General features: G+C 41.2%; 7 protein-coding genes across 10 annotated transcripts in view; 2 read left to right on the top strand and 5 right to left on the bottom strand.

Moving 5' to 3' along the window:
• Window positions 1-15,660, top strand: part of ep300a (EP300 lysine acetyltransferase a) — a 24,807-nt gene extending 9,147 nt beyond the window's left edge. The window contains exons 9-28 of the mRNA XM_020587873.1: window positions 1-65; window positions 228-365; window positions 800-1,291; window positions 1,583-1,979; window positions 2,156-2,274; window positions 2,482-2,545; window positions 2,962-3,137; window positions 4,679-4,767; window positions 5,861-5,941; window positions 6,617-6,673; window positions 6,794-6,871; window positions 6,981-7,048; window positions 7,719-7,869; window positions 8,203-8,349; window positions 8,506-8,619; window positions 8,798-8,963; window positions 9,110-9,277; window positions 9,420-9,581; window positions 10,004-10,285; window positions 10,447-15,660. The exon at window positions 1-65 is cut by the window's left edge and continues 21 nt beyond it. Coding sequence (XP_020443529.1) covers window positions 1-65; window positions 228-365; window positions 800-1,291; window positions 1,583-1,979; window positions 2,156-2,274; window positions 2,482-2,545; window positions 2,962-3,137; window positions 4,679-4,767; window positions 5,861-5,941; window positions 6,617-6,673; window positions 6,794-6,871; window positions 6,981-7,048; window positions 7,719-7,869; window positions 8,203-8,349; window positions 8,506-8,619; window positions 8,798-8,963; window positions 9,110-9,277; window positions 9,420-9,581; window positions 10,004-10,285; window positions 10,447-13,545 — 6,113 coding nt within the window. The 3' untranslated portion in view covers window positions 13,546-15,660. The remainder of the gene's footprint in view (window positions 66-227; window positions 366-799; window positions 1,292-1,582; window positions 1,980-2,155; window positions 2,275-2,481; window positions 2,546-2,961; window positions 3,138-4,678; window positions 4,768-5,860; window positions 5,942-6,616; window positions 6,674-6,793; window positions 6,872-6,980; window positions 7,049-7,718; window positions 7,870-8,202; window positions 8,350-8,505; window positions 8,620-8,797; window positions 8,964-9,109; window positions 9,278-9,419; window positions 9,582-10,003; window positions 10,286-10,446) is intronic.
• Window positions 15,661-17,581: 1,921 nt separating this feature from the next.
• On the bottom strand, window positions 17,582-26,261 carry cbx7b (chromobox homolog 7b). Its single transcript, XM_020587886.1, has 6 exons — window positions 25,786-26,261; window positions 23,177-23,220; window positions 22,672-22,737; window positions 22,231-22,297; window positions 21,791-22,145; window positions 17,582-21,347 (listed from the first exon to the last, which is right to left on the bottom strand). The coding sequence occupies exons 1-6, from the start codon at window positions 25,852-25,854 to the stop codon at window positions 21,145-21,147; spliced, it is 804 nt and encodes a 267-aa protein (XP_020443542.1). The 5' UTR covers window positions 25,855-26,261; the 3' UTR covers window positions 17,582-21,144.
• Window positions 26,262-27,609: 1,348 nt separating this feature from the next.
• Window positions 27,610-37,027, bottom strand: josd1 (Josephin domain containing 1). Of its 3 annotated transcripts, none has more exons than XM_020587883.1 (6): window positions 36,937-37,027; window positions 35,905-36,111; window positions 35,192-35,787; window positions 34,977-35,105; window positions 33,528-33,722; window positions 27,610-30,204 (listed from the first exon to the last, which is right to left on the bottom strand). In XM_020587883.1, exons 3-6 carry the CDS (start codon window positions 35,548-35,550, stop codon window positions 30,105-30,107), a joined length of 783 nt encoding a protein of 260 aa, XP_020443539.1. In that variant the 5' UTR covers window positions 35,551-35,787; window positions 35,905-36,111; window positions 36,937-37,027; the 3' UTR covers window positions 27,610-30,104. The 3 variants fall into 3 exon arrangements, with proteins under 3 accessions (XP_020443539.1, XP_020443538.1, XP_020443537.1); XM_020587882.1 differs by lacking the exon at window positions 36,937-37,027 and adding an exon at window positions 36,618-36,781 and having other exon boundaries at window positions 35,905-36,168; XM_020587881.1 differs by lacking the exon at window positions 36,937-37,027 and adding an exon at window positions 36,618-36,781.
• Window positions 37,028-37,747: 720 nt separating this feature from the next.
• On the bottom strand, window positions 37,748-42,537 carry LOC109952686 (GTPase IMAP family member 1-like). Its single transcript, XM_020587879.1, has 7 exons — window positions 41,892-42,537; window positions 41,144-41,221; window positions 39,604-39,654; window positions 39,425-39,475; window positions 39,263-39,313; window positions 38,944-38,994; window positions 37,748-38,820 (listed from the first exon to the last, which is right to left on the bottom strand). The coding sequence occupies exons 1-7, from the start codon at window positions 41,935-41,937 to the stop codon at window positions 38,093-38,095; spliced, it is 1,056 nt and encodes a 351-aa protein (XP_020443535.1). The 5' UTR covers window positions 41,938-42,537; the 3' UTR covers window positions 37,748-38,092.
• Window positions 42,538-42,614: 77 nt separating this feature from the next.
• On the bottom strand, window positions 42,615-48,268 carry xrcc6 (X-ray repair complementing defective repair in Chinese hamster cells 6). Of its 2 annotated transcripts, none has more exons than XM_020587878.1 (13): window positions 48,172-48,268; window positions 47,256-47,336; window positions 46,903-47,015; window positions 46,437-46,578; window positions 45,741-45,992; window positions 45,383-45,569; window positions 45,042-45,228; window positions 44,592-44,760; window positions 44,208-44,369; window positions 43,823-43,952; window positions 43,522-43,622; window positions 43,292-43,408; window positions 42,615-43,070 (listed from the first exon to the last, which is right to left on the bottom strand). In XM_020587878.1, the coding sequence occupies exons 1-13, from the start codon at window positions 48,251-48,253 to the stop codon at window positions 42,871-42,873; spliced, it is 1,923 nt and encodes a 640-aa protein (XP_020443534.1). In that variant the 5' UTR covers window positions 48,254-48,268; the 3' UTR covers window positions 42,615-42,870. The 2 variants fall into 2 exon arrangements, with proteins under 2 accessions (XP_020443534.1, XP_020443533.1); XM_020587877.1 differs by having other exon boundaries at window positions 47,256-47,365; window positions 48,172-48,260.
• Window positions 48,269-48,360: 92 nt separating this feature from the next.
• Window positions 48,361-54,005, top strand: desi1b (desumoylating isopeptidase 1b). The gene is made up of 6 exons (XM_020587887.1): window positions 48,361-48,750; window positions 48,955-48,976; window positions 49,099-49,168; window positions 49,316-49,425; window positions 49,902-50,024; window positions 51,832-54,005. Exons 1-6 carry the CDS (start codon window positions 48,663-48,665, stop codon window positions 51,911-51,913), a joined length of 495 nt encoding a protein of 164 aa, XP_020443543.1. The 5' UTR covers window positions 48,361-48,662; the 3' UTR covers window positions 51,914-54,005.
• Window positions 54,006-60,020: 6,015 nt separating this feature from the next.
• Window positions 60,021-69,167, bottom strand: part of shisa8b (shisa family member 8b) — a 21,271-nt gene continuing 12,124 nt past the window's right edge. The window contains exons 4-5 of the mRNA XM_020587885.1: window positions 63,356-63,469; window positions 60,021-60,858 (exon numbers count right to left, since the gene is read on the bottom strand). Coding sequence (XP_020443541.1) covers window positions 60,356-60,858; window positions 63,356-63,469 — 617 coding nt within the window. The 3' untranslated portion in view covers window positions 60,021-60,355. The remainder of the gene's footprint in view (window positions 60,859-63,355; window positions 63,470-69,167) is intronic.

Here is a 69,167-nt window from a genome sequence, read left to right as displayed (position 1 = left end):
TGGGGATGCAGGCTATGGGCCAGAGGTCCATGCCCCCTCTCTCTATGGGAGCATCTGGCAACCAGGTCAGTACTGAACACACCATCCTTCACATAGTTTTTTGTTAACATATTCATTAAAAAATGGAGTTAATTTAATTGTTCTGTGTCTGTCAGTCCCCAGAGTGTACTATGAAAGTTGTGCAAGTGTTTTTAAGAACCCTGCCCATACCCTTTTATACCTTTTAGATGGGAATGGCTGGACCCAGGATGGGGCAGCCCAATGTAAACCAGCTGCAGAACCAGTATTTGTCCCAGGGACAGTTCCCTGGTTCAGGACCGGGTGTTGGAACAGCTCAGCCTGGAGCACAGGCAGGCATGGCACAGGTATTGCAGCCTTTAGTTGTTTTGGGGTTTTTTTTCCTGTTGGTTAGAGGTGTCTTAATAGTAGATGTATAACAAATTGCTCTTTAGTCTCTACTAATGGCAGAAGTTTTGAAACAGATTTTTGTCTTAAGCATTCTGTATCGGATGTGATTTTAGTGACAGAGCTAAACAGAATGGAGGTGTAGTCTAAAATGTCAGTGGTTGACCAATCAGGGACACGGTACAGCACACTTTTTGGCTCTTAAATTAAATATAGAACTTAAGAGTTTGTAAAAATGTTTATTTTCTGTAGTCAAACATGCCTATAATTGGCATTGTTGTTATAAAAGTGGAACTAGAGAATAATTTCATGTCATAAATGCTTAATGTTCTTGAATTCTTATGGCTTTTTTAATGTTGCCCTTCTCCTTACCCTCATCGTCTTCTATTCTCAGACACAGATGGGCACTCCTCCCCCCTTTTCAGTTGCTAGTCCTCTAGCACAGCCAGGTTCAACTGGTGGTCCCGGTGGCATCTCCACAGTCGGGCCAATGGCCCCCCAGAGTGTGGTCGGTGGGGTTCCGAACTCAGCTGTTGGAGCTCCATCTTCCTCCATAACGCCATCTAACATGAACCAGCAACCTCACTCCATCCCCCATTTGGGAGCCATGCGCGGCAGCTCACCCTCCCCAGCTCGCAGCCGATCCCCTACCCCTCACCAAACACCCCCTAGACTAACTGGGTCCCAGACCCCACAGCCACACACCCCTAATGCACCACAGCTGGCTATACCTCCAGCCCCCCAGCAGAACCAGCTTGGCCAGGGTCCAGGCTCCAACAAGCCTCTCCAGCAGCAGCATGTAGGTCCAGCGGGTTCGACCACTCCGTCTCACCCAGGACTGGCCTCCAGCTCCACACCGCATGGTGCTCAGCTGCCACACACTCCGGTCAGTGTGATTTGGTCTCATAAATATGAACTTTATAAGCATTTTACCTTATTCCATAGCAGTTACTCACCTCCTTCAGGATTCTTGTTAACTCACGCCTTTTTATATATTACTTGTTCTTTAACATTACACCAGACATTTTTACCATTACCTAAAATGCTCATCCTGGGTTTGTCCCATACTTTACCACTGAGTTACTCAGGCCCTTCATCTCTCTAGTGAATAGTGTCATTTAATTGTTTGCTCACTTTTATGCATCAGTATGTTTATTTGCTGTTTTTATCTCTCTAGTTGTCCCAAAAGGGTTCATTCCCACCAGACAGTCAGGCCCTGACTCCACCCTCCGTCAACAGCCTGGACACTTCTTCTCAGGGGCCACAGTTGGACACCTCAACTGCCAACCTCGACCCCAAAATGGAGGTCAAGCAACAGGACGAGGAGGAGGAGGAGAGCGATACTGGTAGCTGCTCCAAAGGAGGGAAGCTCAGCAACCTCAGAATGGAGGAGAAACCTGTGAAAAAGGAGGAGTGTTCTGGAGAAGGTGGTAAGGGTATTCCCATGGATATGTCAACAGTGCCGACAATGGACGTGAAGATGGAGGACAGGAAGCCGGAGGTGAAGAAGGAGGTCAAAGAGGAAGAGGAGATGTTAGGGGCAGCTGTTCCACAGGTCTCAGTGAAAAAGAAGAGTAAGGAGGACTTAAGTTTTTGTTAGAAATTGTAGGTAGCTGTGTATTGTTGTTGATCCAGATTGGGCGGATTTTCATATTTTACCATGGGTCACTGAAGCAGTGTAAAACTGATTTAAAATGAACAGTTTTATGATAACTCTTTAATGCCAGTTTACTCTCTGATCTCTTCCCAGTCTTCAAGCCAGAAGAGCTCCGTCAGGCCCTGATGCCAACTCTTGAATCTCTATACAGACAAGACCCAGAGTCGCTGCCTTTCAGAATGCCTGTCGACCCACAACTGCTGTGCATACCTGTATGTATCCCTACTCAGACTGATGTCTGTTTGTTTTTCTGCCATATATAAACTGCACTCTCCTTGTCAGTGTTTGGCATTCTATGCATTCTTCTTGACAGTTTGAGATGAAATCCACTGTCTTCAGTGTTGTTGCAGCTTATCTTGCTTTAATTCTGTACAAAATTAACTGCTCGGCTTTGACATATGCACACTGTGTTCTTGCAGGACTATTTTGACATTGTGAAGAACCCCATGGATTTATCAACTATCAAGCGAAAGCTAGACACAGGTTAGTCCTTAATGCTAAATATAGTCCTTCCTGGAAAACGCAGTCGACGTCAGTAAGCTTTCATTAATTTACAAGATTAATCTCAGTGTAGATAGATTTGTTGATATTATGAGTGAATCTGTGCACAAGTAAGGACTAAAAGAAAGAATTTTTTATTTGACAGGTTTTGTTGCAGGTTCCCTCTCTGTCCCCCTTGTTTCCTGTCCATCTCTCTGCGACCCACTTAACGAATAAGGCAAAAGTGCCAGAAAATAAATACATAAATATGACAAGATGTTCAGATTTAAAACATTCTTTTGCTTTTTACATGGTTGGTTTTTCATGCCCATTTATAGGAGATGCTCCAGTGACCCAACAATCTTTAGGTTGGAAAGTCTGATTACTTCATCGTCCCATTCATTGTGTTTTTATTTTAGGCCAGTACCAGGATCCTTGGCAGTATGTGGATGACATTTGGTTGATGTTCAACAACGCCTGGTTGTACAACCGCAAAACATCCCGAGTCTACAAGTACTGCTCCAAACTTGCCGAGGTTTTCGAGCAGGAGATTGACCCTGTAATGCAGAGCCTTGGCTATTGCTGTGGGAGGAAGGTGAGACAAAGTGCTGCATAAATTGGCCAAATGGGTGAAGATGTATGTTGGTGAGGGACAGTTTTCGGATATAAATATCAAAGAGAAAGTGTTGAAGTTAAGATGCTAAGATAGGTAATGTGGGATGGAGCTGAAGGATAATGTTATCTCTGTATTTGTCATAGGTTGGCTTCCCTTTACATTACACTGGCCACTCTATTCACTACTCTATTCACTACAATACATCTTTAAATAAAATGTTTCCTGGTTAAAAATATTTGAACTTATGAAACCAGGAGAATTGTTTCTCCTGGCACTGCTAGGTCTGTCTCAGGTCAACAGAGCCTCCAGTGAAATATAGTGTGATAGGACCTGAAGGCAGGAAAAGCCGATGGCTGCTGATAAACAAAGAAGTCAGAAAGCACAAGGACAATAATACAGTGGAACCTCGGTTTTCGTGATTAATCCGTCAGACGAAAAACTGAATGTATGAAAACTGAAGCAATATTTCCCATAAGAAATAATGTAAATCCAATTAATCCGTTCCAGACACCCAAAAATATTAACAAAAAATACATTTTATAGAGAATAACTGTATTTTTACATACAAAAAACAATGAGAAATAAATATAAATGACTAATGAAATGGATAAATGAACATTTAACATCACTTTTACGTTTTATTGAAGACTCTTGTTGACATATGGAAAACGAGCGAAGAGGGGAGAGGGAGGAGGAGAAGTTATTGTTTGGAAGGGGAATCCCCCTCCATAAGGACTTCATGTATCAAGGCCCTATCTGGGGTTACTTCCCTTCACTCATTTCTTCCGGGAAATGAGTGGCCGAGTCACGTGGGCAGGCGGACAAGTTTGGTACGGACTAATGACGCTGAACCGACCAATCAGCTGTACGAAAACCGAGCGGATGTACGAAAACTGGCACAAAATTTTGACAAAAAAAGTCGTCGAAAACCGAATCATATGAAAAGTAGGGCATACGAAAACCGAGGTTCCTGTGTGTGTGTGTGTGTGTGTGTGTGTGTGTGTATACACATGTTTAAAATACATCAATGCTGAAAATGTGCCTGGATATGGTTGTTTATGAAGGTTTTGACTGTGTTTCATGTATAAAAATTAACCTCCCTTTTTCACATCTGAAAATGGAAGCAGTGCAGTGAGTTCATAGCTAAACTTGGTCCTGGGCATACCACCGCCATATCACATTTCAGTTCTCATTAGACTATGCTATTTTTGGTTTTGTAGACAAATAACAAAGCAGATTGGCTCTTACTATGAGAGGCTGGCTGAAGCGTTCTAACAATGAGACACTGCAAAATAGTGCTGTACTTCAGCTGCGGTAACGTTTTACAAAAGTAAGCCAAACTGAAATTGTCTCTCAGTTCAGCTTCATTGGGCAAGTTTTGCAGCTGCAATATGGATGTAGGTTCATGTCACACAGTAGGACTTGTGGTGTTTACACTTGATTAGCAGAGCTGAGTGTGTCTAAAGGTACTTTTGTTGAAGCTGCTGAGATTAATATGTTAATTTGTTTCTGTCTATTAGCTGGAGTTCTCTCCTCAGACTCTGTGCTGCTATGGAAAGCAGCTGTGCACTATTCCCCGAGATGCTACTTACTTCAGCTACCAGAACAGGTATGAAGGGAGGGAAACACCCATGTCGTAAAGAGTGTAGGGATGACTAGATGGATGGAAGAGGTAAAAAAGAAAAGGTTTCTAGAAGAGATTAATTGGCAAAGATATAAACAGTTTGCCCATAAAAAGTATATGTTGAACTGGAATGTAGTGTGTAACAGAAAGTGAGGTAAAAGTGGTTTTATCACAATGTTCATCTGGTTTTGTTTCCGTAAACGATTCCCATCACTTCATGTTGCCTGTTTTTATACCTTCATGTGGTTCCTAATGCACTGGCATTTTAACAGTTGGACCTCACTTCACATTCTTTGTTGTTTTTTGTTTCAGACACAGCTTAACATAAAATTATGTTAAAGTCTGCACAGGCTAAATAAAGACACTGTCTTGTTTTTCTGGTGCTGTTTGAGCCGCCATTACCGTACAGTAAAGCAGCAACAACAATGCTCAAATTTTCAGCATGTTGACCTGTGTCTTTTAGACACTTGGACTGTTTTTGTTTGTTTGTTTTTTTTTCCCCAAATTTACTCTGTCTGTTCTCTCTGTACACACCAATAACTGCAATGTGAAAGGGCCGACTTTAAAATGAATTGCTTGAATGAGCAGTTGTCTGTGCTTATTTGTTCAGTGTTTGTAATGTGTCCTTTGCTACAACTTCCTGCTTCAGGTCCCTTCTCCTGTTTAGCTCCCATTGATTCTGCTCCTGCTCTGTTAGCTGTGATGGTGGTGATTGTTGTCCAAATTGCTAATCTGTGCTTTGCCTTGACTCTCTGCTGTGTGTTGTCTTGGATGTTTGTCTCATCCTGTTCCTGGTTTGTACGACTTGTCTGTTCTCCCTTCCATTGGCTGTGTTTTCCACATTGGCTTGCTTTTGCCTTGACCAACCATGCACCCACACCCTCCCCATTACTTCACCCTCACCCCTCAAAATCATGACTGGCTGTTGCGATGACGACATCCTGCTGTCCTGCGCTGCTCCTTGCTGCCTTGCCCATGTCCTGTCCCATTTGGTGACTGCCCTCCCATGCGCTGTCTGTGATTGACTGTGCTGTGGGGAACGGCGTAGTTCACCAAAATTTGGACTTCTTGCTGACAGGTACCACTTCTGCGAGAAGTGTTTCAACGAGATCCAGGGCGAGACGGTTTCTCTAGGTGACGACCCCACCCAGCCACAGACGTGAGTATCACTCCATTAAACAACAAAGCTTGTGCATCAGCCTGATGTTTTTGAAACATTACATTTTCTTTTTGTTACTTACCAAGCTCCACTGCTCCAGCCAAGGTGATATTGGTTGCATATTAGTAAGGTTTTTCTAGGTTTTCTTTTTTTTTTTTTTTTTTTTTTTTACATATTGCTCAAAATCTTTCAATATATATAAATTGCTGCACTATCCCTTTATTAAATGAATTTGATGCTCAGTGTGTTCCCATAAAGAGTTTCTTAGAATTTCATGAGCATGTGACCATTATATGTTTTATTTAATATCAGGCAAACTGATAACTCACGTTTCTGTACAAATATAAAAAGTACTGTTTAGAAACTAATTCACAGTGCTGAAATGTTTTGGAATGTAGCTGAAAATTAGTACTGTATCTACATATAAGTACAATTTCTGGATTTAGAACAACCATGCCCTGATCTTTTGTTGTATAGTGGTATTGCCTAATTAACAGTGGCATTACTGTAGCAGTTAGTGTGTTTACATTCAGTCAGAATTTTGGATCCTGGAAGAGTACAGAGAATTGCACAGGACCTTTGAGCTGATCAGATGTGAAACTTTGACATGCAGCATTTGGACAATTGCCTCTTCCAAGTTCTTTCACTGACATACTCCGTCTTAATTCATTTCAGATCCATTAGCAAGGATCAGTTTGAGAAGAAGAAGAATGACACACTGGACCCTGAACTGTAAGTTGATGTCTTGCCCAGTGTCATATGTTAGCAGTGGGAAAGAAGTATTAAACTAAATGTCTTTAAAGGATTTAAATATGTAATTTGTATTTTAATGTCTGGCCCTCTTTTTTCCAGGCTTGTTGAGTGTATGGACTGTGGGCGCAGGATGCACCAGATTTGTGTCTTGCACAACGAAACAATCTGGCCATTGGGGTGAGCAGCTTTTTCCATTTCCAGTCAGTTTCAAGGATCATGTGTCCCAGTGTCGCTTACTAAATCCCTTGTCTCATCCTTTTATTTTTTCCTATTTGCTGAACTTTAGTTTTGTTTGTGATGGCTGCCTGAAGAAGGCAAATAAAACGAGGAAGGAGAACAAGCATTCTGCCAAAAGTAAGTTGCAATACTTCTATCTCAGTTATCCCAAAGTACCTGTTTCACACAGGAAAGTGGTTTACTGAATGTGTATTCAACCCTCAACTGACCATTAACAGAAAGCTACTGTTGCACCTTAATCCAGGGGGTTTCACGCAGTGGTCCATGAAGACATGGCAGGTGGTCCCTGATCATATATTCAGTAATGTAGTTTCACTGTAGGCATCACGTTTTTTTTTTAAAGACATTTCCAAATATTTATTATTGTTTGTGAATGATCAGATTATACAAAAAAGATAAAATTTTGACAAACCAAGGTCATTTTCAGGCTTAAAATAGTGTCAATCTGGTCTAGCCACCCCACAACAGTGGTCCTCAAGTCACTTCTTAGTCATAATGGTGGTCCCTGGGTCACAATTGGTTGAAACCACCTTGCCTTAATCACATACTGTCGCTATTTACTAATTCAGTACTTTAGTATGAAACTATAGCCCCTTATGCATCCCTGCTTAACCAAAGAAATCATGCCAAATAACACCAGCTTGGTCACTTTCTGTTTTTTAGGGCTTTGCATTGCATTGGGGGTCAGGTTTTGGATGGCTTTAAGTCACATTTCTGCCTACTGTTTTTACAGTTGTTGTTATACTATCTAAACTTTGGCATGTTTGCATGGCTCTCTCCCACACAGGGTTGCCCCAGACAAAGTTGGGCTGTTACCTAGAGACAAGGGTGAATGACTACCTGAAGCGTCAGGGCAACCCAGAGTCTGGAGAGGTCTTCATTCGTGTCGTCCATGTCTCTGACAAAGTGGTGGAGGTTAAACCAGGCATGAAGTCCAGGTATAAGAAGCGGATCAGGATTCTTGAAGTTGAATGTAAAGCCATTTTGAGTATCAAATTGGTAAAGAGATTTGAAATGGTACCCACCAACAAGTACAACATTCAAAGTGATAAATTGGGAAACATGGGCACTCAATTTTTATTTATTTTGTTAATTTAGTATCAGACAAAGAGTGGGTGTAGTCTGACAGCTGTATCCACATCACTAAAGATAGTTTCTGTGATTTGTTTCCTTAAGCTGGCAAGCTTGATGGATGGCTAATAATTATCAGTGCTTGATTTCAGTTTTTTTTTTATTTTACAGTCAGTTTCCACTCATGTTTTTGTCTCCAGATTTGTTGACAGTGGAGAGATGTCGGAGTCTTTCCCATACAGGACAAAAGCCCTTTTTGCGTTTGAGGACATTGATGGAGCTGATGTCTGCTTCTTTGGTATGCACGTTCAAGAGTATGGATCTGACTGTCCTCAACCCAACCAGAGGTAAGAACATCATATGAGAAACATGAATTTACCAAGTTTTTTTTTTTTTTTTTTTTTTTTTAACCTCTTCAGAAGTGGAATGATTTTTAAAAGATGCATTTTAATTTCCATTTCAGCAGGTGTGCTATATTAATCATTCCTCTTTCTCCCACTCAGACGAGTCTACATCTCCTACCTGGACAGTGTGCACTTCTTCCGGCCTCGCAGTCTAAGAACAACAGTTTACCATGAAATCCTCATCGGGTACTTGGAATATGTGAAGAAGTTGGGGTGTGTAGTACTGCTGTTCAAAGAAAACATTAATTTTCTTCTTAAGTACCATTCAGGTGCTCACAAATACACATTCTGACTGCAGTGCGGTTTTTTTGGGGGGGGGTTATTTGGTCCTGTCACAAATCCAACTGTTGCTGGTCCTTAAATGCATCATTGTCTCACATGTCTTCCTCAGTTACACCACTGGCCACATCTGGGCCTGCCCGCCTAGTGAAGGGGACGACTACATCTTCCACTGTCACCCAGCAGATCAGAGGATTCCAAAACCCAAACGCCTTCAGGAGTGGTACAAGAAGATGTTAGACAAGGCTGTGGCAGAGCGGATAGTGCATGACTATAAGGTACAGGGGCAGCATTCAGCTTCACTTGTATGTTGGAGGGAGAATGTTTTCTCCCTAATTTGGGGGGAATTTTGAACATTTTCTTGAACCTTTACAGTGTAGACTCTATAATAAATCCTAATTTTATTTTCAAATTATCCCTAAAGGACATCTTCAAGCAGGCCACAGAGGATCGTTTGACCAGTGCCAAAGAGTTGCCTTACTTTGAGGGCGACTTCTGGCCCAATGTGCTGGAGGAGAGCATCAAAGAGCTGGAGCAGGAGGAGGAGGAGAGGAAAAGAGAGGAGAACAGCACTTCCAATGAGAGTATTGATGTAAGAATGCTGTGATTTTTATGATTGCGGTCCTAAAGAGTCGTATGTTGTGTGTGTGTGTGTGTGTGTGTGTGTGTGTGTGTGAGATTTACAGCTAGATGACAAGCTGATTGACTGATTGTCACCTTCCTTTGTTGTGCAGGACACAAAAGGGGACAGTAAAAATGCAAAGAAGAAGAACAACAAGAAGACGAGTAAGAACAAGAGCAGCCTGAGCCGAGCCAACAAGAAGAAGCCAGGGATGCCCAACGTCTCCAATGACCTTTCACAGAAACTCTATGCCACCATGGAAAAACATAAAGAGGTATGTGGAAATTGTTGTATACCTGTATCTTGTCACTCTCCAGCAGCTTACTGAAAGACAGACTGGGTTAAAAAAAACAAAACAAAAACCTGATAAAAGTTATGTAATATTTAATGTAACAGATGATGTATCTTCATAACCGTTTGCATAAACACAGAATGTGCCACATTTCCATCACTGATATGAGAGCAACTGGTAGTTTTACCTGTGAAGACGTCTCACTCTCTGAAGTTGGAACTACAGAGAAACACTCAGTTCACTCTGATATTTCAGTGGTGTTGCAGAGTGATGCCTCTTTACCTCATAAACGATCTTCATCTAACAGCAGGCAGTATGCCGTTTGCTTGTCCACTGGCTGCACCAGTGCTGAGTTGAATTAATTTTAAAGACCCTCATCTCATACCCCGTCTTTCTCCTGTCAGGTATTCTTTGTGATCCGGCTGATTGCAGGCCCCATGGCAAATGCCCTGCCCCCTATTATAGATCCAGATCCCCTTATGGCCTGTGACCTCATGGATGGCCGTGATGCTTTCTTGACATTGGCCCGAGACAAACACCTGGAGTTCAGCTCGCTAAGGAGGTCTAAGTGGAGCTCCATGTGTATGTTGGTGGAACTGCATAACCAAAGCCAGGACCGCTTCGTATACACTTGTAATGAGTGCAAGCACCACGTGGAGACTCGTTTCCATTGTACTGTCTGTGAGGTGAGTTGGAAGGAGGGTTGTTGTAGTCTGTCTGATTTGATTGGTAACTAATAATGACCAAAACATACTGTACCTAGGTTATAGGTTTTATTATTTTACTGTCAAACCTGCTACATATTATTTCTAAATATTTGAATTCTCATTCATGTGTTCCCTCGTAGGATTATGACCTCTGCATCACATGTTACAACACTAAGGGCCACGAGCACAAGATGGAGAAGTTAGGCCTTGGTTTGGATGATGAAAGCAGTAGTCAGGCTGCTGCCACCACTCAGAACCCTGGAGACTCTCGTCGCCTCAGCATCCAGCGCTGCATCCAGTCCCTCGTCCACGCCTGCCAGTGTCGAAATGCAAACTGCTCTCTGCCATCCTGCCAGAAGATGAAACGTGTTGTTCAGCACACAAAAGGCTGCAAGAGAAAAACCAATGGTGGCTGCCCCATCTGCAAGCAGCTTATTGCATTGTGTTGCTACCATGCTAAGCACTGTCAGGAGAACAAGTGCCCAGTCCCATTCTGTCTAAACATCAAGCACAAGCTCCGTCAGCAGCAACTGCAGCACAGGCTCCAGCAAGCCCAGATGCTGAGGAGGAGGATGGCCAGCATGCAGAGAGTGGGCCAGCCAACTCCTGGAGGAGCCCCTGGGGGCAACGGCCTGCCTTCTCCAGGAGCCAGCAATGGAGCAGCTGGTCCTGGTACCCCTACATCTGTGGGCACGCAGCCTCCAACCCCACAAACACCCACCCAGGGTAATTTGCCTGCACTTCCTCAGCAGCAGGGAGCTGTTATGGGGGGAATGGGAACTCCAGGCCAGCAACAGCAGGTGCAGCAGCAAGGTGGTACCATGCCTCCTCAACACCATATCCATCAGTTTCAGCCAGTGGGGGGAGTAAGTGGAGGGGCTATGATGAACTCTCCTCAGCAGCCGATGGTGCCTCAGCTTCAACAGCAGCCTCCTAGTGTCCAGCAACTCCAGCAGCAGCAACCTGGTAGTTTGCCCCCTTACAACCCCAGACCACCGGGAGCCTCTCCCCTCCATCAGTCCTTGGGGAAACCTGGCCTGGGTCCAGCCACCCCACCTCAGCAGCAACAACCACCCAACCAGGGCCAGGGGTCAATTCCTGTACAAGGTCAGCAACAAGGGCCCCCTCTGGCTGCTGTAGAGACTGCCCTAAAAATCCAGCGCCTAGCAGAGACCCAGAGACAAATGGCCCAAGCCCAAGCCCAGATCCGTGGCTTAGGACAGGGGGGCTTGATACCCCAACATCCTCACCAGCAGAACAACCAGGGCCAGATGGGCTTGCCCCACATTGGGGCCCAAGGCATGCCCCCCCAGGCTCAAGGAGTTGTTGGCAGGACTATGTTAGATCCACAACAACAGGGAATGCTAGCAGGGATGCAGCAAGGCGGCCTTCAGACACAGTTGCCCCATCAAGTTCAGCAGCAGCTCCAGCAAGTCCAGCAGGCAGGGGGTGGACAACTGCCACCAACAAACCAGCAATGGGGTGCTGGGGGACCAGCCATGAACCCCCAGCAAAGGCCAGGCATGATGGGTCACATGGCTCCACAGCAGCAGCCAACAGTTGCTCAGCAACAGCAGCAGCCGATGAATCCGCAACAACCACCACCAGGAAACCGTGGGCTGATGCAGGTAATGGGCGGAGCAGGAGGGGCAGCAGGGGCACCTGCTTCATTAGCAGCTGCAGCTGGAGCAGGAAACCTGCCCCAGGCGGCACTGCAAGACCTCCTGCGAACACTGCGTTCCCCAAGCTCACCCATTCAACAGCAGCAAGTCCTCAACATTCTTCGTTCCAACCCAACCCTTATGGCTGCTTTTATTAGACAAAGAGCAGCCAGGTATCAAGGCGGGCAGGGTGGTGCTGGAGGAGCAGTAGGGCCTCCACAAGGGGGCCCTGGAGGTATAAGGTTCCAAGGGGGTGTTGGAGGGCTGCCTGGTGTAGGAGGGCAAGGGGATGGACAGCAGCAGATTAATATGAACCAAGCTGGACAGCCAGGGATGAACATGGTTCAGGGTGGAGTAGGGGGAGGGAATATGCCTACCATGGCTCAGCTTCAGCAGTTGCAACAGCAGCGCCCAATGCTACCTGGGAATCTTCAGCAACAGCAATTGGCTGCATTACAACAGCAACAGCAGCAGGGAGCAATGCAGGCAGGGCAGCAAGGCAACATGACTCCACAGTTCAGAGAGATGATGAGAAGACACCTGCAACAGCACATGGGAAACCACGGGCAGTTCCAGCAGCCACAAGGACTCCAGCAGCAAGGCCAGCAAGCCTTTATGCAGCCTGGTCAGGGACAGCCAGGAATACCCCCCTCTTCACAACCCCAGCCTGGAGGAGAAAGTGTAGGGGGTCCACAGCAGCAAGGAGGACCACAGGGTGGGCCAGGACAACTAGGCCAGCAGCAGGGCTACTCAAACTCCATGTCACAAGTAGCTGCAGCGCTCCAGCAAAGGCTCCAGCATCCGATGCAGATGCAGCAACAACAGCAGCAGCAAAATTCAATGGGTGGGCTTCAAGGACAAGATGGAGGGCCTGGTGGAGTTGGAGGACCAGGAGGACCTCCACTTCTGCCTGGCCAAGGTGGACCAGGGCAGGGACAACAACAACAAGGTGGAGTTGGCGGAGGGAGTGGTGGCCCCACAATGCCGCAGGTGTCTCAAGGCATGCTTCACCAGAACATCCACCAGAGGCTCTTGCAGCAGCAGCAGCAGCAGCACCTTGGTGGGGGCTCTCCAGCCCACCACAGCAGTCCCATGAGTCCCCAACAACAGATGGCTCATTCCCCTCACCACCTCCAAGGACAGGGAGGACTTGGTCCAGCAGGATCACTCAGCAGTCAGGTCAGGTCACCACAGCCCTCGCCAAGACCACAGTCGCAGCCACCACACTCCAGCCCTTCCCCGCGCATGCAGCCCTCTCAGCCCCAGCCATCACCTCATCGCATTTCTCCGCAGACCCAGACTGGCTCACCCCACCCGGGACACTTAAGCCAACATCACCCCAGCATGGCACCAGCCCAGCCTCCACAACCTCAGCAGCAGCCAGGTAGTTCTGTAGATCCTGGTCAGTCCTGCCTCTCGGACCAGAATTCAATCATATCCCAGTTGAGTGGGATGGCAGGGATGCACAGTGGACAGGGGGGGCAGTCGGACATGTTGGGTGGGAATAGTAACAACAGCAGCAACAACAACCAGGAGCTTGGAACGAACATGAATCACAACACTTTAGACCTTATGTAGCCTTGACTCCTACTGTCTTTCTGTCCTGATGCTCTGATGAGTCGCCCCAAACGACAAACTGCCATGAAAGGAAAGTGAGGCAGAACTGCAGCTTTGGGGTTTTAGAAGTTTTTATTTTTTATTTAAATATTTTTGTGATGTATAAATAAGAATCGAAGCTTCCTTCCTATGGGAGATGCAACATAAATCTTGGAAGTCAAATAAATTAAAATAAGTTATTGCTGTTAATATATATCTATATATTTTTGCCAGTTGTGTACAAAAAGGTGAAGGGGGCAGAGTTTCAGGTTGAAGATATTTCTTCCTTAAGTCTATAACAATATTTTTGGGGACTGAGAATTTTGCCTTTTTATGAATATTTTTAAGACTTTAAATGTGGCTAAAAATTAAAGTATGTTGACACAGTGTACATTTTTTATTGTTTTGCTTTCTTCCTCAAATACCCAGTCATGATTGTATCTTTTTTGCAGAGAGTAGGTATATTTTTATTTCTTTTAATTACTTTTTTTCTTCCTCTTTGGATTGTAAAACAAGCATCAACATATCTTTGGTTACAAATGTGTCTTTGGACAGTTTTCACAGTTCTATACATTTTAAAGCAGCTGCAACAATTCACATGGAATTTATTTTAAGGGTGTGTTAAATGCAGTTTGGTTTTGACAGCTTTGTTTTTCCTTTTCAGGGTCTGAAAAAGGGGTCCTTTTAAGGTTTGAACCTTAACAGTGTTTTGGGAGTGGGTATAACACTGACTGTTTTTTTGGCAAAACATTAGCCAAGTCTGCAGAACAGAGCTCTTCATTTCTCTTATGAATGTACTCCCGTTTCTTTCCTTTTCCTCCCAAAAAGTGGAGAGGTGAGCTGTTGATGCCTGATCATCTAGCTGGAGGTACGTCATGTGCCTAATTACACCTGGCTGGTGTTTATAAAGGTGTCTTGTGTACATATAGCGGCCTTGTTTCTGAACTGTGACCTGGAGAAGAGGTGGAAAAGTGTCTGATTTGTATGCTGCAAGGTTTAAGAAAGTCCTGCCTCTATCTTCAACCCCAACGGTTTCCCCCTTTCAGGAGTCTTTTCTCTCTTTCCCCTTGTGTTCCTCATTATGGTTTAGTTCAATGTTAGTACTGTACAGAGTAAAAATGGTGGACTTGCATACCATTTTTGTAATGAAAGTGAAAATGTAAAAAAACAAAACCTGTATATACTTCTAAGCAGAGAAGTTATTTTCTGCTGCTTTGTTTCCCATTTTGTTTGATTGGATATTTGCTGTATCTGTTTAAAATACAAAAGTAATCCTGAGCTACTGTATAGTATTCTTTTCTAAAAGGTACAGTATGGGGTGTAGTAGGTCAGAAGCACCAGTGCGCCTTTTCTGTGTATTTTTGACCAGGTTTTAGTGGGGGAGGGGCTATTACAACAAGTCATGCACCCGAACAATCTCAGAAACGTAAGTCATGAAACTTGCATGAAGTAGAGCCAAGTCCAAGGCTGATTAGAGGTGTGATCTGAATAAGTATAAATTTGCTCATTTTGCCTTTTATGAAGAGGACAACATTCATATGCTCACTATTTTTCTCAAAGGTTGGGCTTGCTGGGTATGAGGAGGGATGCATCAGGTGGCAATATATCTTGAGACTTATTTTATAAGAAAATGAGAAAAAACTGTCTTTTATATATAGATATATTATTAAATTTTATTTTTTGGAAATAAAACTTGAAGCTACAGGAATTATTAGATAAAACATGTTTTGTTTTGTATTAAAGATGTTATGGTGATGCAAAAAGACACTGCAGACAGTCATTCAGTTTGTCCTGGGGAGGCTGTGGAGTGTATTATACCATCCTTTCGAAGAATTGTTTCATGTACATGAATATAGTTGTAAACATACTGAATCACTGTACAAACTGATGGCAACTGAACAAATAGTTTTTGTTTTTATCAGTTCTCCTATAAAGAGACAGGAAATGAGACTATTTAAATATTTGTTTAGTATTCAAATGAAATCTTTGACCACTTTTTTTGTTCCTCTTGTTAACAATTTTGGTGCTTGCTGAGAGAAAGCAAAATACCTGTTGCTCCATTTTGATGAGGTTTTTTTAAGTTATTTTGGTGGTCTTTTTTTTTTTTTTTTGCCAATAAATTAATTGTACAATAAAGTATGTTTGTACCGTTGGAAAACTAGTTGATTGTCACCTCAGGTGCTTGACCATTTGAGATGCATTTGAACCACACTCAGTGAAATTCATGGAATTGGTAGATGCAAGGAAAAGTCTTAATCCTTTTCAGGATTAGGAAACGTTCTGAACAGTAACGGCAATTTAGAACCACTATCACCATTAGCTTGACCACAGAGAGCACTGATGAGTTGATTTTTAACTGTGTATGTATCTTTGCTACAATTCTATATCAGTTGTTTATTGACAAACCAATATACATTTAGCTGATACACAGCTAAATGCATTCTCTATGACATTACATTTTAAATGGAGCATGAGATTAACAATGTAAGTCTTATACTTTTATAGCACTTCTCTACACATTGCAGCACAAAGCACTTTCACACTATTTGGCCATTCACCCATACCGGTGACATCACAGCAACTGGGGGTTCAGTGTCTTGCTCAAGGACACCTCGACATGTGGACAACCCGGGAATTGAATCACTAATCTTCCGGTTAGAAGAAAACCGGCTCTACATCTGGAGCCACAGCTGCCCCAGTGTAAATGGTAATGCAGGTATTGTACTGGATTGCTGCTAGATGGCGACGTTTTTGATTTATCAGTTGATCTACTTTCCAGCCGTCACCTGTGGTCATCAGCTTTAGGGTAGTGACCTGAAAGAATGAGATCCCAAGTACAAGCTATCAAAAGGAGTTTCCTCTGTTGGGTGGCTCAACTTGGCCTTAGAAATAGGATGTGGATTTTGAACATCGGGGGGGAGCTCAAGCTAGAGGTGCTGCTCCTTTATTCCAATTCCCTTAACTGCATCCGTGTTTCCCTCACTTGCATTTTTGCCTTGAGTCTTAGTCCTGCCCATGTAAGATGCAAGAAAGATGAGGAGAGAGCAACTGAGGAAACACATTTATACTGACAGTAAACATCCTTTCCTCCGATCCTTCAACTGAAGCCTCCAATCACAAATTGATTTGTGATAAAGGTGTCAGTGCCTTAAGACTTTCATGAAGTGTGCACTCATGTATCCTCTGTTATACGTAGCTCCTCCAGGCAGCATCTCGTCCTCAGAATAGGCACAAGAGCTTTGAGATGTCCATCATGGGAAACTGGGACAACTGCCAGATTGAGTGAGAATTGAGGACCAAGCAATGATTAAAATAAGGGAATTGGGATTCAACGTCTAAAAGGAGCCAGTTGAGGTGGTTTGGGTATCTGATTAGGATGCCTCCTGGGCATCTCCCATTGAATGTTTTAGGAGCCAGAACAAGCTGGTGAAATCCTCTATCTCAGTGGCCTGGGAACACCTCAGGATCTCCCAGCAGGGGCTGGGAAACACTGGAGAGAGGGGCATCTGGAACACCTTGCTTATTAATCTGCTTCCACCACAACCCGCCTCCAGATAAGTAACATTGAAAATGGATGGATAGGTATGGGCTTTTTTTTTAATCTGTAGTATTGTAAGTGAAGGCTGACATAAATCTGGGATAATATAGGTTTCACTGCCCCCACAGTGATTTCAACATAAGGAAAAAACATAGTCCTCATGCTTTTCTGACCTTCCCTCTGCCTACCACTCTAATAATTTTCATACAGTCCCTAAAGGGATTGAATAGGTTAAGTAACGACTGTGTTGAGTGATTTATTTGCAAAATACAAGTCACAGTGGCTTCCTAATAAAAGCCCGAATCCTCACTTTGAGTAATAAAGTTTCTTGTATATTAACTTAAAAAGTTCACTCAGTGTTAAATCTGTGGCACCTGTAGACGTTGTACAGCTATAAAAATCTGCATCCATGAGTACCTGAAAATAAGTCACCTTAGTTACCATAAAGAAGCAAGACAAGTTCAATAAAAATTCTATTAAACAGGAGCAACATTTATTATAGTATTACCACAGAAATGCTCTTACACAATGACACTTTGTAGACCAGAGCAAGCAATGTGTGGGCTCACAACACAAAGTGCACAGTTCAGTGGTGAATGAAATGTTAAATCCAGGGTGCTTGTTTTGTCATGTCAGTACATTTACAGTAGATCTGGCATCAGCTAAGTGGTTATCACAAACTGTATAAAAACTATTCAGTCATCTGCATGACAAATACACAGGTCTCTTTAAAGAATAAATATACATTCAAGTCAATGTAGAAAAATAACGACTAAAAAATATGTTTCTCCCTACTGAGCCCTCCATCGTAAAGCCTCCTCATATTTCAAGTCTTAATAATAATCAGTCAAATAAGCTGGGGCAGTAACTGTATGTGTGTAAAGGATTGAAGAGAGTCATTAGCCCTAAAAGCTCCACAGACAAAACAACAACAAAACAGTGCAACATCAGGCATTTCCATTCCCCGCAGCTTCAGTGTCACAGAGACAGTTTTCTGGATCATGAGACGCTGTGGAGAAACATGCACTTTAAATGTATGGGTTCTTATAATTTGCCAGTATTTTGGTAAAATAATTTGTAAAACTGATTAAATTTGTTTACTTATTATTTAGTAACCGATTCATGTATAGGTCTTGTTCACCCTGCATTAAAGACCAGATTGTTCTGTTTCTCATGTTTTAGCCTATTACCTACAAACAAGTTTTCATTATGTTATTATTACTGATATTTAAATCAATTCGGATTGCATTTCCTGACACTATTCTGTCATAATGGATAATTCAACATCTTTGACAATTCCATGAAAACTGAGCAAACGCCATCTATTGATGAAGATCACGGGATGTGACTGAAAGCTCCAGAACGGCCCCTAAATGGATGTCGTTTCCAAGATCAATAAGGAACCTGTACATAATTTTAATGCCATAAAGATATTGAATATCTTGAGATTTTTGACCCATCCCAGTGAACATTCACTTGCTTTTTGTTTTAGCCAAATGATAATGCAATGCTATAATGGCCCGATGGAAAACTCCTTGCCGGTGCATTCCAGTGCCTTTGGGAATTTCCGACATCTTAGACTTAGAGAAATGTCTCCTAATTGTTCTGGTCCATTATCTCTGAATATGTCTCCTTGCAATCCATGGTCAAGGGTTGTAAAGAGACATAAAAGTAAACAATTTTGTTTATCAAAATTTAAATTTTTCTCATTTACTACCTGGACCAACTAGAATAATTTCATCTTGTAAAGTAAGATTCTCTGGCTGAATGGTTTTGATTTGACTATACAACAATACCTCTTCTGAATGCGGCGCTCTACAGCAGTCACCTGCAAGTGGACTTTGCCAAACAGTACCCAAATACAGCTGCATTACTACATGACATTATCATTTGCTAACTGTTACCTGTGATGGGTTACCTATTTTAATTGATCAGTTTTATGATCAGTGTCTTCTTAAAAGGTCAGACTTCATGCTGTGTTTGAAAAGGTAACTGTCAGTCTTGTAAAAGACAGTATGTGCGAGTTGTAGTTAAATTGGCTAAACAGCTAGCAGAACTCATTGGCTTATAAACTTTTGAATATTGGCATAAATTATTGGGTATTAGGAACTTTTAAATTCATTTTAATATTGATATTCCCCTCAAAACTCTGTTGGTCCAACTCAACCAAGAGGCTTCTGCTGAACACACAGACCCTTATGAAGTAAATACAGTGGAATTCCACGATACATTCTATTTTCAAGTCTCATCTAATTTTGGTACAAGACTCCGTCATCGCTCAGTCTGGTTTTGATGAAGTGCTAAGTGGACAGAGAAGACTACACTGTCTGGCATGTAGGCTGGTCAAATTGTCTCTCAGACTTTGAAACGCATTCAAGACTTAGCCACATGTTGTACGGTAGTAACAGACTATGTGTTTATAGATTACAGGTACATGTTAGGACGGGATTGACGACTACACCCCTTACTGTATGTTGGAGTATGTACAATATGTTTGAGTCCAGTCGTGAATAGTTAGCTTGATGCGGAAGAAAGACAGTAACAGTTGCCATATTTACATGCACAGACTCTTCCTCGTCTTCACAGGATTACTGATTTTACCTTGTTTTACTTCACCAAATGAAAATGTCATAACTCTGTAGTATTACTGTCTGTACTCATTCAGAGGTGGAATGTCCATTTGCTCAAGTAATTCTATAAGTAATCCTCTACTTTTTCCATTTTTGTGCTACGTTTGTGGCTTTTATACTCTTAACCCGCTACATTTATCTGATGACTGTATTTATTTGAAGAAAGGATTGATCTGAATCTCTTAAGAGCCCACCTCATAAAATCAAAGTAGATAAGGAGATAAGATGATAAGTTTTGTGCATGAGGCCCATTCTCTTTATAGATGTCCTGTGGAGTTTTTGACCACTAGTTGTGCTATAGAGCAATGTCCTGATGAGTGGGCTTACACACTTCTATGATACATGTTCATGCACATGTATGATACAGGTCTCACCAATGTGCCAGTGAAATCTGGAGAAGACAACTGCAGACTACAAACATGGATGTAAACAATACAGGGTTCAAATTATTAAAATCTCTGTGATGTTTCTGAAGACGGGAAAACATTCAACGTGCTTGTTAGGTCTCAGGAATACACAAAGCGTTGTGGTGACTAACAATGAATGTAAATGTAACTGTCGAAACGAAACTATATATGGTACCTTAAAAGTGGAACATCTAAGACCCTTGATAAAAAAAGATAATAATATACTTGTATCGACACAATTGAACCAATACCAACAACTCAAAGATTCCTTAGGTAGGTGTGAGATTTCTGGCCTCAAAAACTCACTTTAAGAGAATTACATGTCATTCTGCTGTCTGACCTAGTCCCATTTTCAGCAAGCACAAGTTCTCCTAACTGGAGCTTCTTTCCTTAGGCTAAGTCTGCACCTCCAAAATCTGCCTAAACCTGGCAGCCATATACGGACCACATGGCAGTGATTACATCTGAGCCACAATCAGTCTGGCTACATGGGTCACATATTGTTATATAAACAAACAAAAAAAAACTTAAACTGAATTATTATTCCATATTTTAGCACGGTGATATACATTATTACCTCTTCACTAGAGGTTTCTATTGGATTGCTGCTCTATTAGCTAACTTACCCCTCTCTGTGGAGAAAATGCTATGTCGGCTAAGCAGAGACCACAGTTAGCTGTTCATATTTTTGCATTTCCTTGGTCAATAACAGAAGCCACTACCAGTTGCAGGTATTTAATGCCCCTTTAATTTAAGGCAACTCAGTCTGCACATATCAAAGGTGAACACCTCAGCCTAAATACAACATGAACTGGAATTCTGCTTATGTCCAGGTGACTCTGTGCATGTAAAGACTGACCTGTAGTAGCTGACAAGGGGGGAGAGCAGAATGATAATTTGCAGAGAGGGAACACGCCGCCCCTGATCCTCAAACACCATTCACAAAAGGTGGTTAAGCTCCCTCCCACAGTGTCCTCCCCACCAACCTAGACCAACTTCAGTGTGTTCAGACCTCCAGGCCCCAGCCTCTAAAGAAGCCTTTGGCCACTCTTGACTCTCGGAAAGTCACTGTGAGGGAGTTGAGGGTTATGTCTGTGACTGTCACCTCTCCCGGACTAAAGATAGGTCTCCACATGTTGTCCGGCTTCTCTGACGCAGTGACTTCATCTGGAATAATAGTGGAGCTCCACTTGTCTGTCCTCTTCTGTCCTGGATGAGGCAAAAAGGCAGAAGGCGAAAAGGGGAAAGATGCAGTCGGACAGTGATTGCATCAAGCCTATCACCCGTGTATTGTTATTAACTCTGTATTTATTTATTTATTTGTTAAACATGCAGTGTCAAGCACATTACTAGACACAGTTTGACTCAAAGCTGGTCTCAGCAGTTGGCACTTCACTATAGTGGTGCATTCATCTTTTTAAATGAGAGACTCTCAAAGATCTGCTGCCTTATATTTACAGTACATGCACAATAAGACACCAAATAACATCTCTTTAATGACCTCTGAATGGAGAACGTTTAATGTTTTTTGGTTGTGTGCCCAATAGAGAGAAAGCCTGTGTGATGATGTGCCTATGAGGAGGTGCACAAAGAGTCAAGTTAAGTGGGTCACACTGATGATGGTCCACTGGCTGACTGACTGACACACTTACCATTAGGAATGCCTACGCTCTTCTCTGCAGTGTCCTTCTGAGCCACCTCCATCTCCTCCTCCTCATCCCCATTGTCCTCCACCTCTTCTTCTTCTTCTTCTCCTCGGCCTTCCCAGTCCTCCTGACCAGGGCTTGGAGGGTTTGAGTCAAAGCACCTGAACTGTGACCTTCTGGATTTGCTTCTGAGATGTGTCATCTGTGGTTGGGGTCCCTGTCTGCAGGAGCTGTAGGGCTCATCCTCATCCTCATCCTCATCCTCGGGTACTAGGGACCGTGTCATGGAGAGACGCAGGTGAGGCGGAGGCTTCTCTGGAGGCTTGTGAGCGCTACGGAGATCCATGGTGTAGACAGTATTCTGAATCAAAGCATAAAAGTGTTCATTCAAATAACTGAGAAAAGAATACATTGGCTTCAACTTTTTATTGAACTCAAAATTTTACCTGCAGGAGGAGTCTTTTGGCTTTGGATCCTTTTCTCCTGTGACCCAGAGCTCGGTCCCTCTGCTCCCTAAACAAACCAAAAACACAATTAAAACCAGCAAAATGTCATCTACAAATATCATTTCTGTTTACTTTGATCCACTGTGAATTAGAGAAGTCCTGCACTCTGGCACACTTAAAAATGTAGTCAGATGTGTATCTGATCATCTTTTGTTTTGCCATATCCAATTACAATACAACAACCCAGGACATATGCTAATGCCAGCTGGAAAGAGAAGGACTTCAATCTCAGTCTTGATCTGCTGAGTCACAGTGTCATTAGAGGAAAATTGATTTAGTCTGCACATTCTTTCTCCACTATGTGTCAAACCTTCCTGGTTCTTTCCATGATCAGGCAACCGTTTTCATCAGGCAAGTATTAAATGTTAAGTGGAACCTTACTTCTCTTCATAGGCCTGCACCAAGCGCCGGTCCAGAATGTGCTCCTCAGGTTCCCAGGTGCTGTATCTGTAATAGGTTATAAGGAAATATATAAAAGCCTCCTTTAGTTTTCTATTAATTTCTGTCATTCATTTGTTATTACACTGAGTCTGCTAATTAAACCAGTCTGTCGATTAATGTAGAATTGTTTGACATTTTCCATTTAAAAAATAATTTTAAAACAGTTACTATGTGTTGGCTGAAAAAGGGCTCACACAATGGCTCCATCTTCTTCGGTTCCACTCAAACAGTAACTATGAGCTGAGCAAACGGGCAAAGTGGATGAAATCATCTACACAGAGTCAACCAGTCATTACTTTTCTCTGTATATGTCATGCTGTGTATCTTTGTTAATGAGCATATATTTTTATATGGACCTGGTACTTTCTGTGCCTATGTATGATGATGCACATTTGCAAGTTTCATATCATCCATTCATCTCACCGATTAAAGCTTACATACTTACTTTGGAGGCCATCCTTTCCACTTCAACAGATACTCCACATTCCCCTGCAGAGATATCAAGTTTAAGAGCATCAGCCAGAAGTTAATTTAATAAATTAAGTCATGGAATATACTGTGGCCTGTTCCACACACATTCTAATAAAACCTTCATACGTCACCTGATGTCTCAGACTCTACATGTCTGTTTTGATTAAACATGAAGGAATACATTTCTTTGCACTACATTCCACTTTTAAAAAGGTTTATGCTGACTGAACCATGCTACAATCAAGGTCACAACTTTAACTTCAGATCTGACATCTCATTGTAAATCTACTGGATTGCATTTTACCAGTTTACTCATTGTCAAAATGGAGTTCACTCATCTGCTGAGGCGGATGCAAATCTTTATGAACTTTACATGTATGTTGCACAACACATAGCCTATAAGCCACTGAATCAAACTGTATACATTATATAACAACAGGAGAAATCAGGGACAGTGACATTTTCCAGCACCTTTCATCTATGTATAGGGTGATTCTGCATGCCTTCAGACAATATCTATAAATAACAGATGATGTAAAATGCTCTGTATGATTACCATTTACAAGCCATGCCACTCAGAATGAGTCATCCTCCAGGGGTGTTGCTAGACATAAAGCTCTACTGGGGCACAGGGCCCCCATTACTCAAATCACCCAATCATTTTTCTTAAATGTTTACTGCATGAATGAAATGTGCTATAGACTGTGCTATATGACCTCCCCTTGCTTAGCCCAGTGTTCCACTGCCATACTGCTGCTACTGACACTGAAACAACTACTGGTAAAGGTAAAAACGCAGAGATATTAATCCTTGTGAAAATAATTATTTCAACGTACATTAAGAACATTCAACATGCTTTTATGGCATGAAAGTCTGGTCCTGCATTGCACACGTCTTTCCATTCTTCTGCATTTCACAATAATATAATTTGATTGTCGGGCAGCCCCAGTTTGATTTGTTAGGTTTAAACTTTCACAACATGTTAATCTATCAACAAATCAATGTAGACAAACACAATCTAATCTTTTTTTGTAACCGATAAAGCCAAATAACACTGATGCTCCATGTAGTGTACTGATAAATCATGTTTTAAGAGTAGTCCAACTAGCTACCGATGCTCCATGTAGTGTACTGATAAATCGCGTTTTAAGAGTAGTCCAACTAGCTAAATAAACTAATGTTACTTTGTTTACCAACTACAGCCAGGTCTTCCTTCTCTTATCCTTATCTCTCTGAACTTCCTCCCTGTCTCAGCCTCCTCAAAACATTTTTCTTATGTCCAAGGAGTCAATAATGTTTGAGTGAGAATAAGATCATCAGTATTATTCAAAAACTTAATTTAGTCCCTGTCACATACCTCAGTCCATTCCTTTCTTTTGTTTTGCATGTCAATACATGGATTGCTGTGTGCATGCTGCAGTGCACCAGCTGCCACGTGCATGATATGCGCACGGTGGTGTAGGTGCCCTGATCACTGTGCTTGAGCTTGTATTTTGCTTTGACATTCTGGATTAGAACAACAAATCAATTTTTTTCTCCATTATTATCAGTCTAAATTAATCCACTACTCAATATAGGAGCCTGTTAAAACTTGAGCTTGTGATTTTACTGGAGCACAGCAGATCAATACTGGGGCGCATGTCCCAGTAAAAGGAATCTAACAACACCTATGTCATCCTCTGTGACATCATCCACTAATCATGTCTAAACTCTCAAAGGTGACACCACCACTTTTCATTGTGGTTTCCTTTTACTCACTCACTTCACCTAATATAGTAAAAAAAAAATGGACATGCATTTTTAGCAAGGCCTGCTTTCTTAACTGTGGATTAAATGCATCAAAATGTAGCCTACATAATTTCCATAATATCCATCCTTCAAGTGTGTGTTGTAACAGATAAAATTTGCTTTTATTTGAGCATTTTCATTCTGGGCATAAACTCTTGGCTGTCTTATACTACTTAAAAAAGTCATAAGTGTAAAGTGTTGATTGACAGAAAATGCATCCAACCGGTATAATGATAAATATGCCCTACCTTTGTATCTGTGCTTATAGCTTAGCCTAGAGTTAGAGTTTTGTTTATCATTTAAATCATTATTTTGTCAACCCTTGTGCCAAAACAACCAATTAATATTAAATTGTTCACACATGGGTACCACCAGGAAACAGAGGTTTCAAGGGGCCCTTCCACGTTTAGGGCGCCTTTCCTTCCAGCTACGCACCTGCATCTGTCAACACCATATGGTGTTTTAGACCCAAACACAATTAGCAAGCAAACAGGCCCCAAGCGAAGGCGTTTGGTAGATACCGTGTACTCCTCCACATACAAACATCTGACATGTTAAGCTGCAGCACAATGACAACAAACTCCACGTTAGATCAGGGACAACCTCCTTTAACCCGCCCCCTTTTATAAAGCCTGTATTTAGATAACCAGATTAGTCGCGCAGCTCTGTTCATCTAATCTCTCAAGCTTTCATTAGCATTCAAAGTAGCATCCTCTCCTCCCCAAAAATGTCTCTTTCAATTGGTGACAGCGTCCCGCTCTTAAGCACGCTGATAAATGTTTCTTAACCCGTTACCTTTCTAACTCTTTTCTTCACGATTGATTCCACAGCAAACACTTGCTCTCCAATCGCTGACAGCTCCATCTCCGCGCACGCCGCCGTCCGCTGGGTTTTAACTGTCAAAGTACCGTCCTTCTCCTACACAAACTAAGCTAACGGTAACTGTTTACAACAAACGAGCCCTCGGCTGTGTCCTCTCACTCAGTCTCTTCTTCCGGACAGTTTAAAGGCCCATTTGTGCGGAGCGACTTCCTTGTGCTGGGTCTTTCTGTGCGTCCAGTGACTTTACAAAATCTGCGACACATCTGCACACCGCTTAGCGCGTCTCCGAGAGCGCGCTCCTACGGTGAGTCCGCGCGCGCCACTACCTCCCTCATCATACCCATCGTTCATAGGGTAGGATGGGTATGGATGGATAACAAACAGCGATGGAAGAAGTAGGCCCTATTCGCACCCATCACCAGAGAAGGACTACAGGTAACAGCACTGCAGTTGTCTGGTACAGGAGGACAAGTCAGGCGTTCAAAATCCGACCGAGTATTATTAACAAAATGTACCTAAAGTAGGCTAAGTATTTATTCTACAAGCAAGATAATTATTTGTAGTAGGTTTGTATCTTTTTGTGGTTGTTTTCTGTCCCTTTGAAGTTGGTTTGCATCTGTTATGCTATTTTTTACTTGGGGTTCCCTGACTAGCGGCTAAGGTTCGGGTTCGAGTCAGGGTTGCGTCAGGAAGGGCATCCGGCGTAAAACACGTGCCAAATGTCAACAAGCCCCTAACGGGAAAAAGCCGAAAGTGACATTCATGTTATTTTTTTATTTGTTTTGGAACCCTTCATAGTTATTTTGCACCAATGTTTATATTTTTGTATGGGCTATCTATTTGACTTTTAATGGGTTTGCTTCTCCCTGTAGTTTTGTGTCTCTTTTTGTCACTTGGCATATTTTTGTAGTCATTCTGCTTTTTTTTGGCTCTTTTCTATCTCTTCTGAGTCACTTTGTCTTTTTTTAAGGCTTTCTATCTCTTCATAGCTGTTTAGCATCTATATTTCCCCCATTTTCTGGCATTTTGTAGTCATTTGATGTTCCAACAGAAAGGTTAACATTCCCTTCCTTTCTGGGGCCCCAGACTGCTTCAGCCTCTGGGCCTGTGCCCAGTAGGCCCGTTCAGTATCCATCCATGTAAGTAGACCTTTTCATTATGTTGAATGGAATCTGTGACTGATATTGTATATAGCATTATAAAATTGGCAATACTGATGGCATAAATTAAAAAGGCTAGTTAGGTCCAGTGGTTTCAAACCTAAGGGTGGAGCATCTCGTGAGGGTCACAAGATAAATCTGAGGGGTCATGAGATGAAAAATGAAAATGTAAAAAAGATGAAATAAAAAAACAATCATTTTGGATGAGACATTCTTATCTTTCCTTTTGGGTAAAAGATTCAGTATTTTACATCCTAATTATTCAAATGAAACATCTGTAAAGCTCAGAAGGGACATTACTTTGTTGTAACTGCAAACAATTTAGACCACACACCTAAAAGGCTGGAATCCAGTGGTGTAATCCAAGCTGAGCTTTTGATATGTTTTAATGTATATGTTTACTTTGAACAGCAGTAACTGCAGAGTCCAAAGAAATTATTTAAGTAAAAAGTACTGTATTTTGCTCTGAAATGTAAGGAAGCTGGGATAATATAAAGTAGCATAACATGAAAATACTCAAAACACAAGCACCTCAAAATTTAATTAAAGTACAGCACTTGAATAGATGTACTTATTTACTTTCTACCACTGACCAAAATATCCCTAAAATGGCTGGGAAGAGACTTTCTACTTAACCCAATGACAACTGTTTTAATACACTCACACTGTAGCTTATACATAAAGTGCCATTATATGCTTTTTATTTTCTATGCCAAAAATATATATACATAAAAAAACATAGTGACAATAAGGATTCTTTAAGTAGGAAGGGCTGAATGAATTGTCATGGCAAAAAAGCAATTTTTGAATGGTGATTGTGAGACACTAGTCACAATGTGACTGGGTCCAAAAGTCTCAGCAAATGAGTGACAACCTCTGATGTTTCAGTGCAGGTCCACTGGGCTGGAACTGTAGAGCCTCTTTCCAGAAAAATACATGCACTTTTACAAATCGTGATCTTGTGTTTATTTAAAAAAAAAAAAAAAATCACACATTTCAAACAATTGTAAATAAAATAAAGTCCTGTGCTGCAAAAGTGACAGCATCATTAGCAATTAGCTACTCTGTATATTGGCTGAGCATCAGCTGTTTCCCCTCTAAATTTACAATATATAGGTGCTTTGGAATAAATCTTATGAAATGACATCAAACTGCACAGCCCCTCGCAATCTCCATAGCAATAGGTATATTTTTAAGTAAACACGTTAAGGCCAATATTGTCAATAACAGACAATACATTTATAGTAGTTTTTCTTAAGCTGATGCATCTGAATGCTACAATCTGTTATAAAGGACCATTTCACAGTAACCAACTATTACCCACCTCTGGCTGGACATGTGCTCACCACCTAACCCAGCAACTTTCACAACTTCTTTCTCTAGATTTTTCTCTACTTGCACTGCTCCTTCCTTTCATGTTTCTCAATCTGACAACTTCCCTTAACACAAACCACGACCAAAACCCCTCCTCAGACTGAAACCAAACACATCATAGGTTACTGCGGACTGTAGAAGACTTGGTGGGGAAAACTGTGACATCCTCTCAGAGCCGTGTTTGGCAGGTTTGACAAGAGATATTTAAGAGAAGAGCCCTGCATCAACTGAGCTCCTGTGCTACACAGGGCTGCTGTGGTAGTGACCCTTAGAACCAGTCTGAAGACAAAACAAAAACAAAGAAACACAACTGTGTATCCCTGTTTTGCCCCTGTGCAAAAAATTGTAACTCTAAGCAAACAAGATAGCATTACTTTGTCGATGAAGTTTTGTAACGACAGCTTGATCAAAATTTGAAGTCCATCTACTTTCTTGTTACACAGTCCTCATCAGCACATTAAGTTTCCTCAGTTGCCATGGAACTGTAAATGATGAAGATGCTGGTAAGCAGCGCTGCAGCTACCAGATGTGTTCTGATTAATCTACCAGTTCCTTTCTTAAGTGCTCTGCAAATAAACTGCCAGAAAACTGAAAAGTCCATCAGTTTCCCAATGATGTATTAAAATTAAAATTGCTTGTTTTGTCTGATTAAAAATGCAAACTCCACAGATATTCAGATTTCTGAAGAAGCTGGAACCAGCGAAATGTTTGCCATTTTTGTTAGGAAAATGACTTTTATTAGTTTAACCAAACTGCTGTAGATCGATCAACAAACCGATTGACTATCTTAGCACTACTAAAAAGTCTGAATATTAACATTTCCATGAAAACTGAGCCAACTCAATCTGCTGATGTCATCAAAAGCTCTAGAACAAGGTTTGTAAGTAGGCCTTGAGTTGAGACTGGTTTGTCATAAGCTTTTTCCAAATTTAAAGTCATGCTATAACTGCACGTGGAAATACAACGTGTAGCAAATTTATGTGATAAAAGTAGCCTTTTGAATATGAACAATCAAAAAGCTGAATGAATGCTGTTGTTACTTGTTCCACTAGAGGGAACGCTTGGCCTAGATGTTGCATTACTTTGTTGCCATATGAAACTGTTGTGCCAGGACAGCCTCTGTCTGTACAGTATAGGCTCAGTCTGTGCGAGAGGTTTGTGGAAAGTGTGTGAAACACAAAGTTGGTAACGTGAGACATCACTGACATGAAAAAGGTATAAAGAGAGATGCAGTCTCAATGAGGCAAGGAAGGGCACACTTTGGTGAAAGTGAAGGACGGAGGATATGGCGACAGATTCACGACATGAAACACGAAGATCAGTGAACATCATGACTGAAGCACGGAGAATCTCTCAGAGAAACAGGCAGATAAACAGCCTTTTTCATAAAGCCTGAACTCTCATAACTTTGAAAACTTCAACAATAAAAAGAAGAAAAAAATCAACAGAAAATTGACACTGAAAAATAGTAAGCATATATAAAACACAAGTGTAGCAGAAACAGAATTACTTTTCATGTCTTCACTGTGTTGAGTAAAGGACTGTGATTCTTTGATTCTCCCTGTAAAGTGTTTACTTTCTTCATTGCTTTGCATCTTATCAGATAAGAGTCCAGCAATGGCTGTGTAAACAAAACCAAAAAATACTTCTGCAAATGCGCATTCGCTTAATTGGTTGTGCATGATTCTGCTTCCTCTCCCATTCATTCTGTGATTGGCCCATTTGCCCAGCTGGAGCTGTCATTGGCTGGTTAAAGCCTTAGCTGTCAGAACGCCATGTCTGGTGTGCTTCCACTTCCTCTGAGACGACCAAAAGGAGTTCACAGTTTTTCCCTCGCAGCTGCTGGTGGAGAAACTTCCTGGTTTTGGTCAAATCAAAAACAAACAGGACAGCCACAGTTATGATAATGAAAACACCCATTTGAATTACCAAGTAAAAGAACAGTCAGAATTTAAAATGGTTAGACCTGCTTTAAAGCAAGAGGGGGATGGCAGTGGAATAAGCATTGACACATTATCATCTCATGAAGTTGGTAATAACCAACAGTAGCTTAACTAAATATCCAGCAGATAGGTAGCTACATTATAATTCATGTGGAGTCATGTTTCAGTACACCTGATGAATGACAAAGTCCAATATTCACTCTCCTTTCCACTCTGATTTTGGTCTCTATCAACTCAAATATCTGGCTCTTAAGCTGTTAAAAGCACTGCTACATATGTTCACGAGATGGCAGCTAACTTCTTGTGTCTGCAATTAAACCCTGGCCCTGTAGCATCAGTTATCAGAGCTGTTTGGTAACAAATACAATAAAAGTAACTCTCAAAGCAACCAACGCCACAACAGCATCAAACCAACCTGCTCTGCAAAGACAGATTCAAATGAACGCCACTAAATAAGGATATCCTGTCCCTGAACACACTCTATCCCACAAAGTGATTCACATGACAAACCGAACCAATCAGCTGATTCGCATGACGTCCGACGCACGCAACCACTTCAAACGTCACTAGTCCCGTGCCCAAACCACGCCTCGGCACATTGGTTCGATACAATTGCTTCATGAGCTACCGCGCATGTGTTGGAGCCTCAGGTGTCATAGGGCCATCACTACAGGTCGCCGGTCTATCACAGGGCCGACGTAGACAAACCACCACACACACACACACACACACACACACACACACACACACACACACACACACACACACACACACTCACACACTCACTCACTCACTCACTCCTAGGGGCAAATTAGAGTCGCCAATTAACCTAAGGTGCATGTCTTTGGACTGTGGGAGGAAGCCGGAGAGAACCCATGCAGGCACAGGGAGAACAAGCAAAAGTTTGGTTCTTGTGCCACAAGGTAGAACGGCTACACTGACTACTCTATTTGAGTCAACAGAGTTTAGCTCCTTTTTTTTTTTAACTCTCAGTGATGCCGCACTAAAGAAATACAGTGGGGCAAATAAGTATTTGATACACCGCCGAGTTTCCAAGTTTTCCCCACTTACAGAGAATAGAGACATCTGTAATTTTCATCGTAGGTACACCTCAACTGTGAGAGACAGAATCTACAAAGAAATTCCAGTAAATCACATTGTTAGATTTTTAAATAATTTATTTCCATTTTATTGCATGAAATAAGTATCTGATCACCTACCAACCAGCAAGAATTTGGCTCTCACAGACCTGTTAGTTTGTCTTTAAGAAGCCCTCCTATCTAGTCCGTCCGAATCTCATTCATACTACCAGGCTTCATACTATACAGTACCTACTGTTTTAACGGTCAGTAAGTAGGTACCTTATCTCTTTCAGTACGTACTGTCACAGTATGCGGTTTTGGACGCAGCCCAACTTCTCCACTATGGGCAAGACCAAAGTACCCCAAATTGTAGACCTGCACAAGGCTGGGATGGGCTACAGGACAATAGGCGAACAGCTTGGTGAGAAGGCAACAACTGTTGGCGCAATTATTAGACAATGGAAGAAATTCAAGATGACTGTCAATCTCCCTCGGACTGGGGCTCCATGCAAGATCTCACCTCGTGGAGTATCAGTGATCCTGAGAAAGGTGAGGCATCAGCCTAGAACTACACGGGAGGACCTGGTCAATGACCTGAAGAGAGCTGGGACCGCAGTCTCAACGGTTACCATTAGTAACACACTACACCGTCATGGCTTAAAATCCTGCAGCGCACGCAAAGTCCCTCTGCTCAAGCCAGCACATGTCCAGGCCCGTCTGAAGTTTGCCAAAGACCATCTGGATGATCCAGAGGAGGCATGGGAGAAGGTCATGTGATCAGATGAGACCAAAATAGAACTTTTTGGTATAAACTCCACTCGCTGTGTTTGGAGGAAGAAGAAGGATGAGTACAACCCCAAGAACACCATCCCAACCGTGAAGCATGGGGGTGGAAACATCATGCTTTGGGAGTGCTATTCTGCAAAGAGGACAGGACGACGGCACTGTATTGAGGAGAGGATGGATGGGTCCATGTATTGTGAGATTTTGGGCAACAACTTCCTTCCCTCAGTAAGAGTATTGAAGATGGGTCGTGGCTGGGTCTTCCAGTATGACAATGACCCCAAACACACAGCCAGGGCAACTAAGCAGTGGCTCCGTAAGAAGCATTTCAAGGTCCTGGAGTGGCCTAGCCAGTCTCCAGACCTGAACCCAATAGAAAATCTGTGGAGGGAGCTGAAACTCTGTGTTGCCCAGTGACAGTCCTAAAACCTGAAAGATCTGGAGATCTGTATGGAGTGGGCCAAAATCCCTGCTGCAGTGTGTGCAAACCTGCTCAAGAACTACAGGAAATGTCTGACCTCTGTAATTGTAAACAAAGGTTTCGGTACCAAATATTAAGTTCTATTTATATTGTATCAAATACTTATTTCATGCAATAAAATGGAAATAAATTATTTAAAAATCTAACAATGTGGTTTTCTGGAATTATTTTGTAGATTCTGTCTCTCACAGTTGAGGTGTACCTACGATGAAAATTACAGATCTGTCCATTCTTTGTAAGTGGGAAAACTTGGAAACTCGGCGGTGTATCAAATACTTATTATACAAATACTTATCTAATAACGGGGGAACTGGGAGACTGGGTTATTAGCTGTAGGCTAACCTTCAGCACTAAGTTAGGCTGCTACCAGGGAGTCAAATGTAATACTCCAACAGCAATACTCGTATAAATAATGTTCAATTCTTATATCATGGAAAGAAACTCCAGGGTCCAGCTGACATTCAAAAACTGTGCACTCTGGCAAATTTGCTGTCAACAGATAAAAGTAACCCTAACCCTAAACCAACAGACTGCAGCCACAAGATAATCTGAACTGCTTTTCTTTGCTGTGTTACCAGAGCTTTCGCAATTTGCACAGCAATATTAATCTATTATTAAACCAAACTCAATACTTCCTGCAGCTGCAAAACAAAACCTACCAGCAGTGAAGCGATTCAGTGTCTTTACTTTGACAGAGCTACAGAAGGTGTAGTCACACAGTCACAGAAGTTTTTAACAGACTCAATAGCAAATCTATAACTTTTTCAATAATTGTAGATCAATCTTACTCTGGACCAAAGTGGTAAATACACAAAGAAACATAGCCACGACAAAACAACGCCGTCATGGTAAGCACACATCTCATAACATAAAAATGTCCCATTGCTCTCACCTGAGCTCATCTGGACTGCCAATGGGTTGAGGGCTACGCAGCTTGGAGTCCAAGTTGTAGTAGACCCCTCCCACCTCTCTGACTCCTATCCAGTGCTGGCGTTTGAGCGGCAGCCGGAGGGGCCCCCAGCGCAGGTTGGATGGGACATTGAGAATGAAGCCCGTCACGTTGGACAGCTCAATGCTACCCACATCCCTGGATGAAGAAGGGCAACATTTAATTTTTGTAAACTTCCCTTCTGTAGTTCTCATAAGTGGTAATAATCACAATGCCAGCATAACAGTCATAAAGTAGACATTAAATCAGATAACATTTCACAATATTGTTCCCAGTACACCAATAATAAAACAGAACATGCTATACATGTTGCTGTATCAACTACAGGACTATTCCTTTACTCAATGGAATTTCAGCTGTGATTAAGAACAGCACATTGTTGTTGTTGTTTTTTTTAAGGTTAAGGAAGCATTTCCAATCTACAGTACCTTTGACAAGGTTACTGTCTGGAAGCCGATTGTAAAATCATGACTTTCAGATTTTCCAGCAAGCACTTAAATGCACCAACATATACAGTATATAACGGATATATAAAAACGGTCTCAGGTCCCAGCTACATTACTAACACACTTGACCAAAAATAAATAAATAAAATAAATTCATCTTTAATTCTTATATCTTAGTAGGAAATATACAATAGGCTACATGCTATAGTTTAAATCACCATTGTGCACGAACCGTCAGCAGCACTGAGTAGCACTGTTGTTATTGCCAGTAGATTAAGATTAACTATGATTTTGTTCCTGTTTTAGTCAAGTCAAAAGCAACATGGCTTTTCTGATAACGTTAATGTAATACTGATAAAAGCAAGTCTGTGGCCGCTGTTGTTGTCAACACTCAGTCAAGACTGATAATGAGGGAAGAATGCTGATAAAACTGTCTTGTAGTCTTTGTCTAACTGATAGAACTGATGACTAATAAGCAATCATTCAAGGCCCCTGTGATTAATTCACTGAGGTGCAGTGGGAGACACAAGGAGCTACTACTTTTACCTTATATTTACATTCTAGGACATTCCTATGCTATAGATAGCAAGCCAGTTGGGCCATCCACTGTATAACTTGAGCAAATACAATGCAGATTATATCTGTCAAGTCACCAAGTATCTGCTCTTTGCTTGGGTGAGGATAGGATTCAGGGATGCTTTGTATTTAGGTCAGAGTGGAAAGGAGAAAAAAAAAGCAAATAAGATGAGGATAAATTGTTTTGCTTCTGGTTTAGGCTGTCCCTGACCCTCATACTGACCATTTAGGGAAAACAACTAGGACAGCAGTCAAAAGATATACTGCAGCTACAACATAAGCAGTTAGTGATAAAATGCACCATAAACACTTGATATGAACACGAGTCAGAACATAAGAAACTGCTGTTTTTGCTGCCAGCCCTACATACCTTCTTTTATCCCACCAAACTGCCTCAAACCCCCGGGTCTGCAGGGCTGCCATAATGACGTTGACATCATAGTTCCCATTTCCAAGCATGCTTTTCTTGTGAGGTGTCACCAGAGTACTGGGAGAAAGCCTGACGCAAGTTGACAAGAGAGATTAACAGATGATCCATTTTATGTAGACATGCCAAGTATTGGTATAGCCTGTACACCAGCTCACCTCTGGTATATCTCCTGCAAGGTGTCCCGACTGAAGGCTGTCCCATCCTGGAAGACATTGTTGAGTGCATGCAAGGCGCACAGCTCCCTCCGCTGCTTCTCATGGTAAATAGCTGGAGGTGTCAGACAGGACTGTGGAGGTGCTTGAGGGGTGAGGGAGGAAGAGGAGGATGAGAGATCCTGCTGTTGCGACTCCCTGGGATCCTTGCACCTCTTCTCCTCCACTGCAACCTCACCTCCTCCTCCTCCACCACCACCACCTTTCTGCTTGCTGATCTTCCAGGGCATGCAGCCCAGCTCCTGCAGGCTGCCTCGCCCCTTCCCCTTCCACTCACCAGCTGGATAAGGAGCACTTCCCATCCCTGGACTGCCGCCGCCGCCGCCGCCACCACCACCACTTCCTCCAGCTCTGACACTACCTCCACAACTACTACCTTCAGGATGCTACATTGGCATCATGACAACTATTGCCATAGCAACCTCTCAACTGCTTGGAAGAGAGAAGCTTGTGTGTCTCGTGTCTTGTGTGTACGGTGTAGAGGGAGATGAGAGTTTCAAGGTAAGTGAGACCTGTGGCTGAGTAACACTGCTGCTCTCCTGAAAGGACAGATGTGAAGAAAGGTCACCAGGAGGGAGAAGGTACAAACTGAGACTCAAGATGGGACTGCCAGCTAAAAAAACAAAAACAAAACAGGCACACACAAACAAACATACTCCAGATGCTCGCAACTGAAAGATTACTTCTCCAGCAGCACCACAGTTGTGTTGTCAGTCAAACTGTTGCTGGTTGCCCTCTGTGACTTTCCACTTCCTACATCATCTGTGTTTGCTTGTGCTAACATCTCTTCCACCCAGTCACCAAGCCCATAGCTTTGCAGTTCGTTCCATCACCTTACTGCTGACCGTGAAAGGTGACTACCACTGGAAGAGAAGAAACAATAGTTCAATGCTGAGCAGAGCAGGAATCCTGAAGAACACCTGAACAGAAAGACAGAAAGAAAACCAGCATGTTCATGATTAGCATTTGGACTCATCTTCATTAAAACAAGTTTTGCAGAGCACATTAAACAACACAGCCATGCTTATTATTGGTTGTGGTAGATAGCTGACACATTTTAAGATGTTACAATCTCCTCTTTGTCTGCAGACCCCAGAAAGAAGAAGGCAAACATTTCGAGTAGCTGGGACTGGATATAGAAAGCAGGCTGCTCAGTAAGCTAGCAAAACATGCCAACAGCCCCGTAAGTAGGAAGACATGCACAGACAGAGCGTATACAGCCGCGGTTATACTCTGAAGCCAAAAATGTACCTATGCAATTAATCCATAAGGGTAACGGATATCTACGTTAGTCCCGTGACTCCCGTGTCTACAGCAAACACAAGACCTTTACGCCTTATAACGTCGTTTTCTCTCAACGACCACTTACCTGGCTGTTTCCTGGCGGTGGTATAACCGCTGGATTATCGTAAACTGCTCTAAAATCTCAATAAACTCCCAGTTGTTTCCTTACAGACTGCTCTGTCCTTTGTCTTGACCACTTTTTTCCTGGTGTGTCTATCCGTCCGTGCACACATGCACATGCGCAGTAGCGTCTCCCTGGCTCCATGTTGCTGTCACCGCCTGCGTCAGCGGACAGTGGAGCAGTCTGTCCCCCGCCACTTCCAAAGGTACGTTTAAATAAACAAGGGCAGCGAGCGGCTTTGTAGAGTTAACTTTGGAAAACGTTGTATTTTCAGGCCACTTACCAACCATGAAGAGGATGACAGTGTAACAGGAAAACCTAAGTAGGCTCAGCCAAACATGCTATGATGCTGAATGATTGATTAAAGCACCTGTAACAAATGTTTTTATATCAACAGTCAATCACATGGCTCCATGTGACAGACGTTGCTAGAATTAAGGAACCCAGGGAGAATTACCACCTGACTTTGCAGTTCCCCTCAGCTTTGTGGAGATTTTCATTTCCTTTCAGCTTATTGCTTTGGTTTTTACATGCAACTCTAATGTTGTGATTCATTTCCACTGCTCTCATTATTCTTTAGCAGCAGGCAGCTGTGTTTGCTGAAGAGGCTTTAAAAAAAAAGAGAAAGCTGCCACTTGGCCATGTTTCTTTGTGTATTTACCACTTTGGTCCAGAGTAAGATTGATCTACAACTATTGAACAACTATATTATTCACTTTACTCTTAGTTCGTCTTTGGTTTGTGAACTCCTGAGAATACTGTGGTCATAAAAACTGAAACAAAGACTTAAAAGTCAGTTAATGTTAGTATAGCCTAAACTGTATGCTTATAGGATATAGAGGATTGAATACTTTTAAACAAGACTGATATGTCACTTTAGTGTTATACTAAATATTAGACGTTTACCGTAAAGCATTTGTCAGCATGTTACTGTTATTTGTTGCCTGTGTGATTACGATTATCTTTGACCACGACTACATTAATACAGTCTGTAACACCTGAAATTAAATTTGAGCCGGCTCATATTTATTTGATTGTTTTATTGTAGATAAGTAGAATGAACAGCACTGCTGAACTCTAGTCCTAGTATGAATTCTGTTTATTTTCCATGATTATCAGCAGCACAAACTTTAAAGTTTGATATGTCTCATGAATTATAAAAGACATAGTAGAGGTAAGATCTGGAACGTGAGGCGCAGTGAACAGACATCAAAGACTTATGACACATTACAATAGGAAAATGAAGTGACCCTGATATTGAACCAAAAGCATTCGAAGCAGTGGCAGTAAATTCAGGACAGTGGTGAACCAACAAAGAATTACCCTGGCACTTAAATCAGAATTGCATTGCACTTCAATGAATACTGCCTTATTTTTCACTACCCCAGAACCTCTTTCACATGGAATTACACCAATAACAGGAGAAATCCTTCTCTTATTTACATGTGTCTCAGTTTTCTAGCCAGTGCAGAGGACATGTCAGCTAGCAGCTCCTCCCTCATGCAGTCTTCCCTCCTCTGCAGCTCGTGGGTGAAATGCCCTCTCAGCTTCTTCATCTCCATCACACGCCCCAGTAGTTGCCTGCGTGTCACACTCTGTGCCTCCGGGAGGCGGTCTGCCCTGTTGTCTAGCAGCTCAGGCCTCTGGCCACATAGAGACACAGCCCTTTTCAGACCTCCAGCATCCACATCTAGCAGATGATCTACAGTATACCTTTGATCCAGCCGGTCTGCATGGGTGAGCACTGGGATGATGTATTGCATGACCTCATCTCCAAATAGTTCCAGAGTGGACTGGATTGCTTGGGCAGCATTGTGGTTGATCCCCATGCTGGAGCATGGGGCGTGGATCACCAGTAGGAAGGCATGTGGTCCAGGACTGGTGAGCTGAAGACACCTCAGAGCTTCTCTAGCTCTGTTGTTGTTCCCCAGTGATGGCCCTAAAAGATCTGGGGTGTCGATCACTGTAACCTTTCTACCATCCACTACCGTACCTTGTTTGGTGCTCTCCATTATGGGGCCCATGGATGCCCTTGTCTCACTGTTTCCCATCAAAGTGTCTGCCAGGGAGGTCCGTCCTCCACCAGGGGATCCAAGGAGGATCAGCCTGAGGCTTGGCTTGGTGTTGCTGCTGGTCAGAGCAGTCTCTGCTCCACTGCTGGACGGCCCTGCAGAGGTTTCATACATTTTTAGATAAATAATAAAGCACTTTGCAGAAGAGCTGTGATTCTCAGCCTAAACTCCATTTCAAAGACAGAAAAAGTATCAAAGGAAGATTACAGTGAACTGACCTGTGACCGCTTTGATGACAGCAACCAGCCACTTACATTTGGAGGATAATGCTAATGGTGGAGCAGATTAGAAGTCAGTAGTTTGACCTTTTATTTATCGGCCAATAATTATTATGCAGCTCTGTCACTAATTTAGCCCCAGTTTCTTCAAATACCAAATTGCTGTCATGTGTCTGCTTGAATTTCTGGAGTCCCTTCACCTGACATACCAAGTGAAATTGTGGAGGGTAAATTTCCTGTTAACTTTCACATAAAAAGTAACTTTGAAGCACACAGTGAAGAGTACTCACCATGAAACACAAATGTAGGCAGCACTCACCTATGATAAACCGCCACATCCGAGACAGCCATTTAAACAGGCTCTGGATTACTGAGACACAAGACATACATAGAAGAGTGAGCATACAGCAGTTCCTTTTGGCTTCACATGTTAGTTTTTATTCTTCATGGTCAGAAATTAGGGATGTACAATAGTTTATACCATTGAGGGTTCTCACAAGGCGGCTCACCCAGCTCCACAGAGCTGACAGACCTGAGGCAGAAGAAGATCACACATTAATGTTCTTCTGGTTGTTTTCATTTTATATCAGACACAAACACGACAGTCATATTAGATTATTCCTTTATGTATAGTGGATGATAGATTTGCTTATAACTTGCCAGTTAAAGAGCAGAAGAGACGGATCGGCCAACGGATCAGAGCTGGAAGAGCTAAAGAGAAAGCAAACTACAATTAGCATTACAGCCAAAGTCATGAAGCACAACTGAGGACTATAATAAGCAAGAAATTCAACAGGTCTCATATTGTTTGGGTTCATGTGCTCACATTTCAGTTTTCACTGCTACAGGCATTATTTGAAAACCACACAGTCTATTTCAACTTAAACCAGCCGAATACTGAAAAGGTGAAGACTGAGATGTGACTCAGATCCTGCAAATTGCCTTCATTACACAGATCCCATTACATAGTATCTTTCCCTGGTCACTTCCTCAAACATTAAAAATCTGGAGAGCTGCATTTGGGATAAGAGGATGCTGATTACTTTACATTTTGTGGTACTCAGTGCATATTTATAAATAATTCATACTTTAATTCCACACTGCTGTAGTACTGCAACTCCATTTATTTAAGTGATGGGCATTTCCTGCACTGTAAAAAACAAAATTCAAACTGATTTCAAAGCGTAGCTTCATTTAATGAATAAGACTGGTATTATTTTATATTTTTCTTATTACCATCAAATCCCATGAGAAGACCAAAACCAACCATGTTGTGTGTCTGTATCTCAAGACTGTTCTACCCTGTGTGTGGCACTCAGCTCAACGCCCATTCATTCCCACTGAACATGTACATTTTAAAAGGCATTTCACAAACAAATAGTAAGAGTTTTTTTTACAGGCCCACTATTTTGCTTAAACTGCAGAGCTGGTTTTAGAAAATGTTACTCAACCAGCGTAAACAGTGTATTTGTTGGAGCATATTTTAACAACCAGATAATTACACATTTGGTACATTAAGTTGGCAGCAAGCCACTTAAATAAAGTTCATCAGTGTGCCTGTTTTTAATAGTGTTTGGACAAAAAGCATAGTCTGTGGCACAGATGAATAAGACACTGGGCTGTACACAGACAGGACTTCAAAGCTGGTTTTGTACCTTTAAATAGAATTTGGTGACAATATGAAAAACATAGAATATCACCAGCTTTATTGTGTTACCCAGTGCAGTGGTGTGTTTCCCTGATGTGTTTTTAATTATTTTTGAATGACAGTGGAGGTCTATCCAGGACTGACAGACATTAACCATGAGTAGAGGCAAATCATTGTTGGTTTTAGTCTCTGTATTGGGAATGTTGAAAATACTGTTAATATAGAAAATGACCAGCCTTACACTTTAAATCAGAATGTGCGTTTGATTGCAAGTCTGTTGAAGCTGTTAATGTGTATGTATATATATGTTAATACATGTCACTATGTCACTAACAACTGAGGGGGCTAAAGTGACCCTCTGCCACTAGCACCCATATTCCTTGGCTACACCCCTGGTAATAGGCTACCATCTAAACCATAAAAACCATTTCTGACACAATATGATCTATTCTTTTTAGAATCGTCTGTGGAGGACAGGTCAATGAGTCAGAGAAACAACATGGCTGATATGTCAAGTGATCTTTCTGTTTTTACAAATTCATGTGAACTGACTCTGGGAGAATCTGTAGAGGAGATACCCCACCACAGTGAACGCTCCCATCTGGATGGTGTTGTTGTTCATCCACCAGCCTAAGCAGAGAGTGGAGAGAGGAATGCATGACATTAATATTGCAGTGTTGTTCACAACTTATTATGAGGTTTACCTTTAACCCACCGTGACATGCAGAATGAAAGACTAACTCACAGGGAATTCCTGTTGTTGAATACAAGGCTTTGTGTGTATGTGGCTGTAGTCATATCCAGGTTCACAATCATAGTAAACCCTTTCAGATTAATATTTATATGTAAAGTCTGACCTCACAATCTCTGTCATATTAGGATTATTTTGGTAGCAAACATATTAGTTTTGTTTAAAATTGATTATATAATAATACAACATGAAACATTGTTGGGTAGTATTTTCTTTTAATTGTCATAACTGAAAGGTACCAAGTGCTCAATTGCAATTTATTTTTAAAAACTAACCTGAAAGTCAAAATATTTTGCTGCAAACCTGGTGATAAACTGCCCAGTCTACACAATATGCTTTCCGAATGTAAGAGCTTAGGTTTTGCAAATATAAAAACTCAAAATTACAACATGAAAGAAAGACCACTGAGACTTAAAAATTACACTAAGGCCCAGTATAGATGGCATTGTCAAACAATAAAGTTAAAATACAAATTACTGTATATTTTCTATGATGTACTGCAGACATCTTTAAAGGTATGTTTGATCAGTTTTTAATATTCCTTCTTACCTGTAACAGCATCCTCAGTGCTGTCCTTTTCACAGTGACACTCCATTTACTTTCAGCCTATGTCTAGGTGACAGGACTACTGCTCACAACTTTCAAATAAACCTAGGATTGATATCTGAATTAAAAAAAAAAAGTCACAGTTGTAGTTTCATAATGGGGTAAACCAAAACCGAAAACCTAGACAGCAGTATCAAGTAGTGCAAAGGTCTGTTTTAACCCATATCAACCTGATGTGTAGTTAATTCAAGCTTCCAGAGGAACGCCATCTACTTTCAGTTTGTAAAAATCTGACGCAACTCACGTGGCCAGAGTTGTATGTGATCCCTTCTTCCTGTTATTGTGCAGTGCCGTTTGCCAGCATAGGCCTGCCCTCAACGGGAACACAGCTTCTGTTATTGTGCCGTGTGTTTCAACAATGCAGTGGGTGGGTCAAGGTATGCTGATCATGCTGCAGTCTCGCTGTGTAAGGACACACCTTTGTTCTTGCTACAAGAAGAACTGGAACTGCTGCTTAAACTGTCCAGTATACCCACTCATGCAGTCATTGAAATTAAACAAAGCAGACTCAGATATAGAAAAGGTTTTTGTTTTATTAAAGCAAGATTACCAACAAGTGTCACCACTAGTTATAATATGACCGTGTTTATAGTTACAGGATGTTTTTGTTATAATGTTGTAACTCATATCAACCAGTTTGAAGGTTTTTTTTTTTTTTTTTTTTTCCATTTAGACATTATTTACGTAATGTGGGACTGATAAGAACTGCAAATGTCAGCACACTATGCTGCCTTTCAACATGTCTAATCTTGTCAAGCAGAACAGGAAACTTGTATTGTTGCTAACACAGTGGCAGGTCTGTCCAATTTTTTTAACCAGAATATGATTTGTGAGGCATTTCTACATTTGGAATCAGCAGGCATACTGATCTGAAACCCGTATGCCTGCTCCTGAAGGCACACAGAGTCAGATATCTCACTCTTCATGAGGCCAGGCGGGCAATCAGAGCATCTATCAGCTCCTGTTTCTTGGTCCCAGTGGTCCGAACCCCAAACTGCTTACAGGCCTCCTTCAGCACGGGCACGGTCAGCTTTCCCAGGGTGCCGTTCTGCATATGGGCCCTCAGCTCATCCTCTGGTACCTCCACTTTGGGCTTTTTCTCAGCTCCAGCTCCAATATCCGCTACAAGTTCATTCAAAGAGAAAGCATTCAGTCAAAAGAGTAATGAGTATAAAGTAACCACAGTACTGGGTGGTGTAACTTCAAAATCATCTGTACTTATAAGTTTCTCAGTCAAACCCCTGCCAAAACTGTGTACTGAGCCATACAATTCAGACTAACAACAACAGTAGGCAAAAACAACAACATCTTTTTGCTAATTTCTGTTATGACTCCAGCTCTACCTGTTTTGCGTTTGGCAGCTGGCTTGTTCTCTGTAGTGTAGCCTGCAGGGTAGACCAGATCTTTAAAATCCTGGACCAGAGGACCAAGACGCTTGTCAATCTCGTCCACCTTTGGCACTGAGACGGAAGGACAGAGAAAGAGAAAGGCAGGGAAAGCGTGTCAAAGAAACAAGCAATGGCTGTATTAGATACAGAAGGAACAAGGCTTTCTGTGTTTGTCTGCATCTTACTGATGAGGTCCTGTGTGTCTTCTGGGGCCATCATATCCAGAGCCAAAGCCTCCAGGTTCCTGTAATGCTGCTGGATGACTGGGTTCTCAAAAGCATCACTCCTGCATTACATTGCAAACAATGAAAAAGCATTACTGACAGAAACCGACTGAATGGTATTGGTGTTGGTTTTGTTAGCCTACCTTTTGTCATTTAAGTTTACAGACTGTTACTGCACCCCAATTTGTTTTTCCTGGGTTTTTTTTTTGGCATCTACTGTAGAAACTGAAACCTGTGTAAAGCACTGAACATGTGCAGCTACCTGTATGTGAAGCGGAGCTTGGAGACAATCTCCTTCATCTTGTCCACCTGTGTTTGTGAGGCAGACGGGCACCGGGGAGGATCCAGAGTCCGTATGTCGTCAGCGTACGGCAGATAGATAACATTGAAACCTGGTCCAGGCAAAAGATGACAGCCATCAAGCTATAGCACAGTACAACTATTTGCCTTTCTTGCTTATCAATATAAACTGTACAGCTGTTTACAAAGACTAGATGAGACAAATATAGTAAAAATATTTAAAGAGTGAGCAAACATTTGTATGCAGTAAAAAGTGACAGGACTACAGCTGCTTCAGCCATTATGGGTGGGACTGATCAGCTTAACCAAACCCAGTGAGGCTCCTGCTGAGCCTGGCAGTGTGTTACCTGGTGGGGTAATCTGTACTTTCCCTTCATCTGTCTCCTCTTTCTGAGGTACTAGAGCAACAAATCGAGGAGGGTAGTTTCGGCGGGGGATGCAACGGCACACAGCGAACACGTTCTTCTCGCTACACTTCGTCAACAAGGCAGAGAACAGACATGCGCTGCCTATGGAGGAAAACAACACACAGCAGTTCAGTCAGTAAAGATGTAGCTCCCAGCACTGTAACCTTATTTTGTCAATTTCATTTTTATTTTAATTATTCATATAATATCACTATATTTAATAAATAATTATTTCTCCCATTAAATATTAGCACCCACCTTATCAAGAAAAAGTCTTTTGGTATGGCAAAAACCCATAATGCTCACACAGACACACAGAACTACCTTGCACCTCGTCCTCTTCAGGATACAGGAAGACAGAGGGCCGGATATGGTGGTGCAGTTTGAGCTTCTCCATAGGTTTGAATCCCATCAGATATAGGCCAGGATCATCAAACTTCTTGATGGCGTCCACCTCGTCCTTCTCCATCACTATCTGCTTTTTACCATACACCTACAGCAGACATACAAAACAAAGAGGAAAAAAAAACAAAACAAAATGAATGAATGACAACTGCTGATAATCTCTGACATTTATGTTATGTTAGTTATGCCACCAACTAAATTAGGTAACTTTATTTGGTTGATATATTTCTCTGGTCAGTCTGGTGCATAACAGAACACAATAAAGGATGCATTACCAGTTAGTTAAAAAAACCTAACTAACACTGTACAGCACATAAATCTCTCACAAAAAAAGAATCAGAATTAGCCTTTTACTTTGTCTGGTCTTACCTGGGCTTTCTTTATCTCACTGGGGAGTAGCAGGCTGCCAGTCTGGGTGTGGAAGGTGCGGGTTTTGCTGCGGACTGGCTCATTGGTTTCCCTGTAAAGTTTGATGGGTCCGGGTTTTCGGGCTGTTACAGCAGTTGCATAAATTCCCACCGCTACATTTATGCCCTCACCAAGTCTAAGGTTTAACCTAAGGATAGCACAGAGGGAAAGACGGAAAGCAGCGAGTAAGAGTTTACTGATCAAAAAGCAACCAGATGGGTTAATATTTCAGGTTAATAAAAAAGGGAAAAGGACATAAAAGCTTATCTGCCTGGAAATATAAACTTGTCTCTTATCTCTACCTAGCTAAGGTTCTCTTTTTCTGCTCCTTGACTCGCACCCTCTTCTTGAGATCATCCAGTTTGTTACAAGGTTCCAGCTGCAGCCCCAGCTCACTCTCATCCTCTGGCGGACTTATAATGTCACAAAAAAACAGAGAGACATCGAAGCCGCCTGGTTTCATCAGGTGCATCAAATCTATAACAACACCTAGGAGAACAGGGGCAGGTGAGGTGAGGCCTCATGAAAGTGAAGCATTTTTACAGTTGCAATGCAAAGTTTTATACAGTGAAAATAACAGTAAAAATCTAAAAAAAAAAAACATTGTATGAAGTGAAGTGAGTGTTTTAAAGGTTTCAGTAGCTTTTGCTTTGGACTCACTGGTGTCTTTGAGGTCACCAGCCTTGGTGCGAGCCTGTCGGTCCTTTGCACTGTCACCCCCGTGTGGTTCGTCTCTGCAAGTAAAGATCATGAGCCGCTTATGTGAAAGGCGAAGCTTGATGTCGCTATAGAGGTTGGCGCAGCACCACAGGGCATCGCCTAACGATGTCTCCCCACTGCCTATGGTCTCTGCTGCTAGCTTGGCACCCTTTTCCCCACGCATAGCCTCCACTTCCTGCACTCGTTTTGCACCTTTGGAAAATAAGGAAACAGAGAGATATAGCCTGTAAGACATCATGGAAGGTAGATGATGAAAAACAGAATGACCGTGGGTCTGCAAAAGATATATTTTACAAGGTAAAACATTATTTAGAAGGAAAGAAAAAGTTAATGCAAAATTTTCATTGCAGGGGCACCAATATTGCTCTTCTCTGAGCTGATCCAAATACTGATTATCAGATTAAGAGGGCTTCTTTTAGTGCTTGCTGTATATTTTACTATACAAGAATTGATAAATGAATTCACTAAATACTCTGTAAATTCTTAAGCTTTGTGAAACAATGTGATAACAATAAGAAGTTACAAAGTTAAATGTTTTTTATGTGAATACATTAGTCATTATACCTTTGCCCACATTTTTGGCAGCATTTTACATATAGTGTGACCATGTGTTAGTTTGAAAATGCAGCATATTACCTGGTTCATCAAGGCTATGGTACACATACACGTGCTTGAATGAGTTCCTGGGGTTTTTGCTCTGCTCTGTGCCGTAGAAAACCAGAGCCACCAGGTCCCTGTGGCTACTGATGATCTTACTGGTGTACACACTGGACACGACCTACAAGGACATAATAGAGACAGCTATTATCATAAGAATGATAAATGAAAAATAAGTAATAAAGTAATTCTATAGCTGTGACATGCTGTAGATAATCTTGAGAGGTTTTCGGTTTTCTTATACAATTTCAGTCTTAGCCTCTACATATACATCTGAGATAATTCCAGCACATTTCAATTCCAAAACATATTAGGACCTAATTCAGTGTCCAAACATTTCAGGTGTTGCAGTACACGGATTCTGTCACACAAAAAAGGTGGCAAAGAAAAGACAAAACAAACACGACAAACAATAGCAGAAGAGAACGCTATCGGGCCACCTTACCTGCATGGTCATGTCAAAGTTGGAGGGCTGTCCATCTTCTCCTTTGATGAACATTTCCTTAGAGGCATCAACCAAGAAGACCAAACTGTCTCTCCCTGTGATTCTGTAGTTTCCTAACAAAGACAGAGACTCTGATTTATTCTGGTGTAACTTTAAGGGGTCAGTCTTACTTTTTTTGTCACATGTTGTCATTTACAGTTCCCTAAATGGGAAATATGACATGACATGAAGTATTCAAAGGAAATACTCTATGTAGCAGCCAGAAATAATGACCAAACAGAGAGATCAACTGTAGCTAACAATCCTGCATTATTTGGACCTCAAATGAAGTAATGAGGATGCATTCATCTCACCTCCAGCTTGCTCTCCTTCCTCCTGCTCCTCATCCTCATCCTCGTTTTGGTAGTAAGTGGTCCACTCTGCCATTAGGATTGCTTTTGTTTGGTGAAAGAGCAAAAGTAGCCTATTTAAATCGTGTAGTACCACATCACTTGGACTGGATCCAAACAGTGTAATTTCTAGCAAAAGGCATTTATTTATCCATTTATTCAACTATTATGTATACATGGTGGTCCGACGGGAGCAATTCGGTCTATTTCATAGCCACCCTGTGTACAAAGGACACCAAAAGCAAGTGCAATACTTCACCAAATAGAACTTACAGCCGCGAATACTTGATAAAATTGAGAAAAATTAAAGCGGAATTAAACTAGGACTGAAACAACAAGTAGCGTCTTGTTTGGCACTGATAGCCTAGCTCTGATCCACTGCTCTGGACTAGCACCTAGCATTGATGTAGTACTGGAATACCCAAGGTACATTATCAGTACTGAGGTAACGTTACCGAGTAAAATGCGTGTGATAACGTTACATCTTATGCAGTCAGTCGGTGTTGCCCAGCTGGTGAACTACTGATTTGCTGTGCTTCTTAAAAACTTTATGAAGCTACTTGAAATAAAAATAAGCGTGGTGGTATTTTAAGCAAAGAACAGTGACTGTACAAATGATAAAGCGATTATAAAATATCTCTAATTATTATTATGACGTTATTAAAGTTTAATTACCCAGGGTCTTAAATTTTAACAGGACAATGTAACGTTATCTAGCTTAGCCTGTACAGCTTGTACTTAGCCACATTTCGTTTAATGGGATTTTTGAGCCGCTTAGTTAACAACTATGTCTTTTTGATGACGCACACAAAGCACATAGATTAAACACAAATAAACAATAATAGTTATTAAGACATTGCATAGGCACACATTGACTTACCAAGAAAACTCCCTAGAGTCGCATTCAAGACTGGACCAGCCTTGCGCGCTAAAGTACATGAACGAGCACGCCGAACAATCATACGGAACGGCTCATCTTCTATTGGGCGCTTGTCTGCAAATCTAAGATACTGTCCAATCCTAGTAAAGTAGGCGGGATTTCTTTGCAGAGCGCGTCTCCGGAACAAGGAAGTATTAGTTTCCCATGACAAATTGATATTTGAGAGTCATGTTGTTGTTTGTAGTAAGACTGTGATACAACACCGACTGTCGGCACACGTTGCCTTCAGGCTTTTACTGTTGGATTTATTTCACTACATTATTTATTACTTTTCATGTTTAGACTCATGAGAGTTCCAGGATACGCTTTTAATTGGCTGAAGTTTTATGTGCCATCTAACTGCAACTAGCTAACTAGCCCTAACGTTTGGTGGATGTGATTCACCTGACTTTAAGTTAGCTGTGATTTGAAGAAAATCCTCGTTTGTCGGCATGGATCAGACAAGCTCTTATCCAGTGAAACTGTACATTTACGACATATCCAGAGGCATGGCCCGCCAGCTGAGTCCACTCATGCTAGGTGAGTTTCTTACTAGGTAGTTGGCTTTCTGAAATCCGCAGAGAGTGCTCCCTGGGCCCGCGAGAGAAGCCAGGAGGTAGCGGGGATGCTCTCAGGGCCCAGCTATAATTTTATTTTCAGTTAACTTTATACGATAGTAGATACATAAATAAGGTTGTAGCAATAATGCTTTCTAATTTAAATGTGTTTATTTTGTCTTTACAGGGAAACAGCTTGATGGGATATGGTGAGTGTAGCTTTTTATTGCAGGTTAATTTTTTAAGTCTTCTTATCAATAATCCTGTGAACTGCGGTTAATTACTTCATGGCTTTGTTGTAATCGAAAAAGTATATTTTGGTGCCTTACAGGCACACTGGTGTTGTGGTCCACGGAAAGGAGCACTATTTTGTTGGAGAAGGCATCAGCAGTTGTTTACCTGTAAGAATCAGCCCCTTCCTTTTCCTCAGACATCCAGCATGTTACACATTGCCCTTTGAAACCTATAGTGTTTTAAGTAAAAGGTAATGGATCAAAATGCAGCTTTTGTTGAAGTGTCTGGAACGTGCACCTTTATTTGTGTTATAGGGTGGCACCCTCTTGGGTGAACCTGACTCCATAGTTGACCTGGGTTTCACTGAGGTGCCTGAAGACATATTTATGGAGCATCTGACTTCACTGGGAGAGTCTACATACGGGTAAGAGCTGTGGTTCATCGAAGAGTCTTAACACAGAGTGAAACACCGGTGCATTCATCCTGAAGGTTAGGAAGTCTGTTGTGATAAATGCAACCATTTTCTTTCTTGGAACCCTTTTTTATCATTCATTATATGTGGTCTTCATTATACTTTGGATTTTTGAATTAGTGAAATTAGTGGGGGGGAAAACAAATTTAAATAACTTGAACTGGCTTGAATTGTGAACTCTTATTTATCCCCATAATTACAGCCTTTTATATTCAAAGTTAATATATTGGTTAATATAATGAACATTATCTTGAATTCTTGACAAATTAGCTTCACTTTACATTTAGAGTCTAAAAATACATCTGATGTCCTTAGTTCTTCTGTTATCTCTGTGTCATGTTTCTGTCTTGTCTTTTCCTGCCACTCACCCTCCCTTCTCCCCCCGGCTGACCTCTGTCCTTTCTCTGATTTTATGTCTTGGTGGACAGTAATGACAAGTACAACTTGTTTGAGCACAACTGCAACACTTTCAGCAACGAGGTGGCTCAGTTTCTTACGGGCAAAAAGATCCCGTCGTACATCACAGACCTTCCATCTGAAGTACTATCCACGTGAGTCTACAATCTTGAATTCCTAATGTATATGTATAACTGGCCAAATAATATAATATCAAACCAAAACCAGTCCACCAATTTGTCGAGACTTGAGATGCAACTGTTGAGCAATTTTGGTTTTCATCTTTGCAAGTTCCGTAAGGTAAGCGATTTGACGTTTGGCTCAGGTCACTTAGTTTGGATGACTCCGACTCTTGTCAAAAGTACAGTTAATACCCATCCACGTGAAAAGACGTCAATTCATCTTTCCCAATTTTAAGATTCTGTAAATAAAATGATAATTAATTAAAAAAATATTTGGCTGATTAGTCAGTGACCCCTGAATTTTTATTTGTTCTCATTCATTTATACAAGGTTTTTTAAAAATCCATCACACATCTGTAGATTAACCAAAGTGAAAGAAGTAGAATTAGGTTAAAAAGTTATTACTAGGAAAATAATAGGGCTGTCCCCAATGGCCATATTTGGGTTTCGGAGCTTTGGTAGTAATAACTGTGGAATATTCACCCCGAGTGTGGTGGTGGTGGGGCTTTAAACAGCACAGTCCTTTTCAGACATGAGATACGTAACATTGCTGCCTCATCAGTCTGTTAAAGCAGCAGCTCATTCAAAGACGGGACACTTTTATGTTAATGTTCTTCAGGGCTTCACTCAGACATACCCATGTCATTGGACAAGAAAAAGGCACGGGGACCGTCTACAAAATGCAATGAAAACAGAGCCTGCTATAAAAATGTTCACTCTTAGGGTAGCCTAGTGTCACTAAGATCACTTAATGCATCACTGGTCTTCTGTTGGTTGTACCACGACACTCAGTTTGGAAAAATATGCATAAGAGTGATGCTGTTGAATATTTTTAAAGTACCTCTTCTCTGTGTTGTACTTTGTACACTGTCCCTGCACATCCGTCTCACAGCCGACTGCACATACGCTGTTTCACCAAAATGGCTTGTTTTGATGAATGTTAGGTTGTAGCTCATTGTCTATCTGCCTTACTAAGTAAAGAGGCATTGTTTGTGTTTTAACAATGTTTCACTTAATGACTTATTGATCCAGGAACATAGACTCTGTGAATATTTTGTCCTAGGATTGGCCTTATGCTGTTTTATTAACTTCTGATATTTTGAAGCAAGAATGTCACCATTTAGAATATCTGGTCATCTAGGCTGGTTTGGAGATTTGCTCCAAACGTTTTCAGTTTTCAGAGTTGTGAGTACCAGCTAGTGGACCAAGCTGTCTCCATCCTGTTCTTGTTCCTCTTCATCATCAGACTCAGATTGCACTGAAATTTCCTGCTGTCTCAAATATTCGAATAATAAATTAAAAAAACAATTACCTACCCAATGAACGAAAATCCGAATAGTCGAATATTTGGGTCCAGCCCTAGAAAATAGTAAAATGACTCACCTCCAGTAAATCAGTCCACCTCAAATAAAAGCTGGGCTGTACTGAACATCCCAGGCTGATGGTGCCCCGTATGAGAAGATGTGATGGTTGATTTTGCTCATACCTTTCACAGGAGGTGACACTGAAACAATATTGCATTCATATTTATTGCATTAGTTATGAAACATGAATAATACAAAACAGTTTGCTTACAATAGTATTGAAATAATGTTGAAATTGTAGTTATTGTGCCACTGTGACTTCTGTCTGGTATTCCTCTCTTTCTGGCTCACTCTCTCTGTCTTTGTCTTAAGACTGTTGTCCTGTTGTGCTCAGTCTGTTTATTGTTCCCCCCTTTTTGTTCTTGAGACCCTTCGGTTTCAGTGTAACTGTACTGTCTGCTCTGTTTTCTCTGTAGGCCATTTGGCCAGGCTCTCCATCCCTTACTGGATTCCATCACCATAAATCCTGGAGGCGACAACATAACTGGACAACGGTAGACAGGGTTGTGCCCTACCGTAACCTTAAAGAAAAATACTTTTATTTAGGTGGTTTGGGTGAGAATGGGACATTGACCACCAGTCACCAGCCAGATCTTGAACTTCTGTGACTGTGGTTAACCTTTTCTTTTTGGTGAATTCAGCTACTAGTTCAGGTTTGGCACATTCCACATATCTGAGATTTTAATACTATAATCAATCACAATGTGTATTTTGCTACAAATTCAGATGGCATTCAAAAAAAAAAAAATCTGTTACTACTCCAACAAATGTAGAGGATTATACAACCTCTAAGACTACAAGACCCATTAATACACATTAAAAACACAGTTCGTACCAAAAGAACTGTGATCAATTATAATGAATCCCTGATGACAACACAGAAACCCAGATGTGCATGGTAAACTCATGGTAAATGTATGAAAGTGAAGGGAAAAGGATTCATCTCGTAAGAGGCAGTGAGCTCTCCCCACTGACATGGGGACTTAAAGGACAAAAGACAAGTATTTGCCAGTGGCATGATAAGGCTAGGGAATAGGAGTCAGACTCGCTGGTATAGCATTGTAAGATTAGTGCTGGTTATATACTGAGTTCTGTATCGAAAAAACCCATTAATCATTTAGTCCCTTTTAGTATATTTTAATGTTTTAAGCAGATAAAGCCTCTGTTATTGTCATCTTCTCATATCTGAGCCTGTACACAGTCAATCAATGTGTGGACTGTTCTTCTCACACTTCTTCAAAGACTGTCATAATAAAGGACCTTAAAAAAAGGATGCAGATTCACAAGAGCACTGGGAATCAATTGAAATACAAATCTGGGGGATGCAAAATGATTTGGTTAAACCAGGGGAAGCACTCTCACAAACTCGTAGCTGCATCTGGTTTATCACACTCAGAGTAGATATCTACTCTTTGTAGGCCCATGGCCCCAGAGGTTGGCACACATTAAACATAGTGTCAGGCTGTGTTTATTTGAGATACTTTATAAGAATTTATCAGAAATATTCCACAGTGTTACTAAATTCTTCTCCTAAAGTCCTGAATCCACAACTGGATCTTGTACCAAAGATTTTGGTCCACACGTCAAATTTTGTAATGTACCAAAAACAGTACTGCAACAGTAAAACAAACAAACAAACAAATCTTCTCTGAGAGAGGTAATATCTCTTCCCTTCAAAACCTTAGACTGGTTTCTTTCCTATGGAGTTGAGGGTCATCTGAATGTAAATTGAAACCCACCACTGCAAGGGTATCTGTGTGGTTACTGCTTGGACCCTTCTTATAATTACTCTTCTTTTTAATGTGTCAGTTTCTCTTTTGATTTGTTTCCACCACGGCCATTAATATGACAGGTTCAGTGGACCAGAGTAGGTTAGAGCTGGTCTGTCTTTGTATTCAGTGCTTCAGAAAATAATCCGACCAAGTTTAAGGCCTAGTGTTGAGAGATTCTGAGGCACTTGCTTCATTCAGAAACAGCATAGTATTGTGTGTTTTTGAAATACAGGACCAATCATCTGTATTGTATTTACATGACTAAACCAGGCATAGTAAATTATATGTGCTGCTTTTGTTAAGTAACATTCACTTATCCATTATTCCTTAAGGAAGAACATTGATGCCATGTCATTCTCAGTTCAGGTGAAAACCTTTTGTGAATAAGTAATAGTTTCCTTTTCTGTCATTTTGAACCTTGTTAGTACTGTTTAACCTGCTGCTGTTACACCTACTTAATCTTGTTAAGAGTGTCAGCAAGTCAGAAGTATCATTAACAAAATTTTGCAAATAATGCAAAAGACCTCTGAAATCACGTATAACTGTCTAAAATCTGAATGTATAGGAGCTTGATTTTTTTTTTTTACTTAAAATGTTGAATTTGATTTAATTCAATTCTTTATTTTTGCACATAAGTGAACCTGTTGGAAAAGGGCAAATAAACTCCTGTTTAATAACTGGTCATACCTCCCTACAGAGAGAAATGAACAGAAATGATTTTTATATTTGTATAATTAAAACATATTAAAATTTACTGACACCTTGCACTTTGTTAAATGTGTGACATTTGAAATTTGACTCAAGTTGTGGCATTAAAATATCCCTTATTTTTTAAAATTACCATATTCTGAACTGATTTCTTTAAACGTCACATTTTAACAGCACAGTATAAGCAAAGGAAAGCAGCAGTGTTTGCACTCTGTTGGTAAAATAGCTAGATTAAGATTTCAGGACACCACCAAGTGCTCTGGGTCTATGTAGTACCAACACCAGCCACAAGGTGACACTACAGGTTCACTATTGTGGTGACATCTTATTCATGCCACAGTACATCGAGGCATCATATAAATCCTGCAAGTTTTACATGTGTAAAATTGATGAGGGAGTTAGTGGGGCATTCTTGTGATTGTCACTGCCTCAAATCCCGGCTGGGAAATTCCTGTAGATGTAATATACAGTAGCTACTGTCAGGTGGACCCTGAGTCTTGAGGCCTTTTCCCTCAACTATTCAAAAGAAGCCACTGACAATGAAAGAGTATTTGTGCTCAGTGAAATTTCCCTTTTATAGGTGGCTGTTAATTATAACGGTTGCTTTTGGGTTTTATTCCTATCAGTTCGGCAGTTCTCTCAAACCGTAACGTCAGTTTTTACCACAGGCCATGTTGTCTCATGATCATGTCTTGCTTGTAACTTGATTAGACAAAAAAGCTGCCAAGTTCATTTCTGCTACAGGGAGTTTTGTCTGCGTTGAGTGTTTTTAGTATCAGCAGACCCAATTAAGGTTCATTCTGCTTGTTGAAGCGTTTGGCCCACAAGAGTCAAAGCTCCATTGTCTCTGGCACAAACACAAGACAAACCACTGCCTCATATTAATTGTACAGCCTTTAATATTTCATCTTCAAAAGTGGCATCAGTTACTAAACAATCCTTTTGTAAAGAATAATTTTGGGTATAAATTAGTTTTTTGCGGCATACTGTATATCACACAAAAACACTTTGGATGAACTTTGCTGTCATAACTTGTATAAAATATTTATCATACTTCCATTGCCTTATATATTTTGCAAGATGTTAACCTGCAGAGGTTCATCGTGCCAAAAACAAAACATTGACAGGGCTGCAAAAAATTCCTTAGTGTCATATGCTATAGAAATTCTCTTATAGTGCGTTTGCCACTAATGTGAAAACCCAGTACAAGAATATGACGTACTGTGCTATAGGCCTACTTTAACCTCATCTGTTGCAAATTAGAAAATTGCACAACTGAAGTAATATATATCTTTTAAATGCTGTTTCATGTTACTAAAATCATCAACATGAAATAATAAATTCTATTAATACCTGACACTGACAGCAGTTGTAATAACTTCCTAACGTTGTTCAGTTATACAGCCCTTATTTAAACAAAACAAATAGGAAATTTCATGGAATAAACATGTTTCCACAACATTCGTAAAGAAAACGGAACACGATGTTTGCATTAGCTAAAAACCTAAAAAAAAAAATTCCATGTTTTCAAAAGACTGAATTACATTAGACATTTATCATACATAGGTGAAAAAGTGGTTTGTTTCACCTGCAAAGAACAGAAGGATACTCTTGTGTTAGGTGGAGGAATTCATGATTTCCTACAAAAAAAAACAAAAAAAACCAAACATTTGGAAGCACTTGTTCACAGCAAGGAACCAAAACTCTATTGTATATAAAAAGTGATTTTGTGTATCAGTATTTTTAACTCACATCATCGAGCATTAAGAGGAAATGATGCCTGCTCAGGATTCTCTGTTGCATTGTGATTAATTACAGACCACTGACTATATATATGATGGATGACGTGTCACCACTTTTTTACATTTTGCAAAAGTGAAGTCAAAATATCACGAATACAATAGCTGTCCTCCTCCTTTTCTGCAACCAGATTCTGTGCGGTAGCGACTAAGAGTGGAGTGATAGCATCAGAGCTTCAGTCAAAGCCGTCAAATCAACCAAAATACACCTCTTTTATATCATCAATTAACTTATTAAGAACAAACTCACCAGGAAAATGACCACTTGTACACACATCAGTGTGATAATATCTACCAAAAACCACAGAAGTGACCTCTGGGAAAAATTTGGTTTGTACTTAAGAGTTTTAATTTGGCTCATGTCCCATCCACTAACACAGAGGTTGGCTTTATGACTTATACTGCAACCAGCCACCAGGGGGCGGTTGAGTCATGGTGGCTTCACTTCTGAGAGCTGTCATGATGTCCGTCATACAGCATATACAGTCAATGTTATAGACACAATTAACTTTGCATAAAATTATGAGAACAAAAACCATAAAGAAGAGATGTGTTCAGTGAAAAGCAGATGTTTGGTTTGTTGACTGCAGTAATGTAATATATTAACACTCCCTAAGTGGTTGTATAGTAAAATACTGTATAGTTAAAGTACTGTATATTTGGTTGTGTAAACTTATATTCTTAATCAAGTTTTATCTTTTTACATACCAACCACAATACTGACTGGCATTTGAAGTCATAGTATTAATATTACTTAGATTGTCTTATTGTATTAAATAAATCTAAGATGGAAACTTCCCCAAAGCCTGGAGCAACTCCAGTCATTTCTACTAAAAGAATCCAAACAGCTTTAAAACCAGAATACTCTTTGCACAAGTTTGTAAAGCTGCTATGATTTCATGCTAACAGTGGATCAAATATCAAGTGTAATGTGAAAGGGGTTACTCATAGTAGCAATCTTAGAGAGAATTATCACCTGCCTCTGCAGTGTTTTGCAGCCCTGTTGTTCATTTTAGCATCTTTTTGCTGTTTTGGTTTTCCGACCTGCAACTTTACTGTTTTGATTCCCTCTCACTGCTCTCGTTGCATCGTTTTAGCTGCTCTCTAAAAACCCACAGTAGGCTACCTGCTCAACATTGAATGACACTTAGCACCTAACTAGTGAACATAATGGGGCATTTAACAGCTAAGGAGCTGGATGGATATCTTCCCACAGGAGTAAGCAGGGACCAAACTAGAGCAATATACATCCTTTTGGCCGTCGTTCATCGGATGGCCCGAAATGCAAATCAAAATGAATGCTAGTTTTGCATTGTATCTCCTCGATGTGTAACTAGGAAACTGTTTGTTATCATGTTCATCATGGCAACTTAAAAGGTGATAATATGTCAGTGTTGGTTACAGCTTGTTTCCACTGCAGTGAAGTCTAAGCTAGCACCTGTGTGTGTGTGTGTGTGTGTGTGAGAGAGAGAGAGAGACGTAGAGACCCTAAAAAGGTTACGCTAACTGTTGAGCTTTTTGTGGAGAAAAAAATAACATCACTTAATAACATCTGCTGATAGAAGAATGCTTTTGTTTATCAATTACTGATTCATCTTTGTGGGCAAAGAAAGCTGATACAGAAAGTTTTGGTTGAATATGGTGGGTTTTTGTGGTGTTAATGTCGTAGCACTGGGCTTTGTCCACTGACTTTGCTCTTGGCTCAATGCCACCTGTATTTATCTTGTTTCTTGATGTTTAACTAAGCTGCTCCAAAACCAACTCATACTTAAAGATATAGCATCATGAAATCCTCTCAGCTCTTCCAGCACAAGTATTATTACAGAACCTTATAAAAGCATTTCTGGACATGTGCAATCATCATTAATAGTTCACTTCAATGTGCTCTTCCTGAGGGTGTCACACATGTAAACCATCACCCAACACCTACAGTGGAAGTGTTGCATTAATTCTTGCACATTCATAGCAGCAACCACAGCTTTGCACAGTGTCCTTTGCTGTCCAGCCTTCAGAGACAAAATGAGAAATATTCAATGCTCCAGGTGTGAAAATGCCTCAGTGAATTCCCCTGTAATGGTGCCTGCAGGTTGGAAAACACACACAGGCATCCACACACTCTGAGTTATGACAGTTTAGGAGTGAGAGACCCAGATTTGGAATGACTTGTGTACTTTCCTTCCCCCAAGGAAAAACAAAAAACATGCGTAGGCCATGTATGTTTATTTTTCTGCTTTTCTCTTCAGCCTTTCTCATCTTTTCTAAAGAGTCCCAGCCTCTGGCTCTTACACTGTCCCTTTGCTCTTCTCCTTCTCTCCAGTGAGGATGGAGGCTGATGGGAGCTGACACGATGGTGGCATTGTCTGCTCCGTTGAGTTAATGTGACCCCGGGGATGTTGTCCCTGTATAGCTGGCTTGATGGCACAGAATGCAAAGCGCTTCATAGTGGACAAGAGGGTGGGAGAGGCCAAAAGGGGAGAGAAAGGAATGAGGAGAAAACAGCTGTGCATGGAGGTAGACCGAGAGATGCAAAGGAGTGGAGGTGTTTTTAAAAGCAAAACAAGAGAATAGTTATCAGGGAACTGTGCTGTGATACCTTTAGATAACTGATATATGATTATACAATATTGAATACCTTCATTTTTTTTCTGTGATCCAGCTAAGTAAGATATTTACTGTTTCATGGAGATCTAGATTTCATCAGCCTTCAAGGATGTAGTTGTGTGTTTTCAATATGATCATGTCAGGAAGGTCCTCTGATGATTATATTTAATGATTATATTTAATATTTAGTCCCTTGCTCATAACCCTTACACTTGATTTACAACCCCATGCCGTCACCATTACAATTAACAATTTTCATAAATTATTTGGCCGGGTGCTAAGATTTTTAGTGGAATCTTAATATTGTGCTGTAAATCCAAATGAAAATCTGCAATATTATTCCTGTGTTTTCAGGTTTATGTTGATCTTCTTCTCTGTTTAGTTAGTTTGTTAGTTGTACATAGTGTTGTGTTTTGATTAGTGTAGCTTAGAGAACCAATTTGTCATTTTGGTGAAAACAGAACAAAGTGTGTTCATTTTTCTGCCGAGCGTTACATGACAAGATCAAGACCACTCTCATGTTTGTACACTACATATGAAGTTGATACCAGCTACTAGTTAATGTAGCTAACATAATGATTGGAAACAGGTGGAAACTGCTAGCTCTGTCTAAAGATAACAAAATCCACCCATCAGTGCCTCTAAATCTCATTAACACACATTTTGCTTATTTAATAATTCATACAATAACCAAAATGTAAGAAACAGTAACAGTAATTTCCAGATGTCTTGTCTCACTGTTGTCAAGCTAAGCTAAGAAGCTAGCAGCAGTAGTTTTGCTTTTAGTGTGCAGATATGAGAGTGGTATGGACCTTCTCATCTGAGAAAGCCTACAAATGTATTTCTCAAAATGAAGAAGTATTCCTTTAAGGGGATAGGAGTAGATGTAGTAGTAAATTGATGTATTCAGTATATTTATTTAATGTATCCAGGGTCGTATTTCCTCCTCTCACACTTTGGAGCATTTACTAGCACAGGGTTGTCTCCCATATCACTTTTTCATTTCAAAACTGATCCATTTTGTGTCTGCATCTAAGAAAAAGTTGGCTGGGCTAGCTAGCTAAGAGCTGTACAACTGGTCATTGAAATTATGAAATGAAATTTTTGTGAGTTCTTGAGCACATTTAGTAAATGCATAGCTTTGTAAATGAAAAAATAAATTAATAATATTAAATATTAATTTTAATTTAACCCTTTGCAGTACTACTCTACATCCCACCAGATGGCGCTCTGAGACCCACCAGTGGGCCCATCCCACTGGTTGAGAATGGCTGGTGTAGAAGGACATTATTTATATTGATACCTCCAAATTTATGAGAATGGTTCCAGAGATCAAACACCTGTGGATAAGCCACAGAGATAGATCTTAAAAGTTACAAGCTAAAGTCGCATTAAAGTAGCTGCATGTTCAAACTGAATGCCCATTTGATTTGACAGTGTTAGGGAAAGTATGACCCGCTGGTTTCAGTATTTGTCAGTTCCAGGCTCCTTGTGGAATGCTTTTTTTTTTAACAACCAAACCTGATGATGAGTCAGGTTTTTTATGCACTGCACTGATGACCTGCTACCTAAACCTAACCAGAGTTACCTGACGAACACAAACTCATCATTCCTGCCAAATTTGACCTGAAATCAGCATATAAAACCTCATCACTCTATGAGTTGCTGCAAGTAAGACTGTTGCCATTCGGTTCTATCCCTGTCTGTATTCCTACAAGGCCTGTGCAGCCATAATTATGAAACACATTGTAGTGAATAAACCATAGTGGTTGAGAACTGATCAAGGCCATGTGACTTCCTTTCAGGTAGTGTCTGTATACTTTATATGACCAATGTACAGGAGCCTTGCTAGAGTCTGAGTCCAATAATTTGTTTATCTCCTCAATCTCTTTGTTTCCACTTATTGAAACATCCCTTTACATCTGGTAAGTCAGAATATGTCTCCCTGTTTAATATTCCTCTCCTGTTGGGCCAACTGTCTGTTAGGGTGATTTTCATTTCACCAAAGCTTTTTGTTAGTGTGTTCAGTACTGCAGCATACTGTTCTGAGGCCTTGCTACTTAGACAGTCACCTCATTTGTACTGTGGGTGTAGTAGCTCTTCGGCCTGGTGTGGTGGTAGTAGGATGATTGAGATGGATGTTGCCCGTAGACATGCTGCCCCTGCCCTGCTTCCCCTCCAGCTCCACCATACATCCCCCCACAGGGCTGACTAAAGAGATTCGGCATGTTCTCTGTGCTCTGCTTCCTCTTTATCGAGTAGCCATGACTCTGTCCATGACTATGGACGTGGCGGCCAGTTGGCTCCCAGGCTTTGAAGGCTGAGCCGGAGTAGAGCGGGTGAGTGGTGGTCTTAGGGAGACGTGAGTGCTCAAGGTAGCTGGAGGCGATGGAGATGGAGAGAGGGGAATGGAGGTCGTGGTGTGCTGGCAATGGCTGGTGGATGTAGGACTTCTGTTTGGGCTGCGCCGGCACTGACTGGAAGGCAGGAGGCGCCACGGGCTGGTAGTGGGAGAAGTCCATAAGTGGGAAGCTCTTGTAGAAGCCATGAGATGCACTGTCCGCTGCAACAAAGAAAGGAGCATTTATCATGAAAACATAAGATCTTTCCAATCGATTATAGCTTGGATCATTTCATGGTTAATTGCAGAAGTTGTACACTGCAAGAATCATGAGTGGGTTAGAAAAAATGAACACAAACTGTAGAATTATCAGTCAAACTGTCCACTGTAAACCAGTAAAAAGAAACATTACATTTGATTTGTGCTCTACCAAACTCTCTTTAGGCAGACACTGACTTTGATAAGCTCACTTTTAGTTTCATCTCCAAAAAAGTGATTTAGATAGTCAGACAAAAAATGTTGTCTTATTTACAAGCTACAGTTTTGAATCGTTTCTTTCTTTGCTCATCGTAGTTTGTTGTAATAGTGTTCCTATAGTAATCACAGTAACAATCCTCTCATAACCAGTGATTAAAGCAACAAAATTAAATGGCCAGAAATAACCCTTTAACCTACTGTTAAAGGCTCTGTTTGTATCCTTTATCAATTAGTCCAGCAAAGCAAACACATGTTAAATTTGGCCTCTAAACTTGTTTATACTTTAGAGTAATTTTCAATTTGTCACAGATGTAGTTCTGAGTCACATGCAGTCATAGCCTAAAATGAACTGTCACTGTGCAAACACAGTCTGTCACTGTATGAGCTGAATCATACTTAATCCATGATGCATTTATGTCAAGACCTCCTGGCATCAAGCTGTCAGCAGTGTCTTCTTCATTTGGTCCTTGATGAATTTTAGACACTTTTAAATACACTTGGGAAATGTGATGTTAACAGCGTGATGGTACAGAAAACAAGCTAAGTAGTAGGAAGGTAGTAATAAGATTAAAACAATGCCTTGTGGGAAGAGTCAAACCCATCAGAAGCACAAAAAAAGAAGTTGTACTCTTCTCCCATCACAAATAAATTGGACGGCCTTGGTCAGAAAATGTGACATTCAGAAATAAATCATGAGGGAAAGATAACGTGTAGAGAGCAAGTGAGAAGCAGGTAAAGGAAGGTGAGGAGTAAGAGGGAGGGTTTGAAGAAGATCAAAGGGGGGAGATTAAAATGTTTCTGATTGGTGTATGCCCTCAAGGTGGATCGTAGTGGTAGGCTGTTCCTCTTTTTCTGGGACGTGAGAGGGCAGAAGGCAGCGAGAATGATGAGGAGGAAGGAAAAAACTGAGGAGTGGAAGGCAATGATAGTGGCACGTATAGTACGACATAGTAATGAAGGTTTATAAATACTCTCGCCCTGAATCCGAAATGTACATGTGTATATGTATGTGTATGTCTTGAGTAGGAGTGTCACATAGAAGTATTTAAATAATCTACACAGTGAGGTCATCTTCACAAGCTTGCTAATGCTTCCTACATGAACTGTAACCTTGTGTCTATGTGTGCTTTCACCAGATTGTCCAAAAGCGACTCAGTGACCTATCTTTTATCAAAAGCTGCTGCTTTTTTTACCCTGTAAAAATGCCCTGTTTGCAGACTGTTTGATAAACATGGGCAGATCCAGGGGGTGGCCAGTGGTGGCACCGGCCACCCCCTGGATCCGATCACTCATAGTGCCACCTCTGTCAGAATCAAAATGTTATGCTTGTAAGTGTTAATGAATGAAAAATGAACAAAAATGATTAATTGTTGCCTTAAATACAAGTAATATGTTTCTGGTGCTTTATAATTTATATTGGTCAAATTATTTTACGCCATGATATTTGCATTCATTTCTCTGACCAGAGAGTTAGCCAAAGAAAGCACTATGCGTGCCTCATTTTTACACAAAATAAACCATTTGATTCTTAATATATAGTTTATTATTTCCTAGAGCAATTTACTTTTTAAATGCATTTTAAATGTGCTACCCCCTTCCAAAAATTTCTAGTTCTGCTCCTCTGTAATGTTGTGTGTGTGTGTGTATATAATAAATATTGTAAACTGTGTGCATTATTTGAAATCTGTTTCAGTGCTCTTGACAAAGTCACCTTACCTTAGAAGTTAAATCATACCTGTCTGTAGAGACAGTCCCAAGTGTAAAGAATGTACGTACTGCCTGTAAAGACAGTTCAGAGAAGGGTACTCTCTCCATTAACTGTCCATGGACAGTAAAGGTAAAAAAAAAAATCCACCTTGACAAGCAGTGCCACTGGCTGGCTGGTAAAGCATTGTTTTGTTCTAATGGGAAACCTGGAGATGGATGTAGTTCTGTTACACACACTGTTATTCAAAGCCAACGTGTGTGTGTGTGTGTGTGAGAGAGAGAGAGCCTTGCTGACGCTAAACAGCCTGTACTGTCAGCTGCCAAACACCCTGCAGCCTGTTTTCCAGGCTGTTGATGCTTTGCTGCTACACTACAAGATCTTTACAAAACCACATCTGGAGGCATCATAAAAAATGGAGTGTTACTAAGCAAAACAGTGACAAGTACAACAACTCCTGCACTACTGTGATTTAAAGGTTACTATGTCATTAGAAGTCATCATCATTTTGTATGTGTGGGTGTGTGTTTGACTTACCCACAGCCTTAAGGGAAGTATATTTGTTGAGCCCCACTGTGCTGTGGTTGCTGTGTGTGGGTGGAAGCACTTGTCCAAATGGGCCATAGGCCGCGTTATTCAGATGGTACTGTTCTGGTGAGAGACAGGCAGAGTCAGGAAGTGGTAAATACAGTATGATTTGAAAAACAAGCAACAAACCTAACTTTTAAAATGTGTCCCTTCATATTGAAGCAAAACAATCTATAGTCCTGAGTGTCCTTACACTCCACCAAAAATGTCTTATTTTTCAGTCACAAGCTTCCTTAATGTTAGATTACATAACCCTGACAAGGAAACATGTAGCATCCTCTGAGGCAGAAATGTACTGCGGCCCCTACTGTGCAGTTTGTAAACACTGACATCTTCAGGTACCCATTGTGCACATAGCAGAGTACATGTGGCAGATTCATTACAGTTTACCTACAGCCCCAGATCCCAGTTGATGTTGCTCACTGTTGCTGTGTGCCAAAGTCTTGGGGCTCGCTCATCGACATCACTTAACCCTGGAAACCTCCAACAAGAAACTGTTCCCTGATCTAAGAGCTCTCGGGGGATGATGCCATTGTACAAGTTCAGTGAGGTATTCTGGGGCCATGCTATGCAAACTTAAACTGAATCCTAAAGTGAACGGGCAACCAATGAATTTTCAAGTACCTGTCAAAAGATTTAATTTGTGGTTAAAAACATTTTTTAAACCAACATAATGAGCATTGCCTTTTGGGCCATTGGGGGTCTTCGGTAGTTCCCAGCACTGCAGAAAAAAAATCCAGTAACACTATCACTGGACTGCCACACATCACATGCCAAAGTTATGTGTGGCAATAAGACCCCAGAGGAAAAAAATTGCAAGGACACTGAAAGTTAAAGTCCAAGGTATGCTTGAAAATAACAAGTTTTTGTGAAGTGCCGTTCAGCCGCATCTGAAGCCAAAGTGTTAGGTGTTCCAGCTGGTGAAAAGCCAGCCATCATTGGCAGGTGCAAGACCTACAATTAGGAATAGGGAAGGCACAGACTCTTGCACAGTCTATCACAGTGTTGCACTCAGTTATTCAAAAGGTTGATAACCCTGCATTATTTCTCCGCTCCTCACATCTGGCTAATTGCCAGGTGAAGTTTGTAGGTTTGTCTAAGGATTATTTTCCAAAGTTATAAAAATTGCCAGATGTATCTTCTTCTTAATTGCAGCATGGTGCAGGAGGAAGAGGAACGCTGCTTGAGCATCTGACATGCACTTAGTTTAAAACATACTGACACCTTAAGGGGCCCTGGTGCACCAAGCCGATAGTTGGCTGTTGAAGGTGCTGGGCCATCATTAAACATCTGTGGCTGATGCTTACTCCATCGTTGGGAGTCAGTGGTTTCTCCTTACTGTTTTTGCCTTGCTCCTTTTAAACTTTTACAAGCAAGAGACCACCATTTCACAATGCAGGCACAAAACAGTTTCAACTGAAGAAACAATTTAAACAGCTTTTCAGTGCAATAAAAATTATTCTCAAATTAATATTGTTTGTATTTCCCAGAGGATGTTTGTGCTACACTGATTAGTTCCTTTCTGTCACTAATGCACAGACATAGTGGCGGTCAGCTAGCCTTCAAGTTGTGTTGCTATGTGCTTAAACCCGTCAGCTTGCTGTGTTAGAGCCATAATGGTTGTACTGGGAAAGTCTCAGGTGGGGATGTGTGCTGTGGAAATACCACATAAATGCACGTCTGCCTTTTATCTTGAGGCTGGAGACTTTGGTCCAGACAGCCAGTCCATTGCTAAATGGGCTGAGGTTAATGAACAATGGAACAAACTAGCTGAGAGAGTGAAGGCCTGGCTATTAGTAGTAATGATGTCCACTGATGCAGCCAGAGCACTTGATGTCAGCCCCTGGCATGGACAGACACACATACAGCACTTATGAATGTTCACAAGCACGCTCACACACACAATCAACATGCTTTATAAGGTCATTTGGAAGAGGAAAAACAAAATCAGCTGTATTAGCATTATTTCTGTGCCCTTTTTGTGCTTTCAACTGACAGATATTTTGAATGATTTAAGCTGCAAAATGTATGGATACGTCCAGGGCCGGGCCTGGGGCTGTTGGCTGGCTGCCACACGAAGGAGACGCACAGGGTGAAAGAGTCATGTGTGGTTCAGATGATGAATAAAGAGTAGAACTGGTGGAAGAGAGACAGAGAGGGATACAGAAGATGGCAGGATGTTCTGGTGGAATAAATTAGAATCCAGGGGCAGACAAAGGTCAAGAGCTTCAGTAACAGCATTTAAACTTAACAACTCAGCATTCATGTACACACACTTATCAAAGCATTGCGTGTTGTATTTTAGCTGATTAGCCAGCGAGATGTTTCACCTGTTGTAGCATGTGTGTGTGTGTGTGTGTAAATTCATCCATTGTAATCCAGTGGTGCTGACCTCTCTGCTAGATTAATAGACTGAGGAAATAAAATCCTTCTTATAATGTCATTGTCATCATCATCTATTAGCTTCTTCTAATTATATCTTTGTCTTTTCTTCCTCATGAAGTTGTTAGAACAACAGTTCATAACCAAGAGATCCCAACGCACTGGTACTGATATTCACTGGTTGCCATGAGGAGCTCAGGTGTCTCTGATGTTGTGTGTGTGTATGTGGAGGCAGCTATTGATAGAAGAAGCTTTATTTTTTATTGTCATTGTAACAATACAATGGAGCCGAGGGCCCCGGGCTGCTGTGTGCATACGCACCGCCATCACGAGCAACTTGGGGGGCTTCAGGCACCAAGATTCGAACTTACAACCTTCCGGTTGGGAGACGACTGCTCTGCCCACTGCACCACTGTCGCCCCCATCGCTCATCATGAGGCAGCACTGAAAACGCCACTTAGCTCTGATTACTGGTAGAAAGCATATGACTGTCCTCTGTAGGTTTTAAAAAAATGTTTTTTAAATTTATTTAAAAGTTTTATTTAGTTTTTATTATATCTTCCTGTCAGATTTCTACCACCACCTCTTTCTCTCTGGGTAGCATCTAACCTGTTTCTGCTTTAACATTTAGACAATTTAGACAATCTCCAGCACGCCTCTGAATCATGATGTGGAGAAATGACAGTTTTTCTAGTGTTTCTGTTATTTGTAACTTGTAAAAACTACAAAAGTGGTTCCAAATTATCATCCTTTATCAATTATTTTTGTAGGAGACCTATAAGTGAGTCAGTCTGCTTGGCTGCTTCCTATTTTAGTGTGTGGTTTCAGTGATTGCATAATGAAATATGTATGTAATTACTGTATATATGCAGTGCGTGTGTGTAAACATGTGGAACAGTAGCTGGGGGATTTAGGAACGATTTTGGTTCGTTCCACTTTAAACTTCCAGCATGGTTGCACATATTAATTTCTTCATTAAGCACCACCAAATGAACTCCTGGCATTGGGATCTTTCAAGCGCAGTACAAGAGGGCATTGCTGCTTAATGAGTTATGTAATATCTTTGAGAATGGCAGGCAGTGATTAAGGTATAAAAAAACAAAGATGAGTCTTCCTCTGTATGTGCTGCATGTCTCAGTTTTGGACAGAGACACAGAGTAACCACCAGTTGTGAGAAGCTACTGCCAGATTTTCCTTCAGGGAGTCTGATGGACCTTTTGCCATTTGCCATTGTCATTATAAGCATTTTTATGTCCCTTTGAGAGAGTCACTGTGTGGATACCTGTGTTGTATCTGGGCTTGTGACTCTACTAGAGGAGGCTCTCTGGTGTGTGTGTTCACTGTGGTTATTATTACTGTCTTTCTGCCCTAAATGTCTTGTTAAGTTCTGAGTACACTCCTGCTATTGGCGAGCCTGTGCGCTGTGTTTACTTCCACTGCAGAGGAATAAATCTAATTCATATTCTTTTATCTGCTCTTATTAGGTTTACCATCACTAACACTGCCAGCCTGTGGGGCCACAGCTAGCTAATGATTTGCTTCTCAACTCGGATCAGCAGTTGTCAGAGGCAGGACAGTCAATTTACTTGTCTAGCACAGTTTTAGCAGAACCACAAATGATGCTGTGGAAGTAGGACTTTTAGACTAAGATTCATTTTTAGGTCAATGGTTAAAAGTTTTTAGGAGGAGTTAAGAGTTTTAAGTAACGGATTCTCTCTCACATGTGCACACAACTATAGCTTCAGCTTGCTGTTCCCACTGACGTGCTATTGTCACTGCTCATGACCGTGAAACACATATGTTTCTGTATATGTCGTGTGTATAAATGTGCATGGGTTTGTGTATAAAATGATGCATTAAAGGTGTCTTAAGTGCCTTGAGGAAAGTGACAAATGAGAGGGTGCACTGTGTGGCTTTTTGCCATCACCAAGATGAAATATGAATGTCCTGTGTGAGAGATAGACTTGAAAGCCAAGAATAAAGCCAGAGAGCGGCGTTTGCACCAGGTCTGTCATCAGTGAGATCATATATCAAAGTTGTCTGTGTGCATCATCTTTTACTGCAGCAGAGTCGGAGCAGACAAAGCTACTCTCTCCACCCCCACGTACTTTTATAATCCTCGCTTTGTGCGATCTGCTGAGTCGGTCCTACATATGCCTTTTGCCGGAAGCGTCAACATGACACGAGTGTTAATTCACTAAAATAAGCCATTTGCTTCTCATAATTCCAGGGCAGAGTTGTGAGCGCAGGAAAACGTTTTGGATGAGACGAATGTTTAAAAAGCGACACCTCTGACAGTTGGGGTAAAAGAACAAAAACAGATGGGAGAGAAGGAAAATTGAAATTTGTGTTACAAAGTAATTTGTTAGTGGGTCACACTGCTTCTGCAGTCTTCCCTGAGAAATAGGTCATTGTTGTTCACTTCAAGCGTTCCTTCCTGCAGTGAGTCATGTTTGTCAGACGTTCAGACCAAATACTTTTTAACATCAGCTGCTGATGGTTCATGTAAATCTCAAAAACTCTTTGACTTTAAAGATTTTTGACATTTGTAACCTTTAGTGTCTTTGGAACAAGAAGTTAATGTTTTGAGCTTCAGTATTGTGATGTATTTCCATGTGAAACAATATATGGACAGGGTTTTAAATCAAATCCTGGAGATTTTATTGGATTGCTCTAAAGTGGAGCATGACATGGAGCTCTACGGGACAGTTGGCCTCCACATTGCGTTGTTAGCTCAGGAGGAGAACAGTAACGTTAACATGAATAAATTAGATTAGATTAATTACAAAGTCACAAAACTGGCTCTAATCAATCCACATTAGCAAACAGCCACCACGAGCTATTGGTCATAGCAAGTGTTTAGCTAAACTCCTGAATGTGGTAAATGAGGCAAGAGGAAAATGTACTCATTTCTTCTTTCAAAAGTTATACGGTCCTGCTTTAATGTGAATATCAGCCACAGGACATCAGCAGGGCTTTTAACACTGGCCTCCAATCAGATCAAATGTGTTCAATGAACGTTACTTTTTCCTAAGGCCTCTTTCTGCCGCGGAAAAACCAATACAGTTCATTAGTTTTCTGCCCAGGCAATCTATGCAGTGTTCCACTTTGTCCTGTGGCTCAATTAGGAAACATTTTGCATTACATTTGTATTTATATGCCCAACTGATGTGTGTCCACAGTAAAAATACAAATGCAACAACTATTCTTACAACTGTTTATTCTTGCAGAGGTCAAGACTATATGAGGTTGAACAGAGGATGAAGATCTGGGACAGATAGAAGTGATTCATGATATGAAGCACCAATATGTGCTCAGATAGAGGATTTTATTGGAACAAAGATGCCTGCTGGGTCAGTTCTTTTGCTGTGTTTATTGA

Source organism: Monopterus albus, unplaced genomic scaffold (genome assembly GCF_001952655.1).
Source record: "Monopterus albus unplaced genomic scaffold, M_albus_1.0 scaffold485.1, whole genome shotgun sequence".
In the NCBI taxonomy this organism is placed as follows: Eukaryota; Metazoa; Chordata; class Actinopteri; order Synbranchiformes; family Synbranchidae; genus Monopterus; species Monopterus albus.
The sequence above is the reverse complement of the archived record's forward strand: the minus strand, read 5'-3'. Positions and strand labels throughout refer to the sequence as shown.

Bases quoted from the DNA above. Each gene is read 5' to 3' on its own strand.
- LOC109952686 (XM_020587879.1), bottom strand. From the start codon at position 41,937: ATGGAGTGTCACTGTGAAAAGGACAGCACTGAGGATGCTGTTACAG. The intron at 39,476-39,603 runs GCAAGTTATAAG...CTTCTGCCTCAG, and splicing joins TCTCTTCTGCTCTTTAACTG to GTCTGTCAGCTCTGTGGAGC. The intron at 38,995-39,262 runs GTGAGTGCTGCC...CTCCACCATTAG, and splicing joins GATGTGGCGGTTTATCATAG to CATTATCCTCCAAATGTAAG.
- josd1 (XM_020587883.1), bottom strand. From the start codon at position 35,550: ATGGGAAGTGCTCCTTATCCAGCTGGTGAGTGGAAGGGGAAGGGGCGA. The intron at 35,106-35,191 runs GTGAGCTGGTGT...AACTTGCGTCAG, and splicing joins TTGCAGGAGATATACCAGAG to GCTTTCTCCCAGTACTCTGG. The intron at 30,205-33,527 runs GTGAGAGCAATG...GACCAAAACCAG, and splicing joins GGCAGTCCAGATGAGCTCAG to GAAGTTTCTCCACCAGCAGC.
- desi1b (XM_020587887.1), top strand. From the start codon at position 48,663: ATGGATCAGACAAGCTCTTATCCAGTGAAACTGTACATTTACGACATA. The intron at 48,977-49,098 runs GTGAGTGTAGCT...GGTGCCTTACAG, and splicing joins AAACAGCTTGATGGGATATG to GCACACTGGTGTTGTGGTCC. The intron at 50,025-51,831 runs GTGAGTCTACAA...TTTTCTCTGTAG, and splicing joins CCATCTGAAGTACTATCCAC to GCCATTTGGCCAGGCTCTCC.
- xrcc6 (XM_020587877.1), bottom strand. From the start codon at position 48,230: ATGTACTTTAGCGCGCAAGGCTGGTCCAGTCTTGAATGCGACTCTAGG. The intron at 44,761-45,041 runs GTAAGACCAGAC...TGTCTGCTGTAG, and splicing joins GTGAGATAAAGAAAGCCCAG to GTGTATGGTAAAAAGCAGAT. The intron at 43,953-44,207 runs GTAACACACTGC...TGCCTGGACCAG, and splicing joins AGTACAGATTACCCCACCAG to GTTTCAATGTTATCTATCTG.
- cbx7b (XM_020587886.1), bottom strand. From the start codon at position 25,854: ATGGAGCTGTCAGCGATTGGAGAGCAAGTGTTTGCTGTGGAATCAATC. The intron at 22,738-23,176 runs GTAAGTATGTAA...AACCTATTACAG, and splicing joins TGGAAAGGATGGCCTCCAAA to ATACAGCACCTGGGAACCTG. The intron at 22,146-22,230 runs GTAAAATTTTGA...GCTTTGATTCAG, and splicing joins CCAAAAGACTCCTCCTGCAG to AATACTGTCTACACCATGGA.